Source organism: Carassius auratus, linkage group LG28B (genome assembly GCF_003368295.1).
Source record: "Carassius auratus strain Wakin linkage group LG28B, ASM336829v1, whole genome shotgun sequence".
Taxonomy (NCBI): Eukaryota; Metazoa; Chordata; class Actinopteri; order Cypriniformes; family Cyprinidae; genus Carassius; species Carassius auratus.
This window is the reverse complement of record NC_039293.1, coordinates 2649422-2710369: the sequence shown is the minus strand read 5'-3', so window position 1 is coordinate 2710369 and position 60948 is coordinate 2649422. Positions and strand designations below refer to the sequence as shown.

At 36.7% G+C, this 60948-nt stretch overlaps 2 protein-coding genes and 1 long non-coding RNA gene across 3 annotated transcripts; 1 reads left to right on the top strand and 2 right to left on the bottom strand.

The window, feature by feature from the left end:
* The first annotated feature begins 5016 nt into the window (after positions 1–5016).
* Positions 5017–25012, top strand: LOC113067612 (uncharacterized). The gene is made up of 3 exons (XR_003279414.1): positions 5017–5463; positions 23803–23959; positions 24113–25012. It is a non-coding gene; the product is annotated as an uncharacterized LOC113067612 (long non-coding RNA).
* Positions 25013–26238: 1226 nt separating this feature from the next.
* On the bottom strand, positions 26239–35741 carry nfil3-2 (nuclear factor, interleukin 3 regulated, member 2). Its single transcript, XM_026240158.1, has 2 exons — positions 35516–35741; positions 26239–30378 (listed from the first exon to the last, which is right to left on the bottom strand). The coding sequence occupies exon 2, from the start codon at positions 29751–29753 to the stop codon at positions 28116–28118; it is 1638 nt and encodes a 545-aa protein (XP_026095943.1). The 5' UTR covers positions 29754–30378; positions 35516–35741; the 3' UTR covers positions 26239–28115.
* Positions 35742–38230: 2489 nt separating this feature from the next.
* LOC113067724 (nuclear factor interleukin-3-regulated protein-like) lies at positions 38231–41820 on the bottom strand. Its single transcript, XM_026240157.1, has 2 exons — positions 41532–41820; positions 38231–40550 (listed from the first exon to the last, which is right to left on the bottom strand). The coding sequence occupies exon 2, from the start codon at positions 40432–40434 to the stop codon at positions 39316–39318; it is 1119 nt and encodes a 372-aa protein (XP_026095942.1). The 5' UTR covers positions 40435–40550; positions 41532–41820; the 3' UTR covers positions 38231–39315.
* Positions 41821–60948: the final 19128 nt, after the last annotated feature.

Below are 60948 nucleotides of genomic sequence, written 5' to 3'. Positions count from 1 at the left end.
TTCTCAGTGACCTTCAGCTCTCATTCTCTGACTGTCATAACCAGATACATTGTACAATAATGTGCTAAATTTGAATAGAAACACAATCATACACCTAGAGGCCTGGGATGAGTCTTTATATAGGTCAGTGTCTATAATGACTGCCTTTGGATAACACATTATCAGTTCACAGTGTTCCTGGTTCCAGCATGATGATGGTGTGTGTGTGTGTGTGTGTGTGTGTGAGAAGACCAGCCGCTTCAACAGGTGCCGTGGCATTCCAGAGGCACACTTTCACATCCACTGTCGTGTGATTTCATCTAGATGTCATTTGATTAATTTATTTTTTTAGGTAGTGTGGCAGGATTACGGAACAGTGGATATTTTTATACCATGTTTTATATCGTCCTTCATCAGCATCAAATTCAAGCAACTTGACTCTGATTAGTCTGTGCTTTTACAGACTTATACAAGCTCTTGCAGAGTATAATTAAGAAGATAAATTATATTATCGGTCAAATGCATTTTAATGTAGATATGTTAGTAAAACTATTTATTTATATTAGTTAATGTTGAAAGTTTTAGATATAATGCTATGTTCAACATGAAATGGTACTTGTTTAATATTTTGCATTTATCATTTATTTATTTTTTATTTTATTTTATTTATTTTATTTTGCACTGAGTGTATTCTGAACCCTGCAACATTTCACTGAAGGATTCGGGCATTTGTGTTTGAAAAACATTGCATCAGTATCTTTTGATTTTCTGTCATCTCTCGATGTAAAACACAGAAATATGAAACAGTCTCCCATACGCATACTGCAATAAACACAATCTACACGCTGAGCTGAGATGAAAGATGGTTGTGCACAGATTTATGTGGAGTTACTGTGATGTAAAAAGAGGCGATCACTGAAAGGAGCTATTAGAAAATGATTTCCATGACTGATTATGCTAAACAGTCTCTGCCACTATAACTAGATGTGTCCAAAGTCACAATTGCACAATGTGCTAGGCACCTAAACAGTCTTATTTTGAACCATGATTAGCTAATCTCAAAGCAGTTTTGTATCCAGTTTTGCATTTTGAAGACCGGACCACAGCATGGAGATATCAGTAAAGAAATCTGAACTAAACGCAATTCATGGAAAGGCTTTTGATCCTGATTCTGTGGAAATGGCACAAGCTTTGGCCTATAAGCAGAAACCAAGATTAACTAATGTACAATACTGAGCCAAAAGTACACTCTAAAAAACGCTGGGTTGTTTTTTCAACCCAACTGCTGGGTTGAGGCCATTGGATAGGACTTTGGGATGTTTTAACCCAAGTTTGGGTTGAAAATAACTCTCTTTTTTTAACCCAGCGGGGTGGGTTGAGGACGCGGACGTGAAGGAGAGCACGCACGTCACGTCAAAATCGTACGTCTCCAGTGCGAGCAGCCGCCATTTTCTCAGCGTGAAAGAAGCGAGAAGCGAGTGAAAGACTATGGTAAGTAACGTTAAATATTCAAAATGTAAAGTTATCTTTTATTGTTTACCCGGTTGTATGAAAGGCGGAAACAAAGGAGCTTAACGTTATATATATATATATATAAAAAAACGGACGCGGTTTTCGCCTCGGACACGGAGGGCTTAACTGCCTCATGTAACGTTACTGAACGGAGGATATACTTTTAATATAACGTCTGTGAATGTATTTTGTCATATTTACATAAGATTTTACATTATCTGTACTTTTTGAGGCGTTAACAGACGGTTATGGTCACGGTTACGCTCATGTGAATTTGTCTTTTTTTTTCGCGGTTAAACTGAATGTATGTTTGTCTCCTAAAGGAAACGGCATTGTGTAGTAAAGACTAGCATAATTATTTTGAGGCTGTTGAAGTGGTAACTGTTAAAAGTATGTTTTACATGTAATATTTCAGACTTGTCCAGCTCCTGTCTTCATTGTCCTGGCGCTGAGAGTTAAAGACACAGAAGCTGTTTGTGTGAGGAGTCACAGACCTGTGTGAGGATGAGGAGGAGGTGTTCTTCTGAAGAGAGGGACAGACGGTTTAAGGAGAGTAAACTTCAGAATAACATCAAGTTATCTTTATTTTTACTAAGACTAAAATAATGTTGTTTTTTTAGATGTTGCAATCCAGAGACAAGATAACTTCATTCTTTTGAGACTGATGTAAGTTAAATTATTATTACTTTTTTTTTTTTTTTTTGAAAATTAATGTTTCTGTTGTGTCCTGCCTGTTAACTTCACATTTTGATGCAAAAACAGTGTGATTTTATATATGTATGTATGTATATGTTAATATTTTATTGAAACCATTGATGTCCCTCTTTGCAGAACTCAAACTAACTGGAGTTAAGGACACACAAGTCTGCTTGTGTGAGGAGGTGGTTTTCTCAGCTTCTTCTGAAGAGAGGGAAAGATCGTTTAAGGCAAGTAAACTTCATAATTTCATGTTATCAGTTGTTGTTGTGTTTTACTAAGAGTAAAATAGTATTTGTTTTTGTAGATGTTAAAAGCAAGAGACATGGGAGAGCATCATTCCTTTGAGATTTTATGTAAGTTATTTTTAGAAAATAATTTTTTCTGTTGTCTCCTGCCGGTTTACTTCACATTTTGATGCAACAACAGTGTGGTTACGTGCTCATTTCATTAAGACCATTGATGTCTGTGTTTTTTATTGCATAACTCAAACCAACTTTGGAGTTGTCTGATTTGGAGAGTCATTATTCTTGGTCTTCGCTCTTAGAGGTAAAGTTCACACAAAAAATCATTTACTTGCCCTCAAGTCATTCCAAACCTATAAGACTTTTGTCTGTCTTTACAACATAAATTAATATATTTTTAGTTTTCTCATAATATTTGTTAATCCATTTATAGTTTAGATAATCAGTATTTTCAAGCTTCATAAATATAGAGTTATTGTAGAAGTAAATTCTGATATTTATATATGAATACATCTTAAATTATATGATAGCAAACATGTATGTTCAAAATAAAATACTGGTCTCCCAGATCAGCAATGGAGGACACAAAAAGGGAATATTAAATATATTCATACGTTTTCCAAAAAATTAGCAGATTTTGTATGAGTCTGGAAAAACATGGGGAGAGTAAATTATGAACATTTTAATTATTTGTTGAACTAATGGTTTGAAGAGCAGCCCTCCATGTACGTGAATATTGTGAGGTATGTGAATGTCATGTCTGTTTTAATGTTTCAGTAAAGAAGCTTTCTGAAAGCTATATTTATTCAAACAATATCGCATGTCCTCACACTAGTGCTGCCATTATAGACTTCATGAGAGCTGTGATAGACAGACATTAAACAACCACACAAAGTGTTGAAACTTTAACACCGATTATTTACCTATCCTTACGGATGTGAATACACCTCTACCTGAAAATGGATAGTTGAATTAAATGTTTAATTTTTTCAAATGTGTTTCTCTTAGGCCACTGATGAAGAGCAGGCAGTGACTGGGATGAATCCTGGTCAGAGAGGAGAATCTTCTTTCCCCTAAACTGATGCAGCGGTGGTTTTAAAGGAGGACGCTGCCCTGGATGATGTAGAAGATGTCACATGCTGTGCTGATGGGGCTTCTTCATGACTACATCAGTTATGCTAAAGAGATCATGAAAATTGACCGTGATGCATGATCTGTATTCATGGACTATGAAACAAACTGTAAGTGTATAATTTGTAAAAAAAAAAAAAAAAAATGTTAAATGCTTTTTCTGTGTTGTTTAGTTGAAGAGTTTACACTCTTTCATTCATACACCTGCTCACATTCTTACACACACTCACACACACGTCTGTTAAATGTTATAATATCAGAGTTAATGTTGTGATTTATTTGTGTACTGTCATGCCAGAATAGTTGGTAAAGAACCTAACTAATTGTAAATTTATTGTATAAGTGTTTTCGTATATTTTTATACAATATATACAATTGAACAAAGTCCAATTTGATCTTAAGTTATATTCATCAAATGTTCTATGCTTTATTTATGAACTCTGTAGCTGTTAATGCCATCCTTTTCTGCATTTCTTCTAACATGTTACTTTTTGACTTTTCTCTTGTTTTTAATAAATATTTTCCTTTTGATAATTATTATTTGTGTGTAAAAAGTGATATTTAAAATGAACAACATTTGTAGGTTTAATGGCTAGCTCAATTTGGGTTAATTTTAACATAGAAATGCATTGTTTCCCCACATGGCTGCACTCTGCGAGTTTATTTTCTGCCAGCAGGAGGTGCTAAGAGCGGGAGAGGTAGGTTTCTCCGGTAACGGCTGCAGAGCGGCGGTGAGCTCACAAACGCTGCCTTATCAAGCACATGCGAAATGATATCGAACATTTTCTAAATACAGTAGTTTTCCTTCTGAAATACAGTGATAAAAAACACCCGCTCTGGTTTTTGAAACCCTGCAATATAGTCATTTTAAACCATAAAAAAGGCAACCCAGCAGGCTGGGTTAAATATGATAACCCAACTGGTTGGGTTAAAATAACCCAGCGCTGGGTTCGTCCCTTTTTGACCCAGCGCTGGGTTGTCAAAATAACCCAAATTGGGTTGTTTTCAACCCAGCAGTTTTTAGAGTGTAAAGGATTTATGTGTCTGGGTTCCTAGACAGTCCAACACGCTTTCACTGATTCAGACACGGCTGTTCTTTGCTTGTTATTGAATTATGGCCCGTTCACATAAAATCATAACCCGTATCATCATTTCTCATTCCTAGACTAACTTTTATCCTTAATTCGCATCCCAAATTAAGGTGTGAAATTTCTGTCTGCTAGCTAGATCCAAAAAGCATCTTTGTATATCAATGGCCACTTTATTTTAGGATATTAGATGAAAGTTACTTTTCTGTGACAATTTTTTATATATATATAAAAGTATAGAATAATAGGCCCTAATGCTTTTTTCAATTTAAAATGGTTCCTCTGAGGGCTTAAAGCCATTTTGACCACCTAAGAAAAAAAAATAATGCCTTGTTGTTGGTAATAATCAAATCATGATAAACGAAGAGACATAAGACAGAAGTCTAAATTCTGTAATTAATGTAAATTAGGATTATGAGAAATGTAATTAATATGGGTATGAAATGTCAAATTCATAATAAAAAATGAAAATATGCTGGTTAGGTATGTTTTGATGCTGGGATGCTGCTTTAAACTGGTCCTTATTTAGATTTAAAAGAAATCGAATTATTGTGACATATATGATAGATCGTTGCTTTTAATGTACAATAAAATGAACGTGAATAAATAACGTTTACACATAAAAAACGCAGTGGCAGGCAATCGTTCAATAGGCGTTTGATGACATGACTGATCAGCTCAGCACGTGATCTTTAGAAGGCTAATTGACAGAGGCCTGACTGATTTAACAGCTATACAAATACTATTTGCTTTAAGGCTGTCAGGTCAAGTAAATTCGGTGGAGGAGGATGAAAACAGGGCAGGATTGACAGGTGAGTGAGATGGATTCACATGTCGGATGTTTTCAGCTAATCTAGATCTGCATTTAAAAAAAACAAAAACAAAGAGAGCCCTCTAGTTCTGCCCAAATATAAATGTCTCGACAAATCCTGAACACATTTCTACCAAAATGTTTTTAAACTGAATGCATTTCAAAATGTATTATGTTTTCTAATATAATAATGATTAGTAGTAGTAAAGGAAATATTCTAAATGGAATCATCAGCAGGATTCTAACTGTTACGAAAAGCTTTGAAATCAAGGAATTTCAGAAGCGTGAGTAGAGATCTCCGTATTCAAAACAAATATGCTATAGGCTACTTTGCTCTGAAGTGTCTCTTTTGACTAGAAATGTCATGCATCTTCATAATTGGTGTGACTCTTTCTGTAGTTGCGTCATTACGTCAGTTGGTGGCGTCAAGTGACTGTCTTTGAGACAAAGTGCTGGCTCTGTCAGCAGTAATAACGGTCAGTTCAGTTCCATGTTTGTATTTATTTGAAATGGGGAAAAGTCGTACAGTTTTATTGGTAAAAAATAACAAAAAATGCTATTGCTTTGTACATATCTAAAGCAGTGTTTCTCGAAGCAGTCCCTAGGACCCCCTCAATACATAACTTGTATGTCCCTTCATTGAACACACCCAGTTCAAGTCTTGTAGACTCTACTGATAAGCTGATGAGTTGAATCAGGTGTGTTAAATAAGGGAGACAAACCGAGTGCAGTGCAGTGGTTGGGGATCCCAGGACGGGTTTCCTCCTATGAGTGGAGGTTTGGGCTAAGCAGACTGGAAAAAAAAAAAAAAAATTTGGCCACTAGATGGCAAAAAAAACAAAGCCTTTAGAGAACATGGACATGTGGATATTTACTGCTTTGGTATTGAAATAATGTCTTCTCCTCAGTACCGTTGGTTCATGTTGGTGGAGTTATTAACTTTTTATAGCAGAGGTGAAGGTTTTCAAACATAATAATTTCAAACCGTCCAAGATAAAGAGAGAGATCCGCTCTGCATTCCCTCATGTTCAGTGTGTCTGGGTGGAAAAGACTGACTCACTTTCTGGCAGATCTGTGGGGTTTTCAGTCCAGGCCCTGCGCCAGACAAGACAAGAGCAGGTCCTGAGTCAGTGCAGCGTCCCTGGCCCAGACGGACCCGAGTGGGCCGCAGCGTGGGAGCGGACGGGGATATGGAGCACCCCGTGATTAACCAGACCCAGCGGCCTGACAGTTTTACGGTCTACACTGAAAGTGAGCGATGTGACAAAACTAGTATGATGAAATCGAGCTTTAGTGTTTCTTTGATTACCATGTTCTGGTTTTATTGTGCAACATTGTTCACTGTCAGTGTAGATGGGAAGTTACAATCTAAACGGATCATTTTGACTGGCTTACATTTCAATAACCGCAATCTAAACTTTGGGTTTAACAAAATATGTAAATAATCAGAGGATGTAACCACATCCCCATACAGTTTAAGAGTTTGCAATTTTAATAATTTTGAAAGAAGCATTTACTTCTCACAAAGGCTGCATTTATTTTTATCGGAAAATATTAATATATTAAGATGTAACTTTATTTCTGTGATGGCAAAACGTCATTAATCCGTTCTTCAGTGTCGCGTGGTCCTTCATAAATTATCCCAGTATGCTTATTTACTGTTCATAATAGCTTTTTTTAATGTATTCTTTCTAGATGTAGGTTCATTTCTTTAAATCTTACTGACCGCAGACTTTTAAACAGTATTGCATTGTGGGTTTTTGTAGGGCCAAAGTAATAAATCAAAAAACCGAAAGTACTGGTTGAATTTAATATGAATATTAAGGACATCTGCTCCTGTGTCCATGGTATTTGTGACTATTCAGAATCGCCTAACTGATCTATCCTTTCCACAATTATCATTTGCACACAAACATAATTTCACTCTATTGTAATCCATATTTGATTTTGTTAGCTCTTTACTGGAATTGGCTGGTTACAGCCTTAAGAAAACAGCCATATATATATATATAAAACAAACATTTCAAGGTAAATGAGTTTTATCATGGTGATAAAGGATTTTTAATATTGACTTAAGTGGTTTACATACCGACCGGTTTCATAGGAAGTCAATAATCTCGTAGTGAGTCATGACTGTTCCTGTAATCTATGTTTGTTTGCTTTTCTTACCTGTCGCATACTTTCTATTTTGAGAGACACATTGCCTTCTCGCAAGGAAGCTCGACTCGACACGAGCACATGAATGTGTTAATAAAGGCTGTGTACGTGCAAGCACAGAGTCAGACACGCATCTACTCGAGCTGTTACGTGTAAACGCACCCACATTTATCATCACATTCTTTTGTCCAGCATCATTTAACAGGAACTCACACACAGACAAAACTGATGCAATGAGAGTCAAGCAGAATGTGTTCAAGAGAAAGAGCTGAATCACAGGATGAGTCTCAGGAAAATAATTCCCATGCAAAGCACATCCTTGTTCCACACACACACACACACATGTGCACTTATGCTGACCGTATCACAATCAGAAGGCCTAAAAAAAGAAAATCTTGTATTCATTCAAACATATGCAAGCCTAATCCATACACAAACTTAATAAAATGCTCAACCAACACACACACACAAAAGATGAAACTCTCACTGGGGTGATACCTTTTCAAAAGGCACTTTTGTGTACACTATGTACTAATATGTGCTTTTGAAGCACTAATATGTAGCTTTAAGGTACTAATCTATACTGTTTGGGGTAAATAAAGTTACAAAGATGTACGTTTTAGCTTCAGTGACAGCTTTGTACGAGTGTATAATATTCTCTCTCTCCGTCTTCTTGCTTGTGTGTCAGTGTTGTATACGTGCCGTGGCCCGCTTACCAAAGTTTGCTGACCCCTGTGAAGAAATGTATTGGCTGTGATACAAATGTTGCTGCAATCAGATCAGCTTTTCAGCTAATATCAACAACTGTAGTTCTGATGAAAACCAAATACATAATACCAAGAAAAAATCATAGAGTTCAGTATTTCTTATAAGCTGGAATTGACGCACTTGTCAGCCGTGAGGAAGATGGATGGGACAAATTACAGGCAAAACTAAACCCTGCAGCAAGGAAGTTGAAAATGAGAAGACGGCCCATCTTTCAACATGACGACACGCCACCAAATCAACTATTCAGCGGCTGAAAGACAGGATGATAAATGTCCTCTATCACTCCTAAAATCCTGTAAATCTGTGGAGTGATGAAACGAGGGTCAGCTAGTAATCTCTACGCTCGCTTAAAATTTCCCCTCATGATGTATGTGCAAAATAAGCGAAGTATGAAAATCTCTGCGATTTACCAGATACATTGCGAAATTCAGACAAAGGATGCTTTTAAAAGTAGTAATGAAAGAATTCAGCAAGAAAAGGTTCTGTCACAGCTACTTGCCCTTAAACACGTTCTCATTGTTGAAAAGTACCATTTGAAAACCCACTTAACCCAATCTTAAAGATTGTTGATGTACTGAATTCAGTATGAATTTGTGATGACAGAAGGTGAATCATTCCAATTTATTTTTAGCTGCCTTATGATTTCCTAATAATAAGCGATTTCTAAACTGGCTAAATGTGTTTTGCCTTACTTTTCATTTTGGCGTTTAAAAAAAACATTTATTTGCATTGATTTGACTTTTCTCTGTAGCCTTCTAGCAAAACATTTTGGGTAATTTAGAAATCCTGGCCAGGACAGGTCCGGGCTGAAGGGGATGTATGTTCACCCTGACGTAACAACATATGTGGACATGTAAAAGCATGTGCAAAGAAAACAATTCGTAGACGAAACAGGCGAATGTCATTGAATGAGTCATCGAATCATTCTTTGAAAGTCGCTGAATTATTCCAGAAACTCGCCACTAAGTCTTCCTCATTGCCACGTATACACCATGTCTTTGTCTGGAATTCATTTCATTGATGGAGCAAAACGTGCAAAAAAGTATCGGGCAATATTGCGTTGAAAGTGTAAGTTCCTCAATATAAAAGCAGTATCACAAGCCGTTGCTGCTGGTTCTGACATGATGATTTTTAAGTGCAAAATGAAATGTAGTTTGAGAAATATTCCTTAATTTGAAATGTCTTCATTAGGATAAATGACAGATTATTGTTGCAAATTGTAAATTCTGACATCACCTACATTACCTTTTCCCAAATGAATCTGACATTTAATTGTAATTTTTAATAGAATTGGACATTTTACTAAATATTTTGACTAACTTGACTATAATTATAGATTTCTGGCACCATTTATCACATTTACCATGTTTACCAATGACTCCCCCCTCCCCCCCCCCCACAAAAAAATGCACCTAGAGTGATTTTGTTCTATTATTTTTTTGACCCACCCAGTTCATCTTTATATGTAATTTCATAATTATTTCTATTGTCTGGTATAAAATGCAAAAAAAAAAAGAGGAATTAGGCTACTTAACCAGTTGCTGCTGGTTGTTTTTCATGTCTGCAGGTTTAAGTGACCCCAGTTACGTGATATTTAGTCCTTAAAATGCTAATTTCACCACGAGAACCCTGCCAAAAAACAACAACAAAACACAGTTTTTTTTCTTTCCACTTCTATCCTTAGCATTCTCTTATTTGGATAATGGCTTAATGTGTTTTCCATGCTTGTGTGTGTGTGTGTGTGTGTGTGTGTGTGTGGAGGAGCTCCTTCAGGATGAGTCATTGGTTTACCCTGGCCGCTCTCGTTCACACACACTTGCTAGCAGCACATGGCCTGAAGACAGCACACACTCTCCCTTCACGTGGTGGCTCTTCATTGTCTCCCTCTCTCTCTTTTTTTTCTTTTCATCAGCACACCTTACTCTTGCTCTGCTTTTCAATTAACTTTATCAGTGTTTTCGCCATCATAACCTAGTTTCTCGGCTGATAACGTGAGTTACCTGCAGGGATTTAGCTGACCTTCTTGTATCAACAATCTGATTTCAAACAAATCCGAACTCTGTTATCCCTGCTTGATTTGCCTTCAACTTGTAGATGCATTTGAATGGGTGCACAATGCATATTCATTCACAATTCATTTGACATCAATCATGTTCAAGTGTTGTACAGTATTTTTAGCTGAAGGTGTGTAGTTTACGCTGTGTTTGATTATGTAGGTCACGGTCGAAACATCATGCAGCTACTTGTCTTGTCGGCGAAGATTTGTGTAACCTAACCAAACAGTCTCGTTCCTCTGCTAACCACATGATCAGAATAAAATGCTACATTTGGTCCCAGTGATTGTTTCCATACACAGAACGAAAATACATGGAGTCTCCCTTGTGGGATGATGCAGTCTCTCTAATTTGCATCCACCAAATGAGTCACATCTCCTGGCGCTCATGTCTGGTCTGGACAGACATAAAACAATTGGGAAAATATCACCTTTATTTAGCATTTTCCAGATTTCCATCTCCTTTCTTTCTTTTAATCCTCAGTGGAGATTAATGTGTCTAACACTCAGAAAATCTACTTTTGCTGCTTGGGAAATTTCATTCATTAAAATGAGCACAATTCTTGAAAATGTTGTTTAAAGTTTAGTTGCATTGTTTCCAATTTAATCCTTATAATAAGGTCATGTTTGATCATGTTGCTGTAATGTATTAACTAACAATGAGCAATGCATTTTTTGTAGTATTAATCTTTAATAATCATATGAAATAAGATGAATAAATATTATTTTAGTTGACATTAATTCAAATACAACTGCTTATGTTCATGTTAGCTCGCATTCATTAAATAATGTGAAAAATTATTACAAATTTAAAGGAAATGTAAAATTTGTTTGATATAACCAGATGTATGGAAATACAGCAGGGCTCCAGAATAATTATTTTTACTAGGAGCACAAGCCGAAAATTTAGGGGCACACTTTAAATGATACTGCATTGCAATCATTCACATATGTTCCCCATTTTAACAGTATTACTGACAAATGCTCATACAAATTAAAATGTGCAGTATTTTTTTTTTTAATGACATATCCCTCTGAAATTACAAAGAAATACTTAAAATAATTTAATTAAATACAAAATCACATGCACACATATATGTACAGTATGTGATTAAAATTACTATTGTTTTGCATTAATAAGTGCCGTTACTAATAATATTACATGTTTATTTCATGTTTACATTTGACAGTAAAGCACTAAGCTTGAGTTAGGAAGCTTACAAAATTGATTTTATTAACAACAGTAACAAGTAATCAAATTTGTATGTGGAAATTATATATATTCTTATTAAATGTACCTTTATTCTTCTATACATGGTCTGGAACTGACCAACAACTTCAGTGATTACGAGTGATTTAATTGCAAATCGAAGAAAAGTTTTTCAGAGCACTTGAGCCAAACTGACCAAATCTGATTTCGTGAAGATTTGATGTTTTATAATAGTGATTTTATAATTGTTATTTTATCATTTCAAAATATAAAGGAAAAAGTATGAGTAATTTATGAGAGAAATACCTCTTCTGCTATTTACAGGTTATAGCCTAATGGTGATTTGTTATACTTTTAAAATTTTTACATAAATGTTTGTTCACCGCAGTATATTTTGGTCATCCCATTAAAATAATATTCAAATTGTATTATTTGGAGCTTTACATAATATATATATATATATATATATATATATATTCATATATATATATATATATATATATATATAGACGTTTTGTGCATATTTTTTAGTCTGCTAGCATTAGTCTATGATGTTAATTTAATTTAGGTCTCTGCATTAAGGTTTTTTTTTTTATTTCCTATATGCCAGAAAAAAGCTATCAATGTTTAATAAATCTATTTATGTATGTATGTATGTTGCGTGGTGCATGTATGCAGGTAACCAGAGTTTGAATGCTTGTTTCTCATTTTCATTGTATCTTGTAAGCAAAACTAAATGAAGTCTGCAACAACACTTCAATTCAAAATGGACTAATTTATCTGCATGGAAAGCCCATTTAACATTATTGTAGCCTTACATTTTTTAATTCCACAGCCATGAATGATGTGGCATATGATAATCATATATCCACACACAGACAAGTTTCCTATTGCTCAAGAACAGTTGATGCATTCCTGCTTCCCAACCACCATCCCAACACAATCTGCTCCTCTATTCCCTCTGCCCCTCCCTGCGGTGCCCTTGGCTGTATTTAAGGCCATCAGGTCTTTACATAACCTCTCTGGCCTCGGACAAGGTGTTACAGTAACACGTTTCTCCCCTGGTGCATGTGAACTCGCTGTCACATGGGGCTGGCCTAAGCCGTGTCCCTCCCTCAGGTGTTTGTATAAGGGCGGAGGAAGTTGTTCGATCTGTAAATGAGGGCTGACCTGAAACCTGACTCCTCCATCTGATGGACGAGCCGGACGGAAGCCATTAATTTAACCTCAAGCTCAAAGTCTTTCCCTGTCCCTGTCTGCTCTCTGGAGTGAAACGAGGTTACAGGGTTTCTTACCGTGAGGTTGTTTGACTTTGTGGACCGTTGAACAAACCCTTGTAAAAAAAAAAAAAAAAAAAAAAAAGTAGTACTTATAATGGAAATTAGATAGTTTGAAGGAACATACTTAAGCACACACTGCAATGTTATTGGACTCTTAATTGCATGTTATTTACAATTAAATTAAATGTATTTGAAATTCGTATTAAATGTGACTTCTAAAGTGCTTTTTTGACCATGGTTGAAGTTTACTCTTGAATATACTAACAAGTATGTACTGTATGGTAAACTAAAATATACTTTAAATTTCTTTTGAAATGTGTATGTGATGCATTTTAACAAGTTGCTATTAAGTACATTTTAAATGTTAACTTCAGATGTAGATGTAGTATCAAATAACTCACTACAGTTAAAATAATGAAGTACTTTACATGTGCTTCAGTATGTTAGTAAATGAATAAAAAAAATATATTTTAAATTTACTTTTTGTTGTAAAGTGCACTTTTAAAAACTGCACTTAAGTGTGTTAAGAAAAAGTCACAAAAGTCGGCTCTTAAAATACACTTAAGTTAGTTTTTATTTAATTAATATTACATTATGGCTTGACATTAACTTTTTGTGGCTAGTCACTCAGCATTTTCACTGGCAGTTTTCTTTTTGGGAAACTATTGTTCCATGTATTCACAGGGTATCTGCAGGATTTTCAATAAAAAAAAAAAGATTGAAAAAAATTAATTGAAAATCAAAGTCAAATTTAAACCTTTTCAGAGCTGCACAAATAAGATCGATACCATTTGAGTGGGGTACAGCAAGAGTCTATGTCTCTAATTTATCAAACTCTAAAATTACTTTTTACAATTCAGTTTACAAAGATGTACTGTACATTTCAGATGCAAAAAAAAAATGCTAATTCATTCTCTGCCAGCAGGAGGCGCTTTTGAAACAGCAGAAATAAAGGGGTTTCCCATAACAACTGTACACAAAGCAGCACTGTGCTCATAAACACTACTTTAATCAGGCAGCACAGAGAAGATCGATTAAAAATTTAATCAAAACTTTTCTAAAGACATTATGTTCCCTTCAGAGATACGCTGATATAAAAACACCCATGCTGTGATGCAACATTTTGACTTTCAAATGTGCAATAGTCAATCGTTCAATAAAATCGAAAACTTCTGAAGTTTAATCGTCACATTAAGCAATATCGTGATTCTTGTCTGTCTTGTTCCAAAATTCAAGAACTCTTAAAAAATGTAATGAAGACTTTTCTTGAACCATTTGAGGCATTATACAGAAATAAGATTTGCAGTACCCGACAAGTGCATATTTAATACAATCCAGCACACTTCTTTTTCACAAGAGAATACATAAGCAAAAGCAGCAGCTTAATATGCTTAAAATATAGGGGAAGTGATTTTTGGTTTTGTAATGGTTCCTCATCCTTGTTTGGTAGGTTTTTTTTTTTTTTTCAACTGGGGCATGTTTGTTTACTAGAGTTTGTTACAAGCCATGTTTACACTTCGATTAACATCTAGACATCAGCATTGTTTTGTTCTTTGTTAGCAACAGTTAATCCAACACAATCTTGCCGTGTGTACACGTGAACTCTTTACATGTGTGCTAGATGTGATTCACCTGAGACAGACATACTATGGTAAACGATGAGATAATGTTTAGTGTATTTCCCCTCATTCTTCTGTCTCAAAGTCACGTGTGCCTCGCTAGCACAATGCCACACTTGGCTTATTTCCTCCTGACCTCACCTGAGCGTTTATGGCTTACAGAAACAGTTTAACCTGTGCCTCTCTGCACCCTTTTTCCAGTGTTGCTTTTGTGAAATCTAGTTACGGCTTTGAGTTGAATCATTAACAAATCAAAGCCTGGGTGCGGCCCTGAGAGGAAAGCAGGTCAGCAGGTACACGTGAGAGGAAAAACTATTCCACCTGCGAGAAAACCGTGTTCCTTGGCCCTCTTCCTTGTAAACAAACACGCAGTGCCAAACGCTTCCCGATTCTTTGAAATTAAATATGTGAAATATAAGAGCGTCACTTAGGACAGCTTGTACGATTCACAATACCCACGTTTTCTTTGTTGTGGTACTTCATATTTTGTTGTTGTATATTTTCTCAAAGTTTTGAGGAATATTTCCCTGGTTTTCATTACAACATTGCCACATTTAACAAAAATAAACCAATAAAATCTCATCATCTCTTATTTAAAAGTACATATTCAGGTTTGGAGGGAAGTAATGTATTTATTTGTTTTAATATTTAGAAATATTAGTCGTTTTATTATACGCATTTGTCGTTTTTATTAGTTGTTTTTTTTAAGAATTCTATTTACGTTATTTTATTTCAGTTTTCGTTTCAGTACTTTTTGTTCCTTTAATTTTTGCTCCAGTTAAAGTTTTTGATCTAATATTAAAATTTTATTTTAATTTATCTTTACAAACATGATTTTGACCTATCTATCTATCGTATACAAGTTTAGAGGGAAGTAATTTGTTTAATATTTTGGCATGTGTTTTATTTTAATATAATTTTTTTTTTTTTTTTTTTTTTTTTAGAACTTTTGGTTTGGTGCAATTTTTGAATATAGTAAAGGTTTCCCTCTGATATTTATTTATTTCAGTTCATAGTTGCAGCTGTTGATTAAGTTGAATTGTTATTGATTGTGTTGCTTCACATCAACAATGCTAACTTGAATTATACAAGTGGTGTTGTGTATTGCAGTCTGTTTTGGATCCCAGAGACATCAAGTGAAATTCTAGAGTGTGTTTTTCAAGTGTCTTTGATGTGAAACAGATGAGACATGCAGATATGGAAGGATTTGGGCAGCTCTAATGATGTTCTAAGAATCGGTCTACTCAGGAATGTATGAATTAGACCGAGCGATGTTCTTAGAAAATGTAATGGAACTCGTTCTTACAGGAAAAACATCTCGGGCTCACGTGGCTCTTCAGAAATGCTTGTTATTTACCCTTTCACCTATAGAGGAAGTTCCACTTGTTTAATCTGCTGCCCGAGCCTTTCATCGCTTTCTGTTTAAAAGCAGGTGCTGCCTCAAGTTGGAGTCCTTTTATGCTAAGCTAGCATTCTGCAGTGATTGACCTTTGACTCTTATGAAATTTCATCATGCAGGTCTTAACGCTAGCATTAACCCTCAGTGACAGATGTAGAAGTAATACATGCCAGGAGAGAATATGAGAAGTATATGATCTGTACTGTAAACAGCTGTTCTGTTTGTTTTAATATTTAAATATAGAGAACAGGAATTTCAGCTGGACTTTAGTACGAGGGAGAGTTATTCGTCGAGAGCTGCACAAGCCAGACTAAAATGTTGCAAGATCACAGAGCTGTCAGGTTTCACTCAGCCTTAAATCTTTTCTCGATGTGCTCCATTGCCCTCTTCTTTCCCAAATCTCTTCAGGATATGAGTTGGAATCTGCAAAATGCAGGCAGTGATGAAAGAGACATTTCAAGAGCGTGAGAGAGATGCTCTATCGCCAGTCCTGCGGTGAACACAAGCATAGCTCAGAAACCTCAAACCACCCAGAGGTCCACCTTTGGCCAAATTACTTGCAGCATTAGCCAATAGGTTTCCCTGGAAGGGTCGTCAAACCTGAGCAGTATGTTTATGCAATGCATCTGTTTAAAAATATATAATAAAACACAGATTCATTTCAGATAGTGAAAAATGTTTTTTGGTTTTCCTGTACATACCTTTCAGTGTTTCATTTCAGTACAGGCCCATATGTGTGTTTTTTTTTTTGTTTTTTTTTTTTTTTTGTGGTCTAAATCGTTTCAACACACATTGATGCTTCCTGCATGTTTAAAATATCTCAATAGAGTTCAGAAGAGAGGGGCATGTGCGACGAAGGCACATGACTTACAAAACGAGGACAGTCAGACATGACCAGCTGGGCCTCTCCTAAAACGCCAGCTTTCACATTCCACCCAAAACACCGGAAAACCTCCACCCATCTCTCCTTCTGTGTCATGCATTTCTTTCTGTCTTTCACTCTTTCAAGAAACACAGCAGATATTTTTTCTTTAATGAAAGAGCATTAGTTTTGCAATTCAAGTTAACTAAGCTTCAGTGCGACCCATCCCTGCAAATATTATTACAATTTAATATTTTTTTCTTATAAATAAATAAATAATAATAATAAAAAATTAAAAAAAATTAAAAAAATAAATATATATATATATATATATATATATATATATATATATATATATATATATATATTTATTTTTTTAATTTTTTTAATTTATATATATATATATATATATATATATATATATATATATACTCAAAGCCCTATATACACCTATATTACTATTTCTTCATGTTTTTGAAAGAAGTTTTTTCTGCTCATCAAGCCGACATTTTTTTGATCAAAAAACAGAAAAAAACTGTAATATTGTGAAATATATATTGTGAAATATATATTTTTTTTTTCCACAATATTACAGGGCCAGTTACATATATATATATATATATAATATTTTACTTTTTATTCATCAAAGTATCCTAAAAAAGTATCACGTGTTCTGAAAAAATATTAAGCAGAAGAACTGTTTCCAACTTTGATAATGAATTATCATATTAGAATGATTTCTAAAGGATCATGTGATAATGATCCTAAAAAATCAGCTTTGCATGATGGAAATAAATTCTAATTTAAAGTATAATAAATTTAAAAACAATTATTTTAAATTGTAATAATATATCACAATATTACATTTTTTTCTGTATTTTTGATCAAATAAATGCCGGCTTGATGAGCAGAAGAAACTTCTTTCAAAAAAAAAAAAAAAAAAAAAAAAAAAAAAAAAAAAAAAAATATATATATATATATATATATATATATATATATATATATATATATATATATATATATATATATATATATATATATCAAAAATATGTACCATGGTTTCCACAAAAATATTAAGCAGTAAATATAGTATAACATTTATGTTGAATGAAAACTATTATAATGATGATAATGACTGACTGATCGAATCAGCATTTTAGAATGATTTATGAAGGATCATTTAAACACAAACTTTATTCCAAACTTTTGGCCTCCAGTATGCGTTTATTTTTTTTTTTTTAAAAAGGACAATGCATATTCATCAGCATTCAAATAAATGCAAATGTACCCAAGTCCCTTTGCCTGATGAATCCAAAATGTTTATTTTGATGTATTATCTTGCATCTTGAAATACATTTTGTAATACATTTTAGCCTTTGAAGATTTAATCATTTTGAGTGTAAAAAAAAAAAGGAGAAAAAGATTCAAGCTGCAGTGTTCACAGCATCAACATATTTTGGCTTGAAATAAATATTGGCGTACGAGAAGCAATTATCGCAGAGTCAACACTGTGCCGAGCAACCCTGATGACAAGGTAACAAGTGCTCGGGCTGCGCCAAACATTAGTTGTGTTTCACAGAAAAGCCTCTAGGATTCTCAGAAAAAAAGATTTCAGTTGACTGGAAACAAGCAGAGCTGGGATGAACGACAGAAAAAGATGACGGGACGCAGAGCGAATCGGGATACCCACGTCTGCTGCTGTTCTGGCCCCGCCCCTTTCTTTTGAGCTGCGCTGTGACTGGCTGCCCCCTCGTTGCCATGACGAGTGAGTTCACTCGAGGTTCTGTGTTAAGCGAGCGGTGGGAGGAGTTGACCTACATTCAGCTGAAGGGCCTGTAGACATCAAAACATCTAACGCCACGCTCACACAAACACTCGTGTATACAAAAGCTGCGACCCAGGCGGATTTTGGAGAGTCTAGTCAGGGATTTTTAAGTGAGGGCATCTTTCTAACAGCAATTTTGAATAGGACGGCACACCGCATATCTCTGTGAAGGGTCCTTCAAAGTGACCGTTACAGGAAGGTTGTGGACACCGAACAGTTTCCGGTCAAAACACCAAACAATCCCATGACGCTTTTCACAGGAACCGAGTGTCATTGCTGTTTACACTGCATAAAATAAGGATGCTATAAAGCTGTGAACTTCGCTCTAGTGTACACATGTAAACAAACAATGTTGTGGTATTGATAAAAATGTCCTTTACTGTCTTCTTGTGAAGTCTGTAAACTCAGAAATGAGTTCAGAACAACACCGTTTATGACTTCTGTTTCCTGAGCTATATTTGAGAGTCTGCTGTGAAGATGTATCACCTTTGCAGGGTTTATTTTTTTTCCTTGAAAAAAAAAAAAAAAAAAAAAAAAGAAAGAAAAAAAAAGTCAAATATCTGCTTAATGATCGAAAAGTCCAAACCACTTCAGGTGCATGTGCTAGAATTTTTTTTTATATATAATAATAATAATAAAAAAGAGAGCTCAGATTGTTTTTTTTTCTTGCCATTTAAATAATAGATTTTTTTTTTAAACAGTACTTTTAAAATTTTTAAATAAAAGTACAAAAAATGTACTAAAAAGAATTGTGCAATAACTATTGTTGTAAGGACTTTTTCAATTATAATCTTTTCTCAGAGAGAACACATACTTTTCAGTTCTTCAGATCTTATCAGTAAGGAAAAGTGACATCATTTCCTGTATCTTAGTTTTGGGAAATAATTCCTCCAATTTAGATTTATATTTATTCTTCCAAAGTAGATTTACAGACACATTATTAATATGAAAAAAAGTTAATTTTAAACATTTGAATAATTGAAATATTACAAAAAGAAGAGTTACAATATATACTGATTAAATGATTAAAATAAGTTTTGTGCTACAGTGTGTGTGTGTGTGTGTGTGTGTGTGTGTGTATACATATACACACACACTGTAGCACAAAACTTATTTTAATAATTATATATATTATGGCTTAGAATGTAGTCTGTCTGTCTCTGTCCTGCTTGAGCAGTCGTTCTGTGCTGTGTGGCACCTGTTGATATTTCAGAAAGTCATGATAAGACAGGAATGTTTCTTTACCAGCTGTTGTTCTGTGTGCAACGTGTGTAACGTGTACGTTTCCTCATTCACACAGAACGCTGCCGTTTATTGGTCAGTCTGCATGTGCCGCTCAAAAAATCTGAAATACTACAATGTTAGTCAGACTTGTACAACAGAGTATCAAGTTATAAAGGAGCAGATGAACACAAGTCATTAAGATCTCTGGCCAGCATCCACGCTTCCCCTGCCTCACATGGGCCATCTGACCTAAATTCAGGAGACACGTAGGAAAATGACAACAATAAAAACAGCTGGAGTGATATTTCTACGATGAACGCAGACTCACGTGGGCACAGAGCCAATTAGACAATTGAAAAACTGATTTCTGCTCCCTTATGAGATAGCATACATACAGTATACTGTATAAACACAGACGATCACACACTGATTGCTGAAAAGTCTGTGTGTGTGTGTTGTGCAGTCTGACTGAGCTGTTCACAGTTAATGTGTGTTGACTTACTACAGTAAATAAACTGAGCTAGAGCCATAAAAGTGTTGAATGGGAACAACAGCAAGGGTTTGATTCATTAGCTAAGCCATATTTAATGTAACTTTCAAGTACACCCTGAACATGCTTTACATTTACATTATGCAATTTTAAAGATTGACATGAAAGAGGAAACCCATTAAAGTTGAAACACAATAAGAAAGTGCCACAACTTCAAATGACTTAAAGTTTTTAACTTAATAAAAGCAATGCAAATGTTCTTTAAATTGCTTTTTTAATTGTTAAATAAACACTTGTTAAAATGAATGACCTTGCACTCAAAAACTAACTTCTAAATGAATATATCCATAGTCCTAGATTAATGTCAGAGTGGCGTTCGTGTCCACACATCACCGAGGATTATGGGTCAGCAGGGACACATGAAGGTGAAAAACAGAAGGTGGGGAATGTTTTTGGCTTCAGGAAGGAAATCGAGCAGGAGGAGATATAGTCCATGCTTTTGTTTTGAATTACATCCAAACACATAAAGCTCTTTCTTCTCTCATATTAACCTGTCCTCTCTCAATCTCATTCTCTCAGCAACATTGCCGTCTTTCTTTCTTTTTTTCTTTTTCAATCAGTGTATTTATACTTGCATAATGGAAGAAACTGTTCTTAGTATTAATAGCCCAGTTTCCAGGGAGAGGCAGATTATTTTGATGTGCATTGTGTTTAGACACTGACAGTCAAATGTCTGTATTTAATATGACAAATCTAGAACAGGATAAGTTTAACCAGCTTAACCAGTTTCTTTTTCATCTCACTAAAGCTATAATTAATATTACTTAAATCCATATCAAAATACTGGTTCTTACATGTTATAAGACCAAATAACATGCAAAAGTTTGATATCAGAGAAAAATATGTACGTTTCATGCTTTTTAGAGATATGAAAAAGTACCAGAAAAAGAAAATATCTTTTATATTAATGATAAATATATAAAATTATTTTATATATATATATATATATATATATATATATATATATATATATATATATATATATATGTGTGTGTGTGTGTATGTATGTATGTATGTATGTGAATTATATGTTGTTTATATTACGATATATCAAATAATACTGAAAAACGTGTATAATTTTAATGTATCATTTTAAGGGAAAAATAAGTTGATTTTAAATTTCATGACATCAACATATCTCACAAGACCATGTTTACCACTGTGTGGCATCCCCTCTTCTTTTTATAACAGTCTGCAAACGTCTGGGACTGAGGAGACAAGTTGATCAAGTTCAGGAATAGGAATGTTGTCGCATTCTTGTCTAATACAGGCTTCTAGTTGCTCAACTGTCTTAGGTCTTCTTTGTCGCATCTTCATCTTTATGATGCTCCAAATGTTTTCTATGGGTGAAAGATCTGGACTGCAGGCTGGCCACTTCATTACCTGGATCCTTCTTCTACGCAGCCATGATGATGTAATTGATGCAGTATGTGGTCTGGCATTGTCATGTTGGAAAATACAAGGTCTTCCCTGAAAGAGACGATGTCTGGATGGGAGCATATGTTGTTCTAGAACTTGGATATACCTTTCAGTATGGTTTTCCGGCCTTGAACCTTACGCACAGAGATTGTTCCAGATTCTCTGAATCTTTAGATGATATTATGCACTGTAGATGATGATGATAACTTCAATCTCTTTGCAATTTTTCTCTGAGAAACTCTGTTCTAATATTGCTCCACTATTTTTTGCCGCTGCATTGGGGGAATTGGTGATCCTCTGCCCATCTTGACTTCTGAGAGACACTGCCACTCTGAGAGGCTCTTTTTATACCCAATCATGTTGCCAATTGACCTAATAAGTTGCAAATTGGTCCTCCAGCTGTTAAGCTGTCCAGATGTGTGTGTGTGTGTGTGTGTGTGTGTGTATGTTATGTTATGTTATATTATATTATTGAGATATAAATAAAATATTGTTTCTTCAAAATACACAGATGCTTCTAAATGTCAACAGATATAACTGAACCTTGACCCTTTGGTCTCTGTGACACACATTCAAGGCATATCCTCCACTAATGATTAGACATAAATTATTAATGATCACCAGTTGTTAGTGACAGGCATTGTAAAATATGATTTTGGTCATGGTTTTGTAGTAAAACTGTCAGGTCAACAGTCAAACAGGTGAGATGTGTGTGTTTGTCTGTGTGGGTGGAGGACACACTGCAGCTGAAACGCTTTGTTTTCTGCTTTTTGTCCTAGTTACTTTTAAGGGTTTAGAAAACATACTGACTCCGAACATAAAGTACTGGAGTAATACCATTTTAATTTTGGACACTTGCATGGCCTCCGTTATACATGCACTTAAAAAATGCTTTCAGAGGTTGCTTGTAAATTTCATAATTACAAAGAAACAGCAAATAAAATGTAATTAAATGTGAAATTGTCAGGTAAAAATCATTTGTGTAAAATTTGCTCCAATAGTCTTCATTTTATTTACAACTTTAAAAATTAAACAGATGCATTGATACGCCTGTTAAACATCTTGTATGTGCATCAATGTAAGTATAGATATTAACATCAATATGGTAATTATTTCCAGTTAATCTGTGTACCACGGTATGTATGTCAAAATACTTTACAGTAGTACACTTATTACATTTATTTGTGGAGTGGAGAAAGTTGTTAACATGCATTGTGTGAAAACCTTTGCATTTTCACACATGAATAAGTGTTAACCAAATGCACACCATTTGCAAACATTTAAGCCTAACATTTGAATACATATACATTTACATGTATGCATTTTGCAGATGCTTTTATCCAGAGTAACTTGCACTGGATACAAGGTGCATGTTTTATCTGTTCTTGCTATCCGTCAAACCAGTGACTTTTGTGTTCCTAGCACAATACTCTACTGTATGAGTGACAAAATGCTTAAATATGCATTATTATTATTAGATGACTAAATAAATAAATTAGTCTTATTTGAAAATATCAATTATGTGCGCTACTGTTCTCTGTAAAATAAATTGGCTGAGGATTTACTATGAAACAATATTCAGTCAGAAATTATTACAAAGAAATGGCAAGTACACTGTAAAAAATGTTTTTGAAGTCATAAATAAAGATTACTTAATTTACATTACAAGACAATACTATTTCATTTATAGTCGTTCTACTTCAAACATTTTATTCATTGTTTCCATTTCTTGCCATTTTATTTTAGTGCTGTCAAATGATTAATTGCAATTAATCACATCCAAAGTAAGTTTTTGTTCACTGCTGTGTGTGTGCACTTGGACGGGTTAAATGCAGAGCACCAATTCTGAGCATGGGTTACCATACTTGGCAAATGTCACGACTTTAATATAATCTTTCTGTGTGAATAAGTATGCAGCTTGCATTACTAATTTAAAAATCATTTTATTTAAATGTTGGCTTTTGGTGTTTTCAGAGGGCACATGGTGTTTCTGCAGACTGTCCATGTGAAGGAAAGCCTGCAGTGGGCCAAAATCCAAATGCACAATATTTCCGTTGTGCAATGGCACAAACACATGCATCAGTGGCCTGATCTGTTGACCCAGTGCTCTCGGCTGTTCGGAATAAACCAGGTAACCTGAGAAGCCTGTTTTCTCTGAGCTTTCCTCTACAGGACAGGCCTCTCGCTCTCTCTTTTCTGTTTTTCTCCCGATACTTTCACTTCTATGTCTATCACCATCTCTCTTTCTCATTCCTCCCTCCCTTCACTCTGACCTACTTTTCAGCTGACCTGTTTACGCAAGCCTCCATGAGCTCAAAAAGGGGACAAAGGGGAAGCCGAATCCATAGGACTGTGTTACTGTTGGGACTGCTGTTGTTTGGGGATCATTAGCTCCACCACTGCCCCACCTTTCCACCGACACTGGAGCCATTGCACTGGCATTTCAAAGCTCACAAAACAGGTTATGACACTGGCTTCAAAAATAGAGGTTATTATTAATAGTGTTCATGTGAGGCGGCTGGCATTGGTTGCATTGGCCTATTTCACTCAGCACACTTTAGAGGCACGCATTTCTTTCATTCCCAGTATTAACCAGTTGGGTTAATATGGGTTAATAAATTGGGTTGATATTTATTAGCAATATATCTTCATATTTATCAACATGATACACTGCAATGTAAGCTTTTATAAAGCAACAAATAATGTGCTTGTGTTTTGACAACTAGCTACAATTCAGGGATTGGTTTTCATCTAAATCACTAAATCTTTTTAACCCATATTACAATATATACTTGCATATATGCTAGTTCTGTGACCGATATATTTTGTTTAACCTTTATATACAGACACTAGTACAATGTTCTATATTCTTGCCGCATTAAATCTCTGTTATAGACCGAGTGCTCTAGTTCTGCTGTGTTTGTAGTGTTGACCAGGTCAGGGTGTTTCTGATCAGACAGTCTGGTGTCTCAGGAGAGATCTAAATCCCCTCAGTCCAATCCCTCATTCTGTCCTGGTGTTTTCTCGCTCTCCCTCTGTGCCAGATTCATTTTGAATAGACTCTTATGTCAGCTCTGTGTTTGGGACCTGTCTGTCTGCTTCTGTGTCCTCACAAACAAATTGTGTAACATCCTCTTTGTTGAAATGTAATCTGAATGTAATCAGAACAAGGGCTTCGGTGTTATTAAAGTACAATGTATTCAAAGAACACAAGTCGATGAGACCTGTTCGATACGATGCTGCGGGCATTGTGCGTTTGTTTCATTCAGCTAAACTAAACCAGAACTCAACACTAGGATTTTTTCATTGTCCTATAGATATAGATACATAAAGAGATTGATATTTAAATAGATTGATAGATAGATTTAGATGCAAATTGATGTATTTCACACACACACACACACCTACGCACAGAATTTTCAGTAACATTGTTTGACGCGTCACATAAAACCAAACGTTTAAGTTTTCAAGCCATTGTAAGTGCTTAACAAACATAATGTATGTATAGTGCAATACAGCACTGGTGTTAAAGGGCAAGTGCAGCTGACCCCAAATTATCTCGCATGTACCTCGGGCTATTGGAGTATTCAGCATACTCTTAATAGATCTGCATAAAAATGCGGATATTTTGTTCTTGGGATGTCTTGACTTCAAACTCACCATGGATTTGATTTTGGCCTACTTGTGTGGCATTAAAACGAAAAACACCTGAAAGATCTGCTGACCTGTGCATGTCCTCATCAGCAGGACAGGACGTTCCATACATGCGTATTTCCACAATGAGAACATGAAGGGACTATAGAAATAAGGGTTTAATACGTATCCTCTACTGGTAGATACCATCACAAAGAGAAAAAAACCGATTGTATCCTGTTTGACAACATAGTTTGTGTGTTTATGTTTACGCTATTCTCAAATACGCACATTGTGTACCACATATCATGTTACATTACGAGCGACTTTCAATGTGAAACGTGTACATATCAGTTCACTGAAAACGAATGCATAACATGTTACTTGCTTAAGCAGCACACAGAGTAACTAGGTCAGTGTTTCATAAGTAAAGTAAGCCTGTGGTAAAGCTAGACTGATGAGTGTCAGTGTGTCAGTATCTCATGATAGGCCAGAGCAAGCTATTCAACACTTCTGCCCTTTCGCAATGTTACACCAGATTAAAACAGATGATATAGGCTGTTTACTGTTACCTTTGTTCACTAATCTTTTTCAGCTTGAGTGAAATTCTTTATACACAGAAGTCAAAACTTCTTTAAACATACTGAAAGATTCACAATTATGTAATCTGATGTCAATAAATTTGATTGAATGAGGCTGTAATTGCATGATGCAAAACCTAATTACATAACTGCAGTTTCTAATTACGTAGGTGGATGAAAAAAGGACGAACACATGAATAATGCAACAACTTTTTATTTTTTGTTGAATTTTTGAAATGCACCCAACCCTAGCACTGAATATTAATGTTATTTACAATATGCATCAATTTCAAAACAGAGCAACAGAACAGCAGTGCCACGGTCTACTCAGTAACACCGAAACAAGCCTCGCTCGCTTTTTTTTTCATTTTCGTTTTGATAAAACCATAAGAAAATAAAACATCACTCAATTTGAAACACACTGAAAGGTCGAAGGGGAATAGGTGACATTATGGTGAGCAATTGCGAAATCACAGCAAACTGGAAGTAAAGTGATAAACAGGACAACACTTGGCCCCCAAAACAGTTTAGTTAAAAAGCACAATACAGTGTTGTGAGTGGAAAAAGATTTTACATTTATACACAAGTGCCATAAGTTAACATGACATTATTTTGGAAAAAATAAGCTGCAAAATTGAGCTACACCTGGAAAATGTACAAGCATTCTATTTTAAAGTAAAAAAAAAAATCTCAACAACTTTAATCAAACCTCATTTTTGGCAGGGGCAGGGAAACATATGCAGGTTAGCGGTTAACTAGCGCGGAGTCAGCCAACCGGTTAAAGACCGAAAAAAATTGCAGTATCAGCTAGCTGAATCACTTAACCAGGGGCCTCAAGGGCAAACGGTCAAGGACACTATGCTAGCAATTATCCATTTATACTGATGTAAGCAGGGTGGAGCTTTCCTGTAAACCCCATGCTAATAAGAGCAGAAGATTCCTTTCCTTTCAGGGTTATGAAGCAAAAATGTTTTTACTTCAGTTGGTGTAGAAGAAAAACTATAAAAATGGAGGAGGCTACATAAAAGGGAAGCTGGATATGTACTTTTAGGATATGTTAAAGGAAAAATTATATATATTTTTTAACGTTAAACACCATGTAATGTTTCAAGATCAGACAATGAGTTATAACTGCAATGGAAACACAATTTAGTATCTATGACATGAAGCTTACATCAACCCACTAATGCATCGGTAAAGGATTTGGGGCATTTTCTAATTTTTTCTATAAAAGGAAAGTTTCAAAAAAATATATTTAATTGCAAATTGTTAAAGTAAAAAAAGGAGTTTATATTAAGTGGCATATCAAACAGAAAACACACTGGTATTGTACAGTATTTTTGACAAGGACAAATTCATTAGTCACCGAACTCGCTATTTTTTCATGTAATCTTTTTGTTTTCTTAAAATATATTCATATATAATATTTATATCACATATTATACATTCAAACCAAGTGCCTGATCAAGAAGGAGTGGTAGCTAGGCTGTTTAACGTTGGGAAAGTGATGGGGAGCACTAGTTAGGAAAGCAGAGGTAGGGAGCAGAGACAGGTATAAACTCAAAGCCATGTTTCTTTGGTCAAGGGACAAGTTCCCTGAATCTTCTGGTGTTTGGTATGTTTAAAAATGGTGCACAGCCAAATGTTCTGTTGTTAAGGTGTGGCCATAAATAAGGATGGGCACTTGAAATTGTCTATTTACAAATATGAATCCATTAAAATGCCTCAGATGTGGTAGATATTGCTTTTGAATTGAATGACATACTTTGACATCTTGCAGCAGCATGGGAACTACAGGTAAGTGCGATCAATAGCATGCCGTCCTATTTCATTCTGTAATAAAAGTGCTACTCTAACCTTAAGAGGAGGTCAAACAAACATAAAAAACAAACCACAAAAGGTAAATATATACATTATTGTACAATGCAGCAGTCCTGATGATGTCCACTTCTCTTATCTCTAGGCATTCGAACTGGGAATGGGGTGACGGGTACAAGATCAAGGTAGGACCTCAAGATGGGTTTATAAAAAGTCTCTTGGGGCTTTGTATCAAGACCCAAGTGAGTCCCAAGTTCAGTCATGTCTCTTGTTATGGCCGTTACGCATACTTGATTCCTTCTTCCCACATTCGATGCTTCCAGCCGAGGTGTAAAACCCTGTACTTGACTGGCCGCCAGGTTGAGACAAGTCCAGGTAAGGATGCTGAGGTAATGGTTGGGAGTTAGCAGGTGGTGTCGTCGGTGAGTCTTGAGACGATGCTCTCCCATCGCTCTGAGCTCTGTGTTTGAGTCTCAATTTGTGGGGTAGGGCAGTGCCTTTGATTTCCGCTTGGCCGTCTTTGCATTGGCTTGGTGAGAAGGAGATCTGGGTCATGAATATGTGAGGATGGTTGCTCCCTGTATCAGAGCAAGAAGAAGAGGGAGACTCATCATCGGTGGAGCCCTCTTTATCAGAGCTGCGGGGATCCCCGTCACTTGAGGAAGAGTCCTTTCCAGAGTGACTCTCGTAGTACTCTTCTTGTCTCAAGCCTCCTTCGTAGGCCAGCACTGGTGGCTCATCATTCTCTAAGGTTCCATTAGAACACTGGTATATCTGTGCTTCATCTCCTTTCTCTGGTCTCATTAGAAGATCTGGGGCAGAAGCATCAACCCTGGGGGTCTGTCGTTGAGCAATGTAAGCTTGCCTGTCGGCTGCTTCCCCATCTGGGTGCTCATAAGGAGGAGAGTCCAAAGTCTTTCTCTCTAGCTGTTTAGACACCTCTGCCAAGCTTCCAGTTGGTCTCTCTATAGGCTGTGTGAGGTTCCGCTGTTCTTTAGGATTAATTTCCTGAGTTTCCACAGGATATGAAGCACTGCTTGAACGGTATAGGATAACACTTCTTTGAGCGGGTTGTGGAGCGACTGAACTTGCAATGGTCTCTTGGCATCGTTGCTTCTGTTGGTTGGCAGAATAACCTGGCTCAAAAGTGTGCTGGTGAAGTACTGCAGGCAACCTAGAATGAATGTTTAGCATGATCTGTGTGGCTGTGCTGTTGACAATGTCCATGTCTAGACCCATCCCCTCCTGCTTGATGTCATACAAAAGTGGCTCTGGGCTGTCCCGAGAGGAGCCATCGGACATATCAGAGAGAGAACCTCGCGGGGAGTACTTTGCCATTTTCACATGCCTGTCCCCTCGAACAGACTGGTCTGTTTCAGAAGAATCAGAGTTCATCATCATCTGAGAAACGCTTGAGTAACCATTAGGGTAGAAACTACTTGTGGTAGAGGAGGACGTGGAGTTTCCCCCAGGGCTTCCATTGCCTGCTCCACCAATCTGCTGACTCTTTTCCACATAGGAGGCTGTACTTATCATACCAAACCTGAGCTTAAGTTGTAAAAGCTCAGTTTTCAGACGTACATTTTCATCGTTCAGCACCATAACTCTGTTTTCGAGGATCATGTCATTAAAGCGCCGTTTCTCCCGGGAACGCTTGGCAGCCTCATTGTTCTTGCGTCGCTTTTCCCAGTAAGATGCATCCTTATTGTCATCAGAGATGAACTCACGCTTGCGTCGACAGCTCATGTTGGGCTTTGGTTTGAGAAGGCGGCTCTGGCGAATGTTGCTTTGAGGAGAATGGAGAAGATCACTGTAGTCTAGAAAGCTCTCTGTGTTCTTTAAGGTTTTGCCAGCACTGGAATTTGTTGAAATTTCTAAGCTCTCACTTTCCATTGTTCCTCAATGGGAGCCAGTTTGAGACCTCTGCTTCACCACTGGTAAAATGGAAATAAATGAAGGAACGGGGATGGGGTAAAGGGGGAAAGGTGGTGATGGGAATTCCTGTAGGTTATCCTGACGAATAGTGGACTGGAGAATCTTCAACTAAGTAGCTGGACAATCAAAGACTTTATGAGGTATTTTAGTCCCTGGAAAACTGAACCTCATTGATTTTGTTGATGTGAAGCTCAAGCAAATATCCCTTGATGATCAAGTTTCCTGCTTGGCTAAGAAGAGTAAGAACAGGTGCTCCTCTTAATAAATCTCCTGCATTTAACAAACCTAAAACAACTCTTCTGGCTTGCACACAATGTCTTTCAAAGCCAAACAGGGGAGTGAAAGAGGGCCAATCAAGTCCCAAAGTAGAGGAAATGTGACCAAATTTGCTTGAAGGATTCTGACCCCCTTTTCTTTGTTTTCACTTTTATTCCTTTATGTAACGGCTCTATCAAGCCGACAGAGATCCCAGTGCCTTGGGCGTGTTGGAGGATATAGGTCACTCGGTCTGCCCCAGCTTGTCAGCCTCTTGGGGAGGGGTGCTGCTGCTCCCAAAGCCTCCAGCTGGCTGTTCGATGAAAGGCTGCAAACATAAAAGAGAAAAGAAAGACAGATTTGTTAATCCTCGAAAGCTAAAGCAATTCACAGTTTGCCTTTAGCTACTTCAAAGAAATCTTTTAATTTGTTGTGCTTTTTCATGTTTAATGAAACTCTTCATGCTTCTCTGCGTGGCTGGGTAATCGGAAGATTTAGAAGTGGAATGTTCAGTCGTGTCTTTGTCATATCCTCTTGCTTCATTTACTCAACCCTGACAACCACAGAATGTTTTCTGTTGCCCTGCAACTGCTGTCTGACCTGCTTACCATGCTATTGATTTGTCTGTCTGCGACCCTTGACCTTTATTCTCTGGCTATTCACTGGACTCTCATGATGCAAAGAGAAAGAGAGGTTAGGAACACTATCAGTAATTATCCAAGCTGCAATTGTTTTTGCTGTTGTTGTTTTTTTTTTGACACTGAGGATCAACAGCAAAACAGATATTACCTAAAATTAGTTCCCTCATCCTGACACAAGTTAAATATTAGCCTTTGTACAGAGTTTAGTCAAGACTGTTCTGTAAACAGGACTACACATATGGTAAACATTAGCAACGAACACATGATTTGTTTTAACATTTTGAAACCTTATCCTGTATTACATCATCTGCTCTGAGGGAACCAGTGCAAGAGGTTTCTGCTTTTGAAACATTAACTTCAAATATTACAACACATCTCCTCTTGGCTCCACAGTCCAAATGCTCTGGTGCCCCAATATGCAATGGGGTCAAGGAACTGAATTCAAAATCATTTACACTTAATTATTTAATAACTACTCACTAAAAGGATTTCAAGGAGAACTTTCGAAACAAGCACGCTTTAGATGAAAAATAAGAAGAAGCCAAGAAAACCTCATAACAATAATTACTATAATGGCAGATAAACCGAGGTCAGGCAAAAGGCAAGCCAGGTTTTATGATCTGCGGATCGAGAGCTTAGCAATATAGGTCAGGCATATCTGGAAAAAGGGGAGAAGGGGAACATTCCATCAACATGAGTTCAGATCCAGGGGTGGTAACTGTTTCAGCCATCTAAAGTGAGTACTAATGGAAAAGCGGAGTCGCCAGTGATGATTAACTCGGCAGCCAGTGGGCAATTCCACATTGCTGAGATCCGATCATGACCTAAACTGAGCACCAACTCCCTATTTCAATGTTACGATGTTGTTCATCTAAAGGTGCCTGATTTCCTTTTTTTCTACAATAAAACTCAACAAAACTCTCTAATATTCCTAGCATTTGTTCTATACCAATAAAAGGATACATATAAAGTGAACTATCACAAACTTTAGTTTACACTTAGAGTAAAAGCATTGCTATATTTAGCAGGAGAAGCAACAGTATAAGAGACTCTTAGTTAAGACTATACTTACGTATCTAAAACAGCACCATGACTCTGTAGCATTAAGTATGCCATCTGCATCATAAATTAGGCAGATGAACACAGTGTAATCCCATGATCTGGCTGCCCTTTTTATGGGTTATGTTCTTCTCATCCCAGACATCTGAGGCAACATTACGTAACTACAGACAGCTTAAACCTCTCCTGATGGCTTCAATCAACACTTTCTGGTTTATTCTGGTAATGCACAGGGCCAAAACAGTCATTTTCCTCCCTTAATTAGTTGATGCTATGAATGGAAAGCAATTTTTATTAAATGTAAATAATGTTAAACAGTTGAACAGGGGGTCTCATGAACAAATAGACATTAAGTGAGGCACAAAACTATAAAGTCTCCCTGAATGACCCACTGACCTAGAAACAGGGTAGCTAGCAAGAAGAAAACTTTTTTTCCGTTGTACTCAAATATAGGTCAGGAGTGAAACAGGAATCACAAGACGGAAAGGGCAAGGGAATTAAAGTGTTTGCTAAAAATAGAGAGGTGACGGATAGATTGAGGATAAACGGAAAGAAGAAGGGTAAAAAAAAAGAAAATTAATGGAAAAGATTTTGCAGACATTTTGCTGAATGCCAGCTACACAGACACTGCTCTTTCCAAAACACCCTAAAATACCCACATCAAGGATCAGCACCAATTTCCCAATTATTTGAGAAAACTGAATCAAATTTAAACATAATTATAAAAACTGGCATAGTACTTGGTGTTATTCTAAGGTATACTGTCAAATTTGTGAGAAAAATACTTGATTTAGTTCTTACATCAAACCATCTGATTCATTGACTGAATCATTTCAGATTAACAAATGCCAAACATTATCACCTTCAAATGAGCAGAGCACCTTTACTGTGTTATATGTACTTTTGAAGTGTTTTTCAAAACTAAAATGACTAGAATAAAATTTTAAGTATTATAGATGTAAATCCTGTGTCTCTTTCATTCAATCTCTTTCTTTTATAATGGAGGGAAGGGAAGAGACTATTAATAAAAACAGTTAGTGGATGAGTTATTTAGCCTGTCAACCACACCCATGAATCATTAAAGATGCATTCATCTCCACGCATTAGCAACAATGCAACTACTGATGAAATCTTAAGAATGGAGGCACCAACAGCCAAACCATTCTAAAGAATCTGACATGACAAGACTATATCTGTTATTCAAAACTGCTTTTGATTATCATGTGGCACATGGATTAAAGACATAATTCCTAACAACTGATCTCGCTGGATGAGCTGCAATTAGCTTAAAATGGTTATAAGATTATAAACCGCAATTTAATTTGGCCTATATATGAGCTAGTATATATGGGTTATATTTGTGCATGTGAGCTTTCATCGGGGAAGAAATAGCATGTCTGTCCCACTGTAGTCTTTACTTGGGCGAGGCCTGGAAACTATAATTCAGCTCAAATGTTTTATGTGTCGCTTTACAGCCGTTTTAGTAATGGAAATAATGGGAGAAGGCGGGGGTGCCGGATTTCATTGTGGCCATGTAACTGACCCTGGGGCAGAATGTAATATTCGGCACGTGGGTTAGGACCCCCCACCCCCCCGGTTCCACTCCTGGGTTTATCTCCTCCAGTAGGAGGAGGGCAGGCCTTGGACAGACAGGGGGAGTTCCAGGCCAACTCTTTCTATAAACACACTCATATCATCCTCTGTTGAAAAAAAGAAATGCTTTGACCAAGTCCATGTGTTCCACCAGTCACATGTGCTCTCTTGCCCCACAAAAAACGAAACGGTAATTTGCCTCTCCCTGTTAGCCACATCGAGACATTAACAACACGTCTCCTCCCTATCTTTCTTTCTCTTTCACTATGAGCAATGTTAAGAAATCCACCAAACTGAATGAATCTTTACTGCTTAAAGAGTATAATAAACTTAGTCACAATCAACACTGTAAACCAACAATGACATTGCACTTTAAAAAATTGCTATTAACAATCTAAAAGATTAATCTCCACAATTTAACAGCTGGCACTAAGGTTTTTATTTTTTTGCATTGTTGCTGAAGCAGGTCCATATTTGCGAGATTTTGTTGTAACCTAGCAGAATCTTTGTTCTTTGTTATGGCAGAAGGGACAGGGAGGGTGTGTTTTCTTCAGGTTTATGACCTACATTCTGCGCTGGCACACAAAGCAGTTCCTCTGATGCCCCCTGATGCCTTAAAGACCCCGCATATTTTGTCATTTATTTGCAACTTCTCATTTCTTACCATTATGTAACTCTCAACACAGCAATGTCAAAAGAAAATGGCAAGTCTTCAAACGATTCTCACATTCACAAATTTAAGGCTGATATCATGCATGCATGCTATGACTTATTTCGACTTATTTCTGTGGAACTCATATTTGTATACTACATAATACACTTTTTTTGAACCTAATATTTGTGATCCAAAACTTTGTGATTAACTATTCTTAACACATTACACTGTGTCACAAGGACCAAAAACAAAAACAAAAAAACCTAACTTAAAAACACAATGATTACACTTGTAAATTACACTGTGTAAACACTAATCAAAGATGAGGAGCTCAATAAATCAGTTTACAACCATCTGCTGGGAAGCTCAGAAGAATAACAATGCAAGGTTCATTGACGCCTATAGCCTAATCATTATATACGCAAATCGCATGCGCATCTCGGCATCTGATCACCAAAATTGGTTTCAGTAACTGTAAATGAAAAAAATGTAAGAGTGCATTAAATAGTCGCCATAAGGTAACAACAGTTTCGTTCAGTATCTTATAAATACCGAAACTATTTAATCACTACATTCATAATTATTTGCGTTTAGGGGAACAAACTTAAAAACAGCCAGATTTCTGGCAGAAAAAAAAATGTTACTGGATAGCTAACTCCCACAACGTGTGCCAAGATAAAATATTGATGGATATGCAAGCATTATGCAAGCATTGTATGAAGTTAGACATTTGCATTTTACATGCAACAAAGTAATATTTGATTTCCAGTCTGTATACAAGGAAAGAGTTAACGGCTCTGAGCAGTCTAACGTAAGCACCCGCGGTAACCTTTACCGAGCACGGTTACACGTGACAGCGAGAAGTGTGTCCAGGATTTTTCCTCCCAGAGCGCCGCATTAACCTCGTAACCCAAATGAATTTAGCTGTTCGTGAAGACTTTAATTAAAACGTCATTAACAAACATTAAACAGCAACCACAAATCATAACATTTCCAGCGATAAACACGTTAGGGTTTTAATCAAAAAAAAAAAAAAAAAACTTTTGTAACTCCGATTCATATACGAATGCACAAATGTTAAAATTACGCAATACTATTTCATTAATAAATGTAAACCAACAATCAGATATGCCTACAGAAAACATGTTTGTGCATAGCGAATGAATGTGTATGGCAAACATTTTACGGGCATCAAGTGCTCAATGTCCTGTCAACAGTCGCGAGGGGTCCCGGCCTCGCCTTAACATTGCGAACATGCAGATTGAGCAACATCCGAGCCTGGAATGGGGCATGCTTAAAACACCAAAATAAATGAAACCTTTATTTGTGAGTAAACCGAAGCCGTTGCATTTTAAATATCATAGCTACTTGGATTAATTTCAGTTACCTCGCTTTAATAACCGCGTAATATGTCCGCAAGATCACGCCAGGAGCACGAGCATCACCAGTGCAGTTGTGAGCATGCAGTGTTTGTGTTAGAGTGCACCCAAAAGTAGAAAGAAATTGAACATACGTACCGTTTGTGGCTTTTGTGCCTGTATCCAAAATATTTCTGTGGCCTGATGACTCTTATTAGTCTGTTTGTATCAGCTTCGGTGGCTTGAATAAAAGGCGAAGTGACGCACGCACACGTCCAGTACGCATGGGTTCTTGTGTTGTGTTGGCGAGGCGCTCCAGTATCCTGCCGCTAGCTGCTTCTGTTTAGAAATGTATGTTAGTAGGTCAGCGGTTGCATAACAGGACGCTCCGGGTGCCTCGTCACGTTTTGTTTCTCTCTTTTGCCCCCACCTACCTCCAGCGCCCCCTCCCATCAGCAAGCCATAATAACTGGGAGGGATCGGGCAGGCGGCCAGACCTGCTCAGATATAGGACGGTCATATTCATAACACGGCTGACATTGTGAAAACATGTAGGTATTGAGGTTATGTGACTTACCTTTTAGGATGTAGCTATGAAAATAAACTCCTTCACAGTTTTTTTTTATTATTGTTATTGTGGTTTCTCATCCAGTTTTTGGTTACGAAATAAATAAAAGCAGAAACAATTGCATTGTGAAGGCTGTGACCCAGTTTAAACCAGTTTTAACCAGTTCATTTTTATTTAGCTTATATGTCTGAGTGAACCCCAGTGACAAGATTTAAGGATAAATTATGTGTGCAGGACTGCCGGAGTCATATCTCAACAAAATTTTCAAACACAGGTAAATAAATGAATAAATAAATAAAATCCATTAAAAAGAGCATTGGAATACTTTGTGTCCTTATTTTCAGACAATAAAGCACTTTTACCTCTGGTTATTACCTATTACTGTAATGCATCTTGAGATTTTACTTTTGCATTTATGATATTTCTATTGATATTCTGTATTGTACTATATTTAGTAAAAATGTATAGAGGAATTCATGTTCTATTACTTTTCTTTAATTAAAATTACTGTAATAACATAGCAATAAAGCGATATGTTTTTATTTTTAAATTCAACACCATAAAACAAATCCTGCAATACTGAAAAAAAGTACTTTACAGATATTTTGTAACATTATGCTAATAATAATAATAATAATTTGATATTATACAGAATATAATATTAAGCTTTTCCTTGATGGTCATAAAACCTTTATTTATAAATGAACAAGTGTTTTTTAATATGACCTGGGGGCTTTCTTGACAGCTTCTGTGAGAATCCCTCTGCTGATCTTAATAGAAGAAAGGGGCTGCCAAGTGTTAGCAATATGTTTTGGAATTTTTCCACCAATCTGAAGCCACCTCATGTGTTTTTTATTATTATTGATAAATAAGAAAGAAAACATGCCTCCCTTTCCTTACTGACTGAAATCACAGACACAATAGTATTGTGAAGATGACCTTGAACTGTGATGTGGCCCGCTGTCCCCTCCCCCCATCAACTTTCCCGCCTTAAACCCCCCCAATCTCACCTCACCCAGCATCATCTGGAAGAGGTTTCCATGGCAACCGTCTCATTACGTCAGGCCCAGCCTCCGACTGAATGCATGAGTGATGAAGATCATCCAGTCAGGGGTCAGTGGACCAGTGGAGCAGGGATGCCAGGGAGAGGAATCATGAATGTGTGGACCTGACAGAGCTTTTACCTAAACACTGAAGCTCAGGAAAAGCTTTGTGCCTTGTTTTAGAGATTAGCTCCTTAAATAGACTCTTTCATCTATTTATATGCTCTTACGCCACCATAAAGGTCTCAGCGGAGCTCAGTTCTCAGGGGACTGAGGTGACCTTCATTTGGTGTCAGATGTTTAGTCTTAATCTAAAGGAAGTACAGGGAAATGTCAAGGTGAAACTTTATCTTGAATCAGGTGATTTTGTTGTGTTCATATTTGTGAGTCATTTAATTCGGGTTGTATTAGTAAGGCTGTGCGTGTGTGTGTGTGTGTGTGTGTGTGTACACTCTGAATGGATATACTTAAGGACTTGCTGACCTCTTGTGGATTGTGCTAGTTTTGCAAATACAAATTTGGATTATTTAAGCAGTTACGGGCTTATAAAAAACGATGTATTATAATTTTATGGGAGCCATTGTATCTTCATTACACAACTTCGAGTTATTTTGAGTGCATTTTAAAAGAAAAGGCAATTTCAGCTTTTTCTGTTTCAAAATATGATGTTTAATTCAGTGCTACTTGCAATTTCTCTGTAACCGTGAAATTTACTAGCATTTGTTTATTTATTTATTTTTATGAAACCGTTTCTACATCGTTTCTGTAATTGTTGTCCATACTTAATTATTTTTAAAGCTTTTTTTTTTTTTTAACATTCAACTATATTTCAAGATATATCTAAAAACAGTCCAGAACACACATCATTTTACTGAATTAGTAACTTTGCATGTGGTTTTTAATTGCAAACCTGCTTCCTCATGAACCTGAGATGGTGTTTTGACGCATCTACAATGTCATAGCCCCCAGGGCTTTGAATATTTCTGTTATAACTTGATACCAAGCAGAGGTGATAGTCCATGAGAACTGCACTTGTGTACATGTCAAAACACGGTCCTAAGTGATTCTGGGAATTCAGAGATGGTTCTTGCATTTTATTGCAAGAGAATTTGTTTTAAAAAACATGTTGTGAAACCACTGTTGGCTGTCCCTCGAGTCAATTAAACATACTTTAAATATTATTAGCTATATACAATTTATATTTGTTGATAGATAGAAATGAAGGTCCACAAATCAAATTTTAGTTGAATAATAAAAGGCAAACAAAGTTAAAATATTTATTCACACAAACATAATGTATATGTACTGTACAAATACACAAGAACTTACAAGACAACAGAACATTTCACCATCACAATGCAAGTAACAGTGTATTCAATTATTAAATCAAATATTCAATTCAATTAAGACATCCTTGTCTGGACAACGGCAGTGATCTGTATGAAAAAATAGAATAAAATAAAAATATTATGCAGTCTTTCAGTGCTGAGTTGCTACTGGTTCATGATAATCAAAATTACCCTTCCTGGTGCTTCCTGTTCGGCTTTAATCAGGATATATGTTGCAAAATGCAATTTCTTATACTTAATTCATAAATCTGTCAAACCACAGGAGGAATATTACAGTGTGAAGACTTTCAGGCTCACCGTGCATCTCCTCTCACTTACTGACAAGTGTTTAAGTAGTGTTGGCACGTACTAGAGGAATGACTTTACAACGGAGGATGTTACGCTGTTTTACACTTACAGTGACAGACAGGTCTGTGTGTGCAGACATTGTCTAACAGGAGCCTTGGGCGTTTTTTGAGCAAGATCACAGTGTTTGAGGCAAAAGGAGCAACTGAAGGAATTGAGGAGAGGCGTTGTATCTGACGTGTCCCGATGCCGCTGGAATGCTCTTTCATGTTCCTGAATGTAAGATAAAGGAAGGGGGTAAAAAAAAAATCATTATCCACCTTATTTGTAACGTATGAGTGGGGTACACAGCTATTTGTTACTTAAACATGCAAGGCTTCCTGTGTCATTTGCTTCCAGTTATTTTAGCAAAGCTGCATGATATTGCAACATAATTGGTCATTCTTATATTTAGTTAATATTGTGAATTTAAATCGTTTTAATGCTTACTGCACTTTACTCTTATTTTTTCTAATGAACTGGAAATCTTGCACGTTCACGGACAATAGCTTACTTCCACATTGCAAAGTAAGGTGGATATGCAAGTTCTGTTTGGTTATGACTGAGTGTGAAGAGGTAGTGATGCATATTCTGCGTTCTTTCCATTCATAATCTAAGGATGTTCATGAGTTCAACTGAATATTTGCAGTGTTCCAGTGCACTCTTTACAAAGTCTTAATTTGTTTTGGTGAGCAGCTGCTCGGAGAAGAGCTTTTTGAGCTGAGCCACTTCCTCGCTGAGAGAGCTGAGCTGAGACTTGAGCACGCTGTTCTCGGCTTGGTATTGAGATTCGTTTGGCTTCACATTGTGGCTGTAATTCCTGTACTGCTGCTGCTGTGGTGACATGACTTTTCGGGCGTCTTCTCCGTCTTGCGGTGTCCAGTAACCCGCTCCTTCAGTTGTCCCTGAAAGGCTGTGAACTCTTGGGCCAGCAGCGGGCAGCACCGGACTTTGTCGGTCTCCAGAATTGTCACATTCGCCGGCACCTGGAGACTTGAACCTCAGCTTGTGCGGAAGACTCTTCATACTGTCCACCGGCTCCATCCGGTTTGATGGCATGGGGACGGGTCCCATTGCTACAACATCAGTTGGGGAGTGATGGGACTCGTAAACCAGCTCATCTGTTTGATGCGGAGACAACTTTCCATGCTCGCTTAGTCTGTCTTCAAAGAAGACTGGACTTCCAACACTGGAGCCTCCAGGTGTGGAGAAACCGGAGTCTTCGGACATACTGCTGGCTTCTCTGATACTTCGCCCAGATTGTGGTCCACTTTGGGACTGATTTATCAACATTGGACCAGCTTGGGGAGCGCCATCCCCATGTGGAAGGTAGTAATGTGGCGCCGAAGGTTGTGGGATGCAGGTTCCTGTTGTGAGCGGAAGTATAGAAGCATTCGAGGGATCTTTAATGAGGCCGAAGCGAAATTTCAGTGCAAGCAGTTCGGCTCGTAATCTAGCGTTCTCCTCGAGCAGCGCCAGCACGCGGTTTTCCAGAACCATGTCATTTACGCGCCGTTTTTCGCGAGAGCGCTTCGCGGCTTCGTTGTTTTTCTTGCGCTTGTCCCAGTAGCCGTCATCCTTCTTCTCGTGAGGAATAAACTCCCGCTTACGCCTCACAGAGCTGTTGGATGAACTGGTGTCTTTGCGTTTAAGCGCCGATGTTCGTCCAAGTAGCGAGCGTGCAAGCAAACTGCTTGAAGTCAGGATGGACACAGCCTCATCGGTGAAAGACACTGTGCTGCTGGGAGCAGTCGCATTCAACACCCTCATCTCCTCAGACGACTCTTCATACATCTTGAGGTTGATGTATTTTTCTTAGGTGTGATGTTAGGAGTTGTGGTTGGTCTGTGTTGTGTTTGAATGTGGTTTCAGGTCGATATCAGATGTTACTGATGCAGCTGTGGCTCCACCTGGTGGCAGAAAGAACAAAGATATCCCGTCAGTTACGTAAGCTCAGTTACAACACGATGTTATGTAACTTTATTACCTCTCAGTGGCAAAGCACAGTACGTTCTTGCTACACCGCATAATATTAGGTTAAGGAGTGTACAGTTATATAGCCTACCCACCTTACGCAAAGTCAACTACAATGAAAATCAACAAATGAACGTTCTCACGGAGTTAGATACAACCTACATCACTTGAATATCATCACGTAGACTAGTTTTTAACAACAGTAAACCGCTACTTCATTTAAACTAGAAATGCCTTCTCTAAGAATTCCCGTGCTGACCTACTTGCGGAACAGCTTGTGCGCGAGCGAGTCTTATCTTCTTCCTGTCCCAGTGAGTCACTTTCATCATGGAATGCCGCCTTACTCAACACACTGTGTTCTGTTGCATCAGTGCAGATTTAAACAATGCTTTATCCAAGACACAGAAAGCTACATGTTTAGAACCTTTCCTCAAACAAAAATAAAGAACAAATATATATATATATATATATATATATATATATATATATATATATATATATATATATATATATATATATATATATATCCCAACTACCTATTTATTTTGTCGCATTGTTATGTTTAATGTAATGCACTAATTTAGTTGTTGTTAGTGTATTCTTTACTTTCAAGTTGGTAGCTTTTTTGGAACATAGTAGGTTGGTTGTTTTTAGTTGTTCTGAATGGTCCAAGTCAGATGTGGACCAGTGATGCATGTTTTAGTTAATGTCCCAAAACTAAGGGATTTTCTAAAAGGGGTAATATTCCAACATCTAGGCTACATTTTGTCCAAATGAAACAAAGTCTTAATCTACATAAACCTATTAAAAATAGTTCAGCACAAGTCATACAACTTTCACGTGTCGGGTACATGCACAAATAGACACAGGTAGGCTATATACGATAAACTTTAACAGCGAAATAAAAAGCATATTACCATTATAAATCGTCGCGTAATTCTGTTCAGAAAGTCTTCAGTTCAAATCGTTTTCAGTGACTTTCGTTCCGAGGTCAATCTTGTTCTTTCCCAGAAGAAATCAAACGGTGTTCGGTTTCGCTTTTCGCCGGTTAAAGTCAAACGGACTGTTAGCTCCGTTGAGTCGTTCTGTGTCTGTTTCGTCTCCAACGCGCTCGGCTCCTATTTGTGTGTTTGCTCCATGAGGTTCAGTCGAGGACGCTCCATCACCCCGTCTGAACTACATGTGTGTCAGTGCATGAAAGGGACCGCCCCCTCCGTACGCACGCACGCAGGACCCTCCTCTCCTCTCTAATCTCTCCCTCGTTACAGTTTTCGTCAGAATAATCTTTTCGAAAGCATTAAGTAATATTGCTCAATCTCCCCCCGCCCTCTCCTGTTTCCTCGTGTGTCCTGAAAACCGACTGTTGTCCTCAATAAATGTTCAGGAACTATATTTAGACTAGTGAAGGGACCAGCATGGCCTTTTTTTTTTTTTCGAGATACCACTGAAGTAAATGCTACAACAAGCTCTAAAACACTCAGATTATAATGTTGCATTGATTTAAAAAACAAAAAAGGACAAGAACTGCGTGAACTGCTTTAACATAACGTTATGTTATGGAAGACACTGATGAGGTAATCATTCAGTGACATAGGCCTATCAGGTGCCACCTAATGATTGATCTATTTCTGGTTTGTAAAGCACACCAAAATTTAGCCATGGCAGAAATAGCATGATTATATGTAACTATAACACATTTCATAATCAAAGGTATTTCTAAAGGTATGTGATTAGAGAAAAAAAATGTCATTTTTTCATATTGCAGTAGGCCTAATACATTAATTCATCAATCCATAAAATTGTATTAATGGATAATTACAGAGGCGCATCATCAACTAAAGACAGTTATATGTTAAATTATTAAATAATAGGCAACAACATATTGTTGATAAGAGTCTGTTTCATAATATACATTCTTTTATTGATGATTACACAATTATTATTTATTTAATTATGATTATTCATTATGGGAAGATTCTAATCTGATTAATTGTTTTTACTGTTTACCTATGTAGAATTAGTCAAATTGAGTTCCTAAAGTCCTATTTGTTTTAAAAGCCTATACATTATATATATTTTTAGACAACTAATGCCTAAAACATAGAGGCAGACTACAATTCTACATTTTAGAGATATGTACCCAAAAATCAAAACATTTTCATTCTTCTGTTGAATGCAAAAGAAGATCTTTTGAAGAATGTTGATGACCAAATAGCTGACAGTGGTCAGTGACAAAGAGGTCTGGAACAAGTGGATAGAATTACATTTTTGGGTGAACTGTGCCTTTTAAAGAATAATTTAGGTCAAATTATCACTTAGCTACTATAGATAGATATATTTAGTGCAAATCTCATTGACCCTGCATAAAATATGCACTGACAGACAGTGTGTGCTCACACAACAGCTCTCCTAGCACAGAGAAACTGGAGAGAAAACAAAACTGACAGCATGCATGTTTGTGTTGCATGCCATGAGGAACAGCAGAATGTTCATCTTGCTGAAACAAACAAACAAACAATCCCACTGATTATAACATGGCCTTGTCTTCTAAGCAGTGTGTAACCTCCTGCTCTTGATCTTCAAAAGCCACACGAGTGTTTTTACACTGCATTAGAGTGATCAGATCAGCTCTGGGCCATCTGCTGCAGCAACTGTGACACTATATGAGGCAGATGAGAGATTTTTACATGAGAATTTTAAGTAAATTTGTGCTTGAGATGGCTTAAGATGGGAAATGCAATATCTGTTTTTTTTTTTACCAAACTGTTTATTATTACAGTAACCTGATTATCACTTAACTCATGGCATCACTAAAACACAACGACCCTATATGAGCTTTTGGGTATCAGAGAGTAACATGGGATTTTACAATACAATCTCACATTTTAGTGACAAACATGAATCTATTATAAATCCTTAAAAAAAAAAAATGGTCTGCTCACTACCTCATTCAGCATGGAACTGACATCATTCCACTTCCTCATCAGTCAGTTAAATAAAATAACTGCTCTTGAGCCCTTTGTCACTTGTCACTTAAATAAGAATTAATAAGATATTTTTAATAAGAGATTTTTTTTTTTTCACAAATCTTTTATCTGCACTGTTGTTCACTTCATTGATTTGCACTATATCTTTCATTTGCCTTGCGCTGCTTTATTTAACTTTATTTTTCATTTTATTATATGCCTTTTTTTTTTTTACATTCCCTTATTGTATAGTTGTATCTACATTTTATATTTGATCTAGATTTTTTTTAGGCTTCAATGTTAATGTTATCTGTATGCACCGGGGTCTGAGAGTAACGCAATTTCGATTCTCTGTATGTATGTACTGTACATGTGGAAATTGACAATAAAGCAGACTTGAACTTGAACTATTCCATAAGTCCTCTGAAACTATAATATGGAGTTAGGGTAGTAAATAGATATCATCCAGTGACATTTTACAAGTTGGATATAAACTATAATACTATTGGATACATATACCATATATTATATAGTACATTACATAGTACATCCTACTTAACCTGCCTGTATGCAATACACTCATGTACAGCAATTATATAAAATCTCGGCTGCTTGATTGTTTATATATCATACCAAAATGTTAATTATCCCACGCTCTATAAAGTAGGATAGTCTGTATAAAGTCCAGATTTGCAACCATATTTATACATCACAAAATTTATCTATATAATCCTCTTTATATAAAGTTGGATTTACAAATATACTGCAAACTTTATATGTTGACAGATAGGGCGATTATATATCATATCTCAACAAAGATGTAAAGAAAAATACTGTAAACTAGTAAAAGTAACCTATAGCTCTTGCTCTAATCTGCTAAATCCGACTTTAAGGTTTAAAGATATTAAGATTTAACATCATTAATCTCTTTAGAGCTGCTTTGAAACAATGTGTATTATAAATTGCTAAAGTGACTGTTTCACTTTATATTGATTCATTGTGTAAATTTTATTAATTGGATTAGGCATGATATTAACATAGATTTATTTTATTTATTTATTTAGTGAACTCCTAAAAACCTTCAGTATTAATGCTCATCGCTTAAACGTACATTTTGTACTCTTGATGGTTCAGATGTTATGATAAACTTTGTTTTGCTGTGGCAATGGCTGATTGTCATTGGTCCGACTAACAACAGTTCAAGCGGAAAAACTGGGGGAAGGGTTACTTATCTTACACTAACGTACAGTGACACCAGTAAATGAGTTACAGTATCATAACCTTTAACCTTATTACATTCACATTTTTACATTCACGTTTTTTCTATTTAATCGTGAGCCTGCTCTCTATGGCATAATCAAGGTTTGGCCTTCAAATGCTCTACAAAAGTGCTTGTTCATTCATTGATTTTCTTGAAAATTTTTAATTCCAAAAAGAACAGTCAGTTTAATTAGAAACTGGATGCTCAGTAAATTCCTCTGTATTTATGTATGTGTGTGTGAGAGTGTGTGTTTGAGCTGTAGCAGGTGCGCGGAGTTAATCCAGGCCAGCTCAGGCTTTAACACATTGACACACTTAGCTGCTTAACTTCAGTCTGCTCTTTAAACAAACCGGGTAAACACACAGACAGCGTTATCACTGTGGTGAAAGAGGTGTGCTGAATGCTCAAGGCATTCTCATTGATCCAGGTCAAGGCAGTAACTGGTCCAGATGTAGCGACTGCATTTCACATAACATTCCGGGCTAGTTTTACATTTACTCATCATATATAAAGAAAAGGGCTTGCATATGGCAATGCAGGAATGTCTGAACTACTCATTTCTCACCCTAAGAGGTTGAATCAATAAAAACCCCTCTGTGGAGTGGGCTGGATTACACTGCATTCCCTGATGTAAGAGGGATTTGTGTTTCTGTGTAAACCCCTCCTTTGCGCTTATGCTCTGAGGAGCATTATGCTCTATATGCACGAATGGTTATTGAGTCCCGGTATTTCTTTAGATTCTATCGGGTCTGGTTATATGGGACCCACACTCTCTATCGAGATAGAGAGCATGAGACCGCATCCATCTTCACCAGTGGACTGTCTCTTATTTGGCTGCTGGTTACCCCTTTCAATCTAGTGCTGATTAAACAGGTATGTTTTTGGGGTATGTAGCCAAGGCCATTGGCCATAGGGGATAATGTCACTGACAGCCGTCTAAAGTCCCAGGGGCAAATCCCATGGCTATGGTAGAGTTGGTACTTAGTGCTCGCCATGGTTTTCTGGCATGCACTCCCTTCAGCATGGTGATGTGTGTATACTGTTCCCCATACCAACCCCTAGAGGACGCAGTTTTAAGTACCCTTGAAAGGGAATGTCTCAGGTTACTTATGTATCCATGGTTCCCTGAGTGGGGAATGAGACACTGCATCCTCCTTCGGAGAAGTGGATGACGTGTTCTCTTGGCGTCTATTTATACTATAGTCGCACCAGTAGTGATGTCATGGGCTGTCGCCGGCCAATGTTATTGTTGTTTTTAGATATATGCTTCAGACACCGGTCACACTGAAGGTGCTTGCCACCCCTAGAGGACACAGTGTCTTGTTCCCCACTCAGGGAACTATGGTTACATAAGTAACCTGAAACGTTTATATGAAAATAATAATGATGCCTATTGGTGTTGATTGAGTATTGTGTCTATGAGATGCCACACCAGGCCATTTTCAATAATCAGTGTGACTCTATTTCAGAGTATAAAATGTCTAAATCTGTGAAAACAACAACAAAGCATCCTCATCTAATCCCTTGCATGTGTTTTCTAGTTCATACAAGGATTAAATGCAAACCCTTCCTCTCTGTGTTTCTCAGTTTTTTTTGTTTTTTTTTTATGGGGAAGAAACCATGCAAATTGGTATAGCAAAAGACAAGACAAACTGTGAAAAATCAATAAAGTGCCAATAGACTAAGATGTTAATGTTAAGAAATTAATTTGATAATTTAAGTGAATTTAACAAAAAGAATATGAGATGAATGGCTGGCATGTACAATGTATTAAACACACAAAGGTTTTGCGTACATACGGAAAACAATGTCAAAGCAATCCATGTTGACACAGAGCTTGAAAGTAGATGAGATGTGATTTTCAGCCAAGTATGGTGACCCATACTCAGAATTTGTGCTCTGCATTTAACCCATCCGAAGTGCACACACACAGAGCAGTGAACACAGACACACACACTGTGAACACACACCCAGAGCACTGGGCATCATTTATGCTGCAGCGCCCAGGGAGCAGTTGGGGGTTCGATGCCTTGCTCAAGGGCACCTCAGTCGTGTTATTGCCGGCCCAAGATTCGAACCCACAATCCTCAGGTTAGGAGTCAAACTCTCTAACCACTAGGCCACGACTTCTCCTAAAGTCACTTTATAAAGAAACTGGCACATGAAGTAATAAGCATTAAATGAAAACAGTATCAGAGAAAGCTGCTTACAGACGGCTCATATACGTGGGCTAAAAATACAAATGAAATACTAATTTTTTTTTTTTTGATGGGTTGTTGGTAAATGCTTGGAATGAGTTCTATGGTTAACACAAGCTTAATATATTTCCTGTTTTATTCTACAACATATAATACATCAATAAAACCTTGTTATTTTTGGAAAGCTTTTACTTGTCTTAAAATAGGCTGGGGCTATCAATGTCTGGGACATTAAACATCATCACATCGAAAAGAAATGCATGTATTCACTAGTCCACTTTTACTGACTCATTGTGTTTATAACTGCACTCTTGCAACCATTGTTACTCAATATATATAACTTATGACCTTAAAAAAGAAGACTATGATGATAAACAAACCATGTAAGAATCATGAACTTTCATTGGTGTCGGAGCTTATTTTCTGCAATAATTCAAAAGCCAATGGAACAATCCTACAGTTTTTTTGTTAAGAGAACCAGGGTGATGCTCCCTTCCAGGTTGGCCTATTAAAACATGTAATCTCTACAGCACTCTATAGGCCTAAGTAGGTTGAGACTTTAGGGAATCGATTATGTCATTCACAATAGTGGGTGTGCACAGATGCAATTTTTTGGCGCAGTTCACATTTCCATGGTTACAGTGACAGAGTCATTAATTTTGCTATTAAACACACTTCAAAACAAAGTTAAAATCAAACTGACTTGTAGCTTCTAGAAGAAGAAAAATTTGAATTGCACTCTGGAGAAATTGAATGGTATTTTTCTTCCAGAACTCTATGGGGATGATAAACAAATCTTGCAACACATGCAACAACAATCAAAAGATTTGAACAAACGCTTTTATCTAATCATAATTGGGAAAAATGACATAGGCTGATCTAGTAAATGGCTGAGTCTGTCTGTTTCTCTGTCTGTACAATCACATACACAGAAAGCCAACTGTAGTGCTCTACATTATCTCAGTTTATGTAGCAGCTTGAAAACAATTGCTTTAATTCAGCTTGCCACTGAAAGGCAGTGAGCTTTTGAAATATGTTTCTCCTGTGCTGCAATACCAAGTAAACCGACAACTTTACAGTCACTCTTTGTATGTCTATGACTCTCTGACTGTCAGATGATTGTTCAAGGCCATAAGAATGGTTTAGATTTACCAACAGTTGGCCGATACAGACTATTTAGATGGATGTCATTGCAACAGATAACATTTTGTTAGATGATAAATCACAAAATAAGATTTGAAGCAGAGTAAATTGACACAATGCTCATTTTTTGGTGAACTGTTCCTTTTAGAGTCCAGAAACTTCAGCATCTGTACAATATGTGCAGACGTCTTGTTTAAAGAGTGGGCAGAAGGGTGTATTTATAGAAGCATCTACCCTATATTTTTTAATTTATGATCTTTCTCTGCAGGCCTTGGATTGAATTTCTCGGACTATGAATAGAGTCTGACTCGCTCTGTTGTGTTAAACTTGTATAAGAGATTTTCAGTCTCACCTCAGTACAGTACAGTATATCAATACATTGCTATGGCATCCCTCACTAGTTGCTAGGAGCATTATGAAATAATCATAAACATCTCAATAGGGGACATCAGTATATGTTTGAGTGGAGCTGATTAATTACACTTGATGGCATATAGTTTGTGTCACTGGCATGTAATAGAGTGCATTTCATTGATGTTAATAAAAGCGAGAGGGAAGTCATAGTTTTTGTGCTTGTACTCAATGCTAAATAACTTATTTTCTTTCTTTCTTTTTTTATTTATTTTTATTTTTTTATTAAAGATGAATTTCTTATAAAATACAATACAAGCAAAGTACACATTTTACAAAACATGCTAAAATGAATTATATAGTGAAAGTTTATCATGATAGACTTTGATTTCACAAAGCTTGACTGGTGATTGATTAATTGTCTTAATAAATAAATCAATATAAATGATAAAATAAATTGTATTGTTTTAATTTTAAATAAATATCTGTGAAAAAGCGAAAATATGCAAAAATAAAAGCTTTCTTTTTCCCTGTTGTTCTTTTTTTCTTTTTCTCTGCAGTTGTGCTTTAGCTTATACTTTCAACCCGGCATTGTATACTATAATTATTTTTGGCTCTTATAAAAATCTAAAATAAAATAAAAAAATGCTTGTGTTTTTCCTTGTTTGGAAAAAGACATCTGCTAACTGAATAAATACAAATGTTAACCGTCAGCCAAAGGTGAAGTTAAGAAGCTCAGCTAAATATTTTGTTGTAGTCACATTAAAATATATATGTAAAATTCAATTGTATTCTACACTTTGAAAATGTAATAGTATAATACTGCTTTTTAAATGAAATCTTGGCACAACTATGACAGGAAACACTGGCAACTAACAATGCCTTGTAAAAGGTATATAACGTATATAAAGTTATATACAAAAACAAAATACAACATTCACTTTTACAATACACATGACAGTCCATGTAGTACCCTGCTCCACAAAGAAAAAACATTATAGCATTACATTTTAAGATAAACAAAATGTAAAGATTTGCATTCTGAAAGTTTCCCTTACATTACAATAAGCAGGAAACATGTTCCAAAATCCTCCAATCTATCAGCTGTGACTGAGCTTTGCATCACACATGAAATAAATCATGCGTGGAATGTCTGCTTATGGTTTAAGGCTCTTGTTTGTCCTCATATGACATTGTTCTTCCATGAAATACTAATCTGTTTGTCGGAGTCGAACGGAATATCGGGTTATGGAAGGTATTACTGTTGATCGTGTTTTGTGCGTAAAAAGCTGGTGAAATCTCATAACCCTCACAGCTGAGAATGAAAGGGGGAACAAAAGAGAGAGAGAGAGAGGGACTATGAGTGCATGACTGGCGTTACGTAACAGCCGCTGTGTAGCATGTGTAATGCATTCATAATCATTGGGGTAGGACAGATATAGATGGCCTAATTCTCCCGTATGTGCATATTTGAGGATTCACTGTCCGGAAGGCTCAGAACATTCTGTTCGTTTCTGATGCAATTAAACGGATTCATTTCATTACAATGGGCCTTTTCATTACAGATTAGCTCTACCCACCCAGACCCTCAGACAACAGGTCTTATTTTAAGTCTCACTGAATATTTCATTTTTAATCCTAGAAAAATGCATTTTTAGCTTTTAAAGCTGTCAAGACTGACCTACACTACAAATAAAGGCAGTGATGCCACAGAGGAACCATTTTTGGTTCCCCAAGCTGACAGTTTAATTTAAAAGCTAAAACAAAAGTTTTTCTTATTGCATTTTTTAATTGAAAGGTATACTCTAACCACAACATTACACCCTAACTTAAGTTTAAAACATGGGATCACAAAGAACGGGACCTTTAAAACAAATACTATGTAGACAGCTGACATGATGTTGCTCGTGACTCCAAGCATTTCCGGCCTGATCTCACGGCAATTTGTACATATTTTACGAGGTGGCTAATTTGTATTAATTTGTACGAATGACCTAACCCTGACCCTGTAACGACTGGAACACGGGAGACGAGAGATCCAAGAGCAGTGTGAGTTTTATCGGGTAATCCAAAATCAGAATCAAAACCAGCAGGGGTCATAACCAAACATCAATCCAAAAACAAACAAACAAACAAACAAACAAACAAACAAACAAACAGGAACTTGAAATACTAGGAACACAAGGAAACCAAGTGACGGAAAGGAAGGACTCCATAACACAGACAGAAAACAGACCGGTATAAATAGGCAGGATAATGACTATGAAGTGAAGACACCTGAGTGCAATTAACAAGTGTGCAATTACTGTGATGAAGGGACCAGGCCTTGTGGGAATTGTAGTGCCTGCGGTGAGGTGCCTATGGGGAAGTGAGACCACTAGTGGAGACCCAGGGAAACACAGACCAGAACCCATGACATCCCCTACATCTACCCATCAATGGAATCTAGACAAAAAGTACAAAATCTTACGAGTGAGGTTGTACTAATTGTAATGTCTTTACATCCATCGAGCAGCACTTAAATGAGGAAAGAAAGTGGCAGTATAAATGTAAGCAGTGTGAAATTATCAAGATTGAAAAGGAAATTTCTCAGAATGCCTGCCGCCTTATTTCTTTGACCCTTCTGTGGTATTAAGCCTGTTTCAAGTCAACCTTTTACTCCCTAGTCATGTAAACTAAAAGACCCACTGTCTCAGAACAAAAGTTTCCTAGAAGAATTTAACTGAGAGTGGCACTTGGCCATGATCCCACCATCCAATCAAGTACAGCTAATTCGCATTTTGCTCTGTGATTGGTCAGCAGTGTTTGATGTCCCAAAATGCTCCCTGCTCAGAGCAGCTGGCCTTACCTCACATTACCCAATCTGCACTGCTATGTTCCCTCTTGTGAGAGTCTTTCAGCCTCTGTTGAACTGTGCCAGTGAAAACCACACATTCTTACAGCACCGAGGAGTACATTTCATTCTTGATTAGCTGGTTAGTACTTCATGTCTGTGAGAGATAGACATTTTACCCATAGAGTACAACAGTCGGGTTCTGGAAGTAGAAATCCCATTCATTTTCTCCACATGTAAACATTTTGACCATTACTTGGAACGTAAATTACATTATTAAGTCAGTCTCTCCATGTTCACTTTGTATTTTTTGCCATGTTGAGAGCATGAATTACATAACATCTCAAACCGGGTCTGAACAGCTCTAGGCCAGAGGGCTACAAAAACCCCTGGGTTCTTGTCAGTACCTTTTTAATTCAGCAGTGGCTACACAAACATCTGAGTCTTATGGATGTTTGTGCTAGTCACATACTGTACATTCAAACAACTTTTTTTTGTTGCTCAAGACAGAGAGTGAAAGTAGACAAACAGAGTAAGGCAGAGAGAGAGAGAGAGAGAGAGAGAGAGAGAGAGAGAGAAGTGTAACAGTGGTTCACAGCAGGGGCCTTGAGGACTGTTTATGTGGCTCTCTGAGCCTATGTTTGTTTATTCAATCAACCTCGTCTAGTTTTATATCTTAAGACTTCATGTATTCCTTTTGGGAGATGGTTTTCCATGGTTTTATACAACAAGGACACTCAGTCACTCTGACCTTAGGAAAACATCATTAAATAGTATTACACACAACATATGTAAACATTTATCCAAAATATGTGGATACCCACTTGACACTAATCTTTTTGTAACTAAACAGAAAACTAGACAGAACAGAAATTATTATGAAGCATTTGGCTTATAGCATAAGTGGTATTTGAAAAAAACTGAAAAGATGTGTCTGGGTTAAAAATATTAGGTTTATTATGACAAATATCAAAATAAATTGTTGGTGTAGATCCTAGATGTGTTCATTTTAAAGTCAGCATGAAACGTATGAGTTCTTGTGATGTGGCCGTATATCCACGTGAAACAGCTTCTGGATTGAGAAATAAAATAAGTGCAGTACATTAGTCAAGTCATGTCACCTTTATTTATATAGCACTTTAAACAAAATACATTGCGTCAAAGCAACTGAACAACATTCATTAGGAAAACAGTGTGTCAAGTACCTCAAGTACCGATGGACATTAGTGTGTCCATCAGGCGTGAACTGCATCACTGGATTTGAAAGAAGAGAAGAGTCTTTGCAAGGAGAGATTATTTTTAATTAAAGATTGCGAGGGCACATGAATTAAAAAAAGATATTATTATTAACATGGATAATAAATTGTTTATAATATTGCAATGTTGCATATTTCTATTCTTAAAAAAAATCTAACTAGCTTTCTAATCTTTTTGTATTCTATCTGTTTTCTTTTCATTTCAATTAACCAAAACAAAAAAGACCTCTAACTCTAGCTTGTTCTATTCTTTTTCTATTCTATCAGTTTCTTTCTTTTATTATATATATTATAAAAAAAAATACATACATACATACATATATATATATATCACAAAACGTGTCAATTAATACAGACATAAAGCTGAGGTCAATCATCAGACTGAAGTTTCGTTTCACTCCTAGTGACTGGCCCGTTTTGAAAAGGTATGGTTGTTGAAATTAAGTTTTATCATTAGTGCTACTAGTTAGTCTGTCATAAGCCAGGCAGAATAAACCCAAATCACCTGTAGTCCAAATGTGTGTTGTTTTAATCATTATGAGCGGGTATTTCTGCATCTTCGTTCAGCATCTTTATTGAATCTTTAGTGCGACAGCAAAAGATGTCACATTTTACCTGAGTTTGCAGGCTGTTGAATGATGCAATAAAACGTATGTCTACGGCAAAATAATGGCAAAACATTTTTAGTTGAGTTGTTCTTTAAGAAACGCATGTAAAATTACAGTGTAATGAGATTCATTCACGAACAAATGACTTGTGATCCGATTAATTTTATTGAATCAAAAACATACCGCGTGACAAGTATATTCTGATTCACAAATAAATGACTCAATTAAGCCGGTTCTTTTTAGTGAATGAAAAACACGAAGATAAGTGGAGTCTTGATTCAGGAATTAATGATGTCTGTAATCTAAATACCTATCTTTAAGCACTATAACACAGCCTGTTTAATGTTATTTTTTTTGGAAGCAGCTTCTATGCTATCTTTGTAGTGTAAAGATGGCATAAAGCTTGTTTAAGTACTGCTATCTGTATACTGTGAGGAACAAAGTCTTCTGTTCTTGAACAGACTGAAAGCAAAATGACTCATCCCTGAGATGTTTCTCACACACAGGCTATAAGCTGCTTTGTTCCTTGTCCCCATCTGCCCTTTGCAGTTGTTTGCTTCAGGAGACATTATGTAGAGCAATTGCTTGCGGCTGACTTCTCAAGGATGCTATGCCTATGTAGCAGTTTTTTTTTTCCAGTAAAACACTTTATATTTTTATTTGTTAAATCTAAAATTAATGCAAATTATATATGGATTGCTAGATTAAAGAAAATGACTAACAGACATTGTCTGCTTTGTGATCGGTTGTATCATATATGTCATCCTCAGATTAAAGGACTGGGGAATAAAGAGAAGAGTGAGGGGAAAAAGGACTGCAATAGCAAGCACAGAGCAGGCATTTAAGATTTTAAAAGCTTTTGGCTCTCTTCCTTCAGGCCACTATATATTATACACCTCTAATACAGGAGGAGATGACAGCCAACAAGATGACTCAGTTCTGGAGGCTGGCGAAGGAACGGTGCTAATTTTATACTCTTTAATGTGCGTAAGAGAGGACTGATCAAACATGAAATGTTCTCTCTCCAGATGTATCACGCATGACTCATCCATCACTCAATAGAGTTACATAAGACAGCCTGTTCTCATCATTTGTTGACAACACCACACAGTCTTGAAGCCCTTGTGCTGACTTTGAGGAACTAGCAAGTGTTCATCAGCATGTCTTGATCAGCTGGCGCCCCTTACTGGTGAAATAGAACTTAATTTAGTTTTACTGTGATGCACATACTAAGAGTAAAAGTGGGTTGGTTACAGCAGAGTACTAAGTGCTCCTTTCTAATAGAAGGCTATTCTGGATGACATTGTGAAAATAAACTGCACATATGTGCTGTCATGATTCAGTTGGTTTGGAAAGGCTTTGTGGTGCAATTACTTTTATTGTCTTCTATTAAAGCTTGAATACTGTGATGAGTGGTGCCTGGAGAAGTGGATGTATTTTTAATTTATGCCCCCATTCGATGAGTCTTGGATAGTTCACTCCAAAATGCGCTAGTAGTATTTGAACTCTGTCACTTAACTTCTGCTGCTTGAGTAAGGGTTATTTTGAAAACCATGTTATCCACAGAAGAGGTGCAGATTTTGCTTTTTTTGCAGACATGGCTTCGATGGTGTTTTAGCTGAGACTTTGTTTTATATTAAAAGTACCAAAAGCACAAAGCTTTTTGCTGTTGTTGGGTGGCTGGCGTACTACAAATAACAAATGCAATCAAAGACGTGAAATATTATTTCCAAGCATCCTGTCCCTGCAAGTATGACATGATATGATTTCTGATAAAAATCCAACATTCAAATCAATTCTGGTGGCCTGACAGTGTCTCCCGGTGCAATCTGGGCCATTTGAATGCGCAAGGCTATTATAACTATAATTCCTTCAATTTAATTCTCGTAATTTAACCCTTATTCTCAAAACATTTTCACATTATTCTCAAAACTTTGAATGTTTATTTAATAATTAAAAAAAAAAGAGCAGAGAAGTGAAGTGAAGTTATGTGTGGCCAAGTAAAGTGACACATATTCCTAATTTGTGCTTTGCATTTAACCCATCCAAGTGAACACACACACACACACACCATGAACACACATCCAGAGCAGTGGGCATTTCTGCTGCCTCTCCGGGGAGTAATTGGGGATTCGGTGCCTTGCTTAAGGGTCTCACCTCAGTCGTGATATTAAGAGTGCAAGAGAGCCATAATTTTTTTATTCACTCCCCCCACCTACAATCGCTGCCAGTCCTGAGACTCAAACCTGCAAATTTTGGGTTAAAAGTCTGACTCTCTAATCATTAGGCCACAATTGCCATTATTTTGACATTATTCTCAAAATATTACAATCATAATTGAAGATGGCACTAAAATGCCATTGTCTTTATAATATTATTAAAATGCAAGTTTGGGTCTAAAACAATGAAAAATATAACTTTTTATTTTTTCCTTACAAATTGTGTCTATAATAATTTCCTGAAATATTTTTTTCCCTTTTTGTTTTATTTTGTGACAATCTACTTTATTATTGAAATGTTATTGAAAATGTATGAAAACTATTACCTGGCACTAAGTTTTTGTTCCCCCTCAACTGTCAGACCAGAGTTGCACCCCGTAACCTTCATAAAAAGTGATCAAGGCAAATTTGATTTCTCTTGCCATGACCCCTTTAATAAAATTAAAAATAATCCATTCACTTGTTCATTGGGCAGAAATGTTTGCCTTTGTTTATTTCATGTAGCATGTGTGTATGTGTAGATGCATGTAAAAAAAAAAAAAAAGAAAGAAAAAAGAAAAAGTTGTTTAGGAAATGTTTAGTTCATTTTAACAAACAAATTACCATGATTAAATACATTCTGCAGATTTGCTTGAATCCATAGACTGTATATGGACTTGCTCATAGCTAAATGTCCAGTTATTATCAGCATCTGCCACAGAAAATAAATGTTTATGATTTAAGGTGGTTTCATCCCACAAAAAAAGAACAAATCTTTCTTTTTTTTCTTCATTCTTTTTATTTTCTTTACAATTTGATAAAGTCTACTATGCATAATAATATAATCTCAGTATTTTTCTCAGTAAATGAATCTCTAAAGGCGCTGCTGACTTGAAATCTTCACCAGATGTCTGTAACAAGCCAAGTAATCCATACGTACAAAGACAACAAAATAAAGAAGTTCAGAATTAAAGGCGCAATATGTAATTTTTCTGTTTTAAAAATAGCAGAAATCACTATATCTATGTTATATATATTTTTTAGTTGTGTACTTACATCATCCCGACAGTTTCCACGAACTTTCAAATCCGGAGAAAATTATAGTTTAATTCGAAGACACGGCACGTTTCTTTATTTCCATTTTTTCGCCCGTCTATGGCGTCATATAAACTTTGACCCCTCTAGTTTATCTAACTTCCTGCGGAATTGCCAAATACAAAGGTGAACAGAAACAAAGACGAGACGAAGAAGAAAAAGTAGTAGCCTTGATCGAGACTATTATATTTTATATTTATATTGTTTCTATTCGTATTTAAACCTCAATCAATAACTTAGTTATGGATCATGATTATGCTTTGCCTGCACGTTCTGTGAAGCGCAAACGCACGGGTGAAATAAATGACCCGAGATGGTTTCGGGACAAGAGAAGCAACAAGACACGGGTAAATATTGGAGTTGCATTTCCAAGATAGAGAGAGCTTCGTGACAAGCTGAAACTACAGAGAGATGCCGAACTCGCTTGCATTCTGATAAACAGGTATGCATCCATTCAGCTAACTGTATCTATCCGTATATTTTGTGAAACGATGATGTCTTGTGTAAAACGCAGATGGACTAGCTCTCATGTAAATCTACATTTGTTCTATATCTAGCTGAATAAAGTAGCTTCAAATGCAGTTCTCTAACTTGTTCGATATCATAGTATAACGTAATTATAATTATTAACGAAAGGCGGCCGTGTTTTTTAACATATATTACTACTAGCTAGATGGAATATTGATTTGATAGGGGTCTCATAATTCATATAGACTGTTTCATCGGGCACACGGTCGTGTATATCGGTCTGGCTGCGGTGCCTTCTACAAACGCAGTTAAAGGCAAGGTGATGAGTAGACTGAAGTTGGGCTCAGGTGGTTGTGCTGCGGGGTGTGTTTCCCATTCATTTATTTATTTTTGGAGACTCGCCACAATTTTTAAACTGATCTTTTTTCAAAAAGGCTTCATTGAATAAACATGAGTAATGTTACTTACTGCACATTTCATAATAATAATTCCTTACATTTATATGTTTAAATATCAAAACGAGGCACGGGTGTTTTTATATCGCTGTATTTCTGAAGGAAGACTTGCATGTTATATGCCTGATAAAGCAGCGTATGAGTGTACCAGCTCTGCTTTGTTTACAGCTGTTACTGGGGAAACCTCTATTTCTCGCGCTTTATGTCTTTGCTTTAAAACATCTCCTGTTGGCAAATAATGAATTTGCATTTTCATTAAGTCCGCCTGATCCACGCAGCAAACATTTTGTTTGTTATCAAAAAATATCTACTCTAGAGGGACTTGGCTGTTGTTATTGATTCTATTTGGAAGTCTACCTGAAGTTAAGTTAGGTCCACAAAAGCGCTCATGCGCAGTAACGTTTGTTTATGTTGATGCCGTTGAAACCGTCTCTCCGTTCGAAAAGAAGTGATTGTCAAAATACTAAGTTAGAATGAGTGAGGAATGATAGGGAGCGACAGAGCGCGTCTTCCAATGAACAACAACTCCCATGAGCCTTACGCTCTTTCCCGACGTCATCAAAGTACGTCTTATGTTATTATTTTGATTGAGTGACCCCTGGTGGCCAAAAATTCCATATTGTACGTTTAAGTGGAATGACCCAGGGATAATGTATTGAACACATGAAAGGGAGGTGAAAAAAGGCATGGAAAGCCAAGACAACAGCTAGAATCTATCAGTAATTAGAAAGCAATCCTGCCACTTGTCAGTGGAAATTAATATTGGTTCAGTGCAGGATGATGAACATGGAACAAGGATGGACATTTCAGCAAGACAATCCCCAAACACAGTCAAGGAAACTCTCGACTGGTTTCAGAAAAAGAAAATAAAGCAGCTAGAATGGCCCAGACAATCTCCTGACTTGAATCCAATATTAAATAAGAACTAAAGATCAGAGTTCAATGAAGAGGCCCACAGAAACTTGATCTGAAGATTGTGGCAGAATGAGCCAAAATCACACCTTTTGTACAAAGTATTTTTTTTTTTTATAAAATTAAATTTGTTCCTGTGTCATTCCACTTTATTACACATAACTTAATTTGTTTTGTTTTATTTGTATATATGGATTACTTTAGTTGCTACCAACATCTGGTAAAAGAAAGAAAGAAATATATTTAATATATAATATATACCTTTAGAAATATATTTACTGAGAACAATGTTGTTCATTACTTATTTTACTCGCTGTATTTGATATATAAAATGTATATAATATATGGGTCACCTACAGGTAATGTATAGACATAACTGTTGGGATGGGCAAATAAAGCATCATGAAGCACTGAAGATTTCTCCTGATTGTTCCTGGAAAAAATTCAAAGCTTTGAAAGTGTCGAAAACTACGGAGCCCCTCTGGTACCACTTTGTCAAAAAAATATATATATAACTAACTCGTGGCCACAAGATAAGCTAACTCGTGGCCTCAAGATAAGCTAACTCGTGGCCTCAAGATAAGCTAACTCGTGGCCTCAAGATACTAACTCGTGGCCTCAAGATACTAACTCGTGGCCTCAAGATACTATCTCGTGGCCTCAAGATAAGTTAACTCGTGGCCACAAGATAAGCTAACTCGTGGCCTCAAGATAAGCTAACTCGTGGCCTCAAGATAAGCTAACTCGTGGCCTCAAGATACTAACTCGTGGCCTCAAGATAAGCTAACTCGTGGCCTCAAGATAAGCTAACTCGTGGCCTCAAGATAAGCTAACTCGTGGCCTCAAGATAAGCTAACTCGTGGCCTCAAGATAAGCTAACTCGTGGCCTCAAGATACTAACTCGTGGCCTCAAGATAAGCTAACTCGTGGCCTCAAGATACTAACTCGTGGCCTCAAGATACTAACTCGTGGCCTCAAGATACTAACTCGTGGCCTCAAGATAAGTTAACTCGTGGCCACAAGATAAGCTAACTCGTGGCCTCAAGATACTAACTCGTGGCCTCAAGATACTAACTCGTGGCCTCAAGATAAGTTAACTCGTGGCCTCAAGATAAGCTAACTCGTGGCCTCAAGATAAGCTAACTCGTGGCCTCAAGATAAGCTAACTCGTGGCCTCAAGATAAGCTAACTCGTGGCCTCAAGATAAGCTAACTCGTGGCCTCAAGATAAGCTAACTCGTGGCCTCAAGATAAGCTAACTTGTGGCCTCAAGATAAGCTAACTCGTGGCCTCAAGATAAGCTAACTCGTGGCCTCAAGATAAGCTAACTCGTTGCCTCAAGATAAGCTAACTCGTGGCCTCAAGATACTAACTCGTGGCCTCAAGATAAGCTAACTCGTGGCCTCAAGATACTAACTCGTGGCCTCAAGATACTAACTCGTGGCCTCAAGATACTAACTTGTGGCCTCAAAATAAGCTAACTCGTGGTGGAGTAATAATAAGGTAACAGCTGTAAACACTCTTTGAGGAATCTGCCCATCAGAGTCCCAGAGATGAATCAAGCCACCAGACTGTAAACAACATTCATTTTTACCATCAATCGTAATCGGCAGTGGGTTTCTGTTGCATTAACTGTGTTATGTGAAATGACAATATCAGTCTCCTTTGTTAACTGTCATTCCCCTTCTCCACGCTTTATATTGTTTGCGTCATGCATGAGTCAGTTAGGGGAAGTCGTGGCCTAATGGTTAGAGAGTCAGACTCCCAATCAAAAGGTTGTGAGTTTGAGTCCCGGACAGGCAGGAATTGTAGGTGGGGGGAGTGCATGAACAGTTCTCTCTCCACCTTCAATACCACGACTTAGGTGCCCTTGAGCAAGGCATCGAACCCCCAACTGCTCCCCGTGCGCCGCAGCATAAATGGCTGCCCACTGCTCTGGGTGTGTGTTCACAGTGTGTGTGTGTGTGTGTGTGTGTGGATGTGTGTTCACAGTGTGTGTGTGTGTGTGTGTTCACTGCTCTGTGTGTGTGCACTTTGGATTGGGTTAAATGCAGAGCACAAATTCTGAGTATGGGTCACCATACTTGGCTGAATGTCACGTCACTTTATGATAGTTCTGAATTTTTATTTTGTTTGTATTTTTAATTTGCCTTTTCAATTTAGTATTTGTTAGATCTTATTCTATATATATTTTTTCTTGTTTTAAATTAAAAATTTTTTAGTGCTGTCATATAATTTGAATAATATGAATAAACTTGGATGGAGTCTTTTAATTTTTAAGTGCATACAAAAAAAAACAGCATGTAAAACAACTGGAATAAATCCTTATGAATACAGAAAAATGCTTTTGATAGCCTATTTCAAGTTAAAATACTGTAGCTGTGACATCTTTCTGTTTTAATATCAACATCATTCCAGTAGAGGACAGCAGTGATTTATTAATTTAAAAAGCACAGAAAATCCACAGTGAAGATGACAAGGAGGAGATGCATGAAAACAACCAGAATCAATAGCAAGTGCATTTCTACTGCTGATCAGCTGATCTTCTCCTCTTCATCCTAAAGAAGAGAAGGATCATTTACAAACAGAAA

What these genes read in the sequence shown, in the direction of transcription:
- nfil3-2 (XM_026240158.1), bottom strand. Translation starts at nt 29,753, where the DNA reads ATGGAAAGTGAGAGCTTAGAAATTTCAACAAATTCCAGTGCTGGCAAA.
- LOC113067724 (XM_026240157.1), bottom strand. Translation starts at nt 40,434, where the DNA reads ATGTATGAAGAGTCGTCTGAGGAGATGAGGGTGTTGAATGCGACTGCT.